The sequence below is a fragment of the Myxocyprinus asiaticus genome, chromosome 47, assembly GCF_019703515.2.
Source record: "Myxocyprinus asiaticus isolate MX2 ecotype Aquarium Trade chromosome 47, UBuf_Myxa_2, whole genome shotgun sequence".
In the NCBI taxonomy this organism is placed as follows: Eukaryota; Metazoa; Chordata; class Actinopteri; order Cypriniformes; family Catostomidae; genus Myxocyprinus; species Myxocyprinus asiaticus.
Genome location: NC_059390.1, coordinates 24,788,225 through 24,842,186, shown reverse-complemented (window position 1 = coordinate 24,842,186; position 53,962 = coordinate 24,788,225). Strand labels below are relative to the sequence as shown.

Genomic DNA, 53,962 nt, shown 5'->3' with positions numbered 1-53,962 from the left:
TTGGCACCGGCAAACCATGTGCAGGACACAGCACGCCATGCACTTGGCTGATGCTTGGATCCCCAGATTGTGACCTAAGATTTTAAAAGTTTTGTAATCCATCCATGGCTTTACAATGTTCTCTATTTTCAGGGACTGTCAAAAACAACAGGCTCACAGCAACAGCAACAGATCAAGAGGTAGAATCCTACATCAAAAGATGGCTTCACCTTGTGAGCAAACGAGATGAAGGGAGAAGAGAAAGAGAGGAATGAAGACAGACTGTCCAAGAAACCTGTAAGTCAGTTACAGTGTCTATTTTGCTATATGTGTGTAATAATTTTTAATGTATAATACATGTCAAAAGGAAACTATCTGTTAATTAGGGGCAAACTTGTTTGTTGCATTTGGATGAACTGTCCCTTTAACTTAATGTTCCTTACGATGGTGGTAAAGTGCAAAACACACACACACACACACACACACACACACACACACACACAAAACTATTTGGTAAGCAAATTAACAAAACCAAAATACATTTGCAGCATTTGAGAAAACAAAATTACAAAACCTGAAACAACATACATTTTCAGGAAACAAAGTAACAAAAAAACAAAACAAAATACATTTTCTGGAAACAAATGCACAAGTCCCAAAACAAAGCAACATTTCTGGAAGAAAATGGAGAAAACCCAAAACAGAAAGGTATAACGTAATTATTTTTGTTATTAGTCAGCATTTATTTATTTTATTTAAACGATAACATCACTTCCTGTGGCAAACCTCGCACAAACTGTGAACAGGAGTTGTGATAAAAGCTATGGCAGAAGAGATCGAAATGGTGGCAGAGACTGAAATAATAAGGGAATATTTTAAACAAGGGCAGTCATATGATGTTAGGGCAGTATGACTTTGTCATAGCGATAACAAATGCCCTTGTTCAAATTTTTCTCTTATTATTTCAGTCTCTGCCACTGTAGCTTTGACCTCAATTCCTGTTCAAGGTTTATGAGAGGCTTGTCACAGGAAGTGACATTATTATTTTAAAAAAGTTTTGTTCACAGACACAGTACACACGCCTACCTGATTTTGTTTGAGATTACTATATATATATATATATATATATACATTTTGTCGTCCAGATAAGGTACAGTTATGGTTTATTTCCTTCATTCTTGCTGACATGTGGCTGTGCAATGGCCTGCTTGTGGACCAGATCTGACAAACAGGAGTACATGTGAGCCAGATGAACATGAGGAATGTGGGAAAGTCCAGGGTTAGAATAAAAATCAACTGTAGCCCATATTAGGGCCAGGTTTGGATTTTGGTTCGTTCTTGGCTGACATGTGGCCATAATGTGACCTGCTTGTGGCTCAGATCGGGTAAATATGACCAGACCGTTAAAGTGCCATAATTCCTTGCAGCATTTGGCCAGATGAGGAAACAGAATGTAGGCCAGTATAAAAATGAACTGTGGCCCAGATTAGGGTCAGTTGTGGTTTATTTGGTTTGCTCTTGGCTTACATGCTGCATTGCTATGGCTTGCTCGTGGTCCAGATCTGGCAAACGGGAGCAGACCGCCCAAGTACCATAATTTCATGCGGTACGTGGGCCAGAGAAAGGTGTCGGGTCTTGGCCAGAATTCAAATGAACTGTTGCCCAGATTTGGGCCAGTTCTGCTTTATTTGTTTTGTTCTAGGCTGACATGCGGCATTGCTATGGCTTGCTTGTGGCCCAAATCTGGCAAACAGGAGCGGACATCATTTCATGCGGAATGTGGGCCGGACAAAAGTGTCTTGTGTGGGCCGGATCTGGGCCACATCAATTTTGCTATCTGGGTAGCCTAGTTAATGTAGTGAAACCATGGTTAATTTTTGTAAGGGTAAACAGAAGTCTAATAATTTTCTGTTTAGGCTCACAAATGTCAAAAAAAAAAAAAAAAATAAATAAATAAAAAAAATGACTTGAATTATGAATAAAAATAATCTTTTAAATTACCCATTTTATCCCAAGAAAAAAAAAAAAAAGCAATTTAATAGAAGTATTGGTATCGACGATACTGAATTTGAAATTATTGGTATCGGATTGAAAAGAAAATAAGTGGTATCGTCCATCCCTACTTTCCTCACCCCATTCTCCCAGTTACGGGGAGCTGTATCCAGGGGGTCAGGAATTGGCTGGTTAACAGGTCCATGTTAGCACCTGCTGGTAGATGCTGAAACTACACTATCCGATGACAAAAAGCATGTTTCGAAAAGAAAATAAGTGGTATCAATCCATGTATCATTCGTTCATTTCATATTCAATTAGGAATTCAAAATAGGAAAAACAAAAAAACTTATTTCATTATTCGTTTACAAAATCAATATTAAAAAACAAATAATGACTCGTAATTTCGATTTAATGCTCAAATTATAAATTGGAAAAATAGCCAGGGGACGGTCCGTGTACTTTTGCGTCCATTCTTATTTACTTTTAAACACAAAAAAAGAAAAACGACAAATGCGGTTTCTTCTTTAATGGTTTTAACACTGATGAATAGAATAAGCAGATACAAACTCATTTTCTGTTGACTATTTCATTTTCTATTTAAAAATTAATAATGAGAAAATGAAAATTAAGCCATTTTCCCCTTTCTTTCATTGTTTAAAAAATTTATTTACTGCTTGAAAATTTGATATGCACATGTGAGCGGCACTGAAACGGCCCTTTTATCTGATTGGTCAACCTGCCCCGTCTTCTGTACTGCCTTAATCCTATCAGCCAGAATTAGAGTTGGGATTGCTCTGCAAATTTGTCTCAATTTTCATTAAAGTTGCAATATGTAACAATTTTCATGTAACATTCACCTTTTTGTTTGCCAATGTGTGAACGGCTTGTAACACAACTTAACAAATGAGCCCTTCCCGGACTTCCTAGGTTGCCTGTTAAAGCCTGTAGACTGATTTTCATGCGAAGGGAGCGGGTCGCTTTTGCCGGGAAAATCCAAAGGATGTGACGTTTATGCGCGCTCCTGAGAGCCTTGCCTCAGACAGTAATAGCTTCTCTTCTGCTATTCAACAGTGACAACAAACTGCAAAACTAGGTAACGTTATCTTAGAGATGGAATCCAGCAAACGGCCGACTCCCAGCACAACACCAACTCCTACACAAACTCAGAGTAAGCCAAAAAACAAACAAAAAAAAAAACATTTATCTACTGAATCTCGTCTGGCTAAGCGGGAACGTGATCGTGGTTGAGCGAAAACTAGAGTGAACATCGGCAGGACATTTGATTCCTGGAGGGACCTTCATTCGGTTTTGGAGATCAAAACCGACCCTGAATTGGCGTTCTTCTTATTGGACAGGTAAGCTTACATAACTGCAAAGCATGTGAAATATAGTGCCATAAGAATTGATGTGTGTAATTTTAGCTAACTTGATCTTGCCTGCTAACGCTGACAAGCTACCTTGCTTCGAAAATTTCAAATAATTTCAACGATCTTCTCTTTATACTAAAAGTCCGGTATACAGGATAAATTTAAGCAAATACGCTGGTTTCTTGTAGTACAACATATTAGTACAACATATGACATACAAAACATACAATAGTGCAACATAACAGTGCAGTGCATCAGTAAACTGTCTGGTATAGTTCGGTAGTATGTAGCTGTATGTGTGTATCAATATGCTATGTTAGCTGATAAGTAGTTTTAGTTTAGTCTCAAAGTTTGTAGTAAAACAATCGTAACTGTGTAATTTGAATTATGCTACCTCATCTGTCAGCATGATGCCGGTGAATCACGTTCAGTCTCTTTGTACGTTATGTCATTGTTTTGGCCGATGCTCTCTCGCTCGCGTCCCTATGGAGTGTGCGCACGAGCAACAGTTGGCTGGCTGCAGTTCACATAACGGCCACAGGTGTCATTAATAACAAGGGTTTCTGAATTACATACTGCACCTTTAAATATTGTCCTGACCCAAACCAACACTAACTGTTAACTATGCATGCCATATGTATTAGAATCTTGCTGCTTGGCACATCATGGTGTTGTTGCCTCTTAATGGATGTTGTGTGAGAGATCGCAAGCCACATCACTTGGCCATTTGCTGACTGGGAGTTGGTCTATTATATATTATTTTTATTTTTAATAACATTGTATGATTTTGTAGTGACTGTAGTACCGTGTCCCATTGATAAATGTAATGTAAAAAAGAGTGCTGTTGCTTTGGATAAAAGCGAATGCTAAATTAATGTTTAGGCATCATGAACATGGATTGGAGTGGACATAAAATTAGAATAACTAAGATTCGGACACAAGGCGTCCCGACTGTAAGTCCGCCGGTACGTGGAACATGGCGTGTAAAATCAGGACTGTCCCTGTTATTGGGATGTCTATTTACGGAAGCTCTGACCCGCAAGGTGGAAAAAAAAAAACACTGTGAAAAGTTCCTTTCTGAGCCTAAGTCTTAAATTTTTTTCTCTCTTCAAATTTTTTTTTTCTCTCTTAAAATATTAATACAAGTACAATTATCCTGGCAAACATTTGATATTGCTAACAATCCACAGTAGATTGACTTTGGGGCATTTAGAGCATCAACAAACGAGTCTATATATTCATTAGGGGAATTTAAAAATGATTGTACAATACACCAAATTAATTCATATGACCACCCGGTATACACAAACTCTTACACAGCAAATCTCTAAAACACATAAATATACACAGAATACATAATTAAATACCACACGTCATAAATAACACACCATCAATGATTAGTCAATACATGCATTAATACCACTCAAGCTAAATACATAGCCGTCGTCAAATACATTACAGAATGCATATGGAGAGATAAACAACCTGCCCTCATACCCCAACTCACACACACGCTCATGATAATAAATGCCGGGGGATGAATAAATAACATTACACATAACATTCAATGAGGCCTCCCCGGAGAAAAGAAACCCACAAGCATGTAAAACAAATAACCCAACAACAAAATGTAACCCGCTACCGGACGTGGGATACAGCATTCGTAGAACACATCAACAGCGGCCACCTAAACCTCGAGTTCAAGATTACCCCGAAGTCGCAAATAACCCCTCCCAATTTACTCACGGCGTTTTCACAATAACAGCCAGCCCACGTCCTGGAACGGCAGCTCCGGCAAAAAAAATTAGCAATACCAAAACCCCCCCTAACAACAGAAATCATTATACTTTTATAGCTTCACGCCCATACTGCTAATACAAAACCGGTGTGTGTAGCCTACTATTCTTCCCTTCCAGCGGAACCCAGGGAGCGATACTATAGGTGATTCCTCACCCCTCACTAATTTGTTTGGGATCAGCATTTTACATCGGTGTAACTGTCTAGCTTATGTATAGACAGAGCAACAATATTTGGATATTTATTTGACATTCTTCATCTGGAACTCTTCACTTCTGCAGTAGACAGTGTGTTTCAAAAGCATAGACAACTTGTTATAATAAAATATATTGTTATAATTAAATTCCACCATGAAAGTCTGCACATGACATCCCCGTTCAGTCGCGAGGATTTAATTTATAAATTATCGTTTCGTTTAGAAATTAGATTACTTACAACAATATTAACATTACCAGATGTACCCCTAACACTTCAAAAGGACAGACATAATAATAATTTCCCCATGTTTCCCATTTTCCTCAATACATTCCTTCGCTTCCACCATGTAACACTGAGCAAATGGCATAGATGGTTTAGAAAGACCAACAATTTCAACCAAAACAATAACTCCAGTTGTTATATGACAACGAATGCCATATCAAACATATGTAACCTGATTTTGTCTTAAGGTTTGCAAACCCTTAAATAAATAATAAATGTATTATTCAGCTATATAGCAACAGAGAAAGCATTAAAAGCATAAGATTACATGTTTACTGATAGTGGCACCTGGTGGCCAAGGTTGGTTCCGCATGCATTTTTTTGAAGAGAGAAAAAAAAAATTTGTTTTTTTTGAAGAGAGAGAAAAAAAAATGTTTTTTGAAGAGAGAAAAAAAATGTTTTTTGGAAGAGAGAAAAACATTTAAGACTTAGGCTCAGGAAGGAACTGAGACACTATTTTTTTTTTTTTTCACCGTTTTTTTTTTTTTTAACCTTGCGGTTCAGAGCTTCCGTATCTATTCACCCTATCTCCATAAGTGCAACGTTAATTTCTGCAAGCCGTAGATTGCTGATAGAGTGTGCTGCCGGTGTAATTGCCTCAGCCTGGATGAACGTTTAGTAAATATATTATTAAATGTCAAAAATAAATTAACTTGTGTTAACTCATTGTAACTCGTGGGGCTTTTATACAAAGTGACGCAACTTTTTTAAATTACATTTATCAGTGGGACGCGGCGCTACGGTCGATACAAAATCATACAATTTTATTAAAAATAAAAAATTATATATAATAGACCATACTCCCAGTCAGCATATGGCCAAGTGATGTGGCTTGCGATTTCTCGCACCACCATGATGTGCCCAGCAGCAAGTTTCTAACACATATGGCATGCATAGTTTACAGTTAGTGGTGGTTCGGTACAATATTTAATTAAATTTGAGACAAATCTGCAGAGCGATCCCAACTCTAATTCTAGCTGAAGGCAGTAGGATACAGATGACGGGGCAAGTTGACCAGTCAGATGAAAGGGGCGTTTCAGTGCCGCTCACATGTGCGTATCAAATATTCAAGGGTAAATACATTTTTTAAACACTGAAGGAAAACAAAAATTGAGCCTTTCGCCCCAATCTTGTTTATTCCTTTTTTAATAGAAAATGAAATGGTCAATTGGAAATGAGTTTGTATCTGCTTATTTTATTTATCAGTGTTAAAACCAATAAAATAAATTTAAAAAAAAAAAAAAAAACACACACACATTTTTAGTTTTCATTTTTGGGTTAAAAAAGAAAAAGGAATGGACGCAAAAGTACACGGACTTACACGGATTGGTATCGCCCATCCCTACTTTTGGCACGAATTTCTCACTGAAAAGAGTTTTTCAAGCGCGAGGGAGAAGGCGGTTCTACCTGCTTCTAGTAACTAATCAAATTAGGTTTTCCTTGACCAGTTTACTCTGACCTGATTGGTTTAATAACGTGACAGACAGCTGCTCCTCCTCCTCCTTCATATGGCTCAGATTCGTTCCTCTGGGTATCTCTCCTCTCTTAAATATTAAACTGATACATTAATACATACACAATGTAATTATATTTACTATTAATCATCATTTGCAAGGCATTTTGGTGAATAGATGGAATTACCTGGTATCACAGAACTCGTGCTAGGAAACAAATGAATAAAGTAAGCCATTTTAAAAAACAAAACTCTGTGAACAGAGATAGATAGATAGATAGTTAGTTAGTTTACTTATATCATTTTGTTTTTTTAGAATGAGTTCAATGATACCAGCAAATTCCATCCATCCATCCATCCACTCCATCCATCTGCATGTCAATGATAATTTAAAGTAAATAAAATGTAATTAAATGAATGAACAGCATCAAGAAGAAACATTTGAACACCAGATTGATATTTATATCAATAAATGGTGTCAGCTCAACTTAACACTCGCAAAAAAAATATCAAGCAACAGGAACCGTGTAGCGCGTTTGATCACGCATAGTGACGTCATATTCCCGCGACAAAGCGACAACACTCTCATAGCATATTATGTTAACCGATAATACAACTGGGAGTAGATTTTGGTTAAAGCAGGGTGTGCATCTCGTCTGAAATATATGAAAATTTCAAATTCAGATGTTTAAACATTAACACTATTTAAATGGCGCGGAAAGAGCTGCTAGCCATCTGCTATTGGATGCTAATTGTTTAAGCAAAATTAGACATGATTGCACATGTCGTGTGTGGAGCACAATGATCATATATGTGAAGTCAGTTTCATGTATGTGTGTTTCAGTCGGGGGTGGGGGGGTGGTTAAGGACAGAATATGTCACTATATGATCTGGGGGTCGCGACTAGCTACACTAAAACAGAAGGATGGTCGAAAAACTTCAAACTCCTTCAGTCTCAGCTGAAAGTGAAGAAAGCCGCTTTGACACAAGCAAAGGTGGGTGTCAGTGTGCATGTTATGCCTGATAATGCTAATAAGGTCTTATTATTATTAAGTTCTGTGCCAGAAAAACCTTACAGAAACATTTACTCATCTTCATGCCATCCCAGATGTGTATGACCTTTTTTTTTTGTAGAACACAAATGAAGATTTTTAGAAGAATATTTCAGCTCTGTAGGTCCATACAGTACAAGTGAACTATGACCAAAACTTTGAAGCTACAAAAAAGCACATAAAGGCAGCATAAAAGTAATACATATGACTCCAGTCAGAGTCAGTTTTAGGTGAGAACAGACCAAAATATAACTCCTTTTCACTGTATATCTTGCCATTGCAGTCTCAAGGCACGATCATGATTTCAAACTCAAATACACTTCCTAGCGCTTGAGCGCAAGATGGCACTAAGAAGTGTAATCGAACTTGAAATCATGCTGGCCAAGGAGACTGCTGTCAAGATTTATAGTGAAAATCTTTATCTGTTCTCACCCAAAACCATTTGGATCACTTCAGAAGACATGGATTAAACCACCGGAGTCATATAGATTACTTTTATGTAATGAGAGATTATTCTAAAAATCTTAATTCGTGTTCTGCAGAAGAAAGAAAGTCATACACATCTGGGATGGGATGAGGGTGAGTAAATGATGAGAATTTTTATTTAGGTGTGAACTATCCCTTTAAAAATCATGGAAATTTCTGTTAAGAATTAAAATATTTGAAGTCATGCTCAGCTCTAAAATACTTTCTATGCACTTACAAATAGTAATTTTGAAGTGCAGTCACTATAAATTGATTTTAAAAATCCTTTTTTGGTAATTACAAACTAGGCTGCTTTCAAATTCATGGGCATTTATTAGATAAAAGGAGTGGGAACCCTGAAGTATGGAAGAGAAATGAACTTCACATCCTTTTGCAGACTCCAGGGATGCAGCAGTCTACTGTTCTAGCTCCAGTTGTTGATTTGAAGAGAGGAAGTTCTGTAGATGACAGACAGATCTCTGATGCACCTCCACACATTGGTGCAGGAATGAAGGTAAACCCTGTCATCTAGGGTCCTTATGTCAATGGAATTATATTGATGTTCTTCCAAGGCATATTTATGACAAACAGTGCAGGTCATTGTGTCACTCAGCATCATATTTGAGATGTGCTGTTCTCTCTGCATCAGTGACTGTCTCTTCCATCCAGCAATGCAGTTAAATGTTGCACTAAAAGTGAATGAGGAGCCCACAGTAATGTGGTTAACTACAGTCTGCTAAGAACGTCTGTCATTATATTCATTAAATGTGCTACTTTTACAGTGTGTGCTTGTGTTTTAGGACTCTGTGACTTGTGGCTTTTCGTCTGGAGACGTGCTGATCCTGTTGGGTGACGAGTATGACCCCATGTTTCCCAACAACTACGAGAAAGTGGTGAAGAGACACAGAGAAGAACGACAGAGGCAGAGAGAGCTGGAGCGACAGAAAGAGATTGAAGAGAGAGAGAGAGAGAAGTATGAGTCAGTGATACTTAACTTAAGATCTGTTTTTGGATGACAGTGTGATCGGAAAGTTAATTCCGATCTTGGCCACTTTTTACTACAGTGCATCCGGAAAGTATTCACAGCGCTTCACATTTTCCACATTTTGTTATGTTACAGCCTTATTCCAAAATGGATTAAATTCATTATTTTCCTCCAAATTCTACAAACAATACCCCATAATGACAACGTGAAAGAAGTTTGTTTGAAATCTTTGCAAATTTATTAAAACGAAAAAAACATCACATGTACATAAGTATTTACAGCCTTTGCTCAATACTTTGTTGAAGCACCTTTGGCACCAATTACAGCCTCAAGTCTTTTTGAGTATGATGCTACAAGCTTGGCACACCTATTTTTGGGCAGTTTCTCCCATTCTTCTTTGCAGGACCTCTCAAGCTCCATCAGGTTGAATGGGGAGCATGGGTGCACAGCCATTTTCAGATCTCTCAAGAGATGTTCAATCGGGTTCAAGTCTGGGCTCTGGCTGGGCCACTCAAGGACATTCACAGAGTTGTCCCGTAGCCACTCCTTTGTTATCTTGGCTGTGTGCTTAGGGTCGTTGTCCTGTTGGAAGATGAACCTTCGCTCCAGTCTGAGGTCCAGAGCGCTCTGGAGCAGGTTTTCATCAAGGATGTCTCTGTACATTGCTGCATTCATCTTTCCCTCGATCCTGACTAGTCTCCAGTTCCTGCCGCTGAAAAACATCCCCACAGCATGATGCTGCCACCGCCATGCTTCACTGTAGGGATGGTATTGGCCAGGTGATGAGCGGTGCCTGGTTTCCTCCAGACATGACACTTGCCATTCAGGCCAAAGAGTTCAATCTTTGTTTCTCATGGTCTGAGAGTCCTTCAGGTGCCTTTTGGCAAACTCCAGGCGGGATGTCATGTGCCTTTTACTGAGGAGTGGCTTCCGTCTGGCCATTCTACCATACAGGCCTGATTGGTGGAGTGCTGCAGAGATGGTTGTTCTTCTGGAAGGTTCTCCTCTCTCCACAGAGAAGCGCTGGAGCTCTGTCAGAGTGACCATCGGGTTCTTGGTCACCTCCCTGACTAAGGCCCTTCTCCCCCGATGGCTCAGTTTGGCCAGGCGGCCAGCTCTAGGAAGAGTCCTAGTGGTTCCAAACTTCTTCCATTTACGGATGATGGAGACCACTGTGCTCATTGGGACCTTCAATGCTGCAGAAATTTTTCTGTACCCTTCCCCAGATCTGTGCCTCGATACAATCCTGTCTCGGAGGTCTACAGACAATTCCTTGGACTTCATGGCTTGGTTTGTGCTCTGACATGCACTGTTAACTGTGGGACCTTATGTAGACAGGTGTGCCTTTCCAAATCAAGTCCAACCAACTGAATTTACCACAGGTGGACTCCAATCAAGTTGTAGAAACATCTCAAGGATGATCAGTGGAAACAGGATGCACCTGAGCTCAATTTTGAGTGTCATGGCAAAGGCTGTGAATACTTATGTACATGTGATTTTTTTTTTCATTTTTTATTTTTAATAAATTTGCAAAGATTTCAAACAAACTTCTTTCACATTGTCATTATGCGGTATTGTTTGTAGAATTTGGAGGAAAATAATGAATTTAATCCATTTTGGAATAAGGTTGTAACATAACAAAATGTGGAAAAAGTGATAAAATCGGATAAAAATCACCGATATTAACCGATATTTATAAATGCTGTAAAACATTGTTAGTTCATGATACATAACAGGTTTACCAATGTTAACCAATAGAATCTAATTGTAAAGTGTTACCAATTTACATTTCTAAAGAGTTTCGATTTAAACAAAGAATTTAGATTTCCAAATAATTTACATTTAAATAGAGGATTTTTTTTATTTTTATTATATTTAGATTTGACTAAAAAATTGATTTAATGAAGGGATGTAGCTTTAAATTATAATTTTAGATTTAACCAATAATTTAGATCTAGAATTTTGAATATATTAATCAAGTTTAACCAGCACTGCACTAGACACATTGACACTGTTATATGAGAGTAGATGCATGAGTTTACCAGTGAAATGTTTTAATATAACATTATCCCTTTAATCAAATGCAGTGCTTGTTTGTGGGTTACAGTGGTACAGTGGCTCATAAAATCATGCAGAAATATGGATTCCGGGAAGGGCAGGGTCTGGGGAAACACGAGCAGGGCTTGAGCACAGCACTCTCAGTGGAGAAAACCAGCAAGCATGGGGGCAAGATTATTATTGGAGACTCAGCAGAAAAGAGTGAGAGCGCATACTTACACAAATACCACGTACAAGCCCACACTTCATACGCCCAAGTAAATAGTCTTAGTTTCTTGTTCCAAGAACAATTCTTGTTTCTTGATGTTCTTTTGAGTATCACGTTTGTTTTCAACTTGATTTGCGCAGTCATGTGTCCACAGTGTGCGAGTTTGTTCATTTGTATGTGTGTTTCAATATCAGGATCCAATCAGAATGTGGCAGATACACATGGGGCATCAGGTTTGGCTTTATAAAATTTCTGGTTTCCTATATCAGTCATTTATTTTTGTTTGTTTGCATCTGTTTGGATGTGCCGTGATCACTCACATGTACACATTGGTGTTCTTAATAGCCATTCGGAATAAAATTAAGCCCACACATCTGTACCTGTCAACAGTTCCATTACATGGGGAAGTGGGTCAGAGATGTTATTATCAGTAATGACATTACTATCTTTGATAGAGTATGTGTATTAAACACTTTCTTGCGATCAGATGGGATTTTTCTTTCTCAACTTTTACTTTGAGTGCTTTTATAGCTTATAAGAAACATGACACAGGTTGTTTCCTGTCACAGATTCATTCACCATTATGCTAGTAAATAAGTAAAAGTGACATGTTTCTACTATGAGATGAAGTTGTAAATCTAAATTTAAATGTATGCTTTTATTTCAAAGCGGATTCCTCAAAGAAAAACTAGATCAACCCTCTTACAGAGATTCTCAAATGTCCTACGAAGGTGGTGTTACTGCGGGTAAGGTGTATGTGGGTGTGGATGTGTGTGTGTGTGTGTGTGTCTGTGTATGATGCCATTTCTTTCTGACCATAAAAAACGAAACGTGTCAATTCATTAATTGAAAAAAAAAAAGTCTCACTTAAATTCTCAATTCAACATGTTCAGTAACTACAATACTGTAGTTAATTAAAGTCAACGTGAAATTAGAATTGACCCTGTATGTTTGGTTTTTTTCTTTTTCTTAATGCACATTCCTGGTCTTGTGCCGAGTATATTGGTGTATGTAATCCCCACCCCAAAAAAGGCGATATTGAGGACAGAATAGCAGAAAGTACAGTATTTCTTGAGATTCATCTAGATTGTAATGCATCTGCACGTTGTTTGTGTGCAGAACATGGTTGGAAGGGGAGAGGTGGATGAAGACCTGGAAGCCAAGACTAAAGAAGAGTGTGAGAAATACGGCAAAGTGGTCAAGTGTGTGATCTTTGAGGTGAGGGGCGTGTCTAGCATATCGGTGAAAGTTTTCATGCTTGCATATGGAAATGTAGCACTTTTAGTGAACATCACTTGCTGAATGAACGTGTATTTGGCTTTTGTTTTCAGATCTCAGGTGGGTCTGATGATGAGGCAGTTCACATTTTCCTGGAGTGGTCTTTATTTAAGGCTCCCCAGATATCACTTTGAAAAGCAGGTAAGTGTATGAGGGCCATCCCTGAGGTGTTACATCACCTGGCTGGTTACATCACTTCCTCAAGGGAACCAGCAGACCAAACCAGTTTAATTCACTGACTGACTTTCAATCATTGACTGACAACATCAATTGGATATTCAGGGGCAGAGCCTGGAGTTTTTCACGGGGGGGGTGTAGAAAGACTAACTAAATTGTGCCCAAGACAAAAAATGACCGAAACGGCAATTGCGAGTGGGGTGGCCAGGCTTCGGTCCATTGTGGACTACGGCCACCCACTAGCTCTGCCCCTGTGGATATTAAGCCTTCAAAAACCTTTTATCCTCAATAACCACAAATCGGTAGCTTGAGGGGAATATTCCTTGTGAAATGTACATATTAGTAATGATTTCAAAATTGATAGTGTTCCTGAAATGGAACCAAAGCGTACATGCCTGTTGAGAAAATGGATTATCATCATCATGTTTCAAGTACAGTTCGTACAAAGGACTGAAAATTATTATTAAATGTCCTAATTTCCTTTGGGATGAAAATGAAGTAAATAAAAAAAAAAAAAAATATTAAGTAACAACAGAGCTAAACTGCACCATCTGGGAAGAGAATTAGTATTTACAGATACGGTGGCCCCAAAAAGTATTTGGACACCAAAGGCACACTTAATGTATGAATATCAATGCTGGTTACTGTGCTAGGCAACTTATGTGAACTTGAGAGTAGTCAGCCTTCATACTGTAGATCCACTCAAAATCACCTTGGACCCCGCTGGGTGAAAGTCATTGCAAAATAAAACTAGTTAGTTCTGAAAAAAATAAAATAAAATTAAAATTAAACATAATTTGTTTGCAGATGCCATTTAGTTTATGTTATTGCAATGACATCCATACATTATTAAGTGTATAACACTTTTGGTGCCATTGTAATTTAGGAATTGTGAAAACACAAAAACATTTTTTTCCCAATTTGGAATGCCCAATTCCCATTACTTAGTAGGTCCTCGTGGTGGCACGGTCACTCGCCTCAATCCAGGTGGTGGAGGACAAGTCTCAGTTGCCTCCGCTTCTGAGACCGTCAATCCGCACATCTTATCACGTGACTCGTCGTGCATGACACCGCGGAGACTCATGCTATTCTCTGTGGTCCATGCACAACTTACCACACAACCCACCGAGAGCGAGAACCAATAATCGCGACTGCAAGGATGTTACCCCATGTGACTATACCCTCCCTAGCAACAGGGCCAATTTGGTTGCTTAGGAGACCTGGCTGGAGTCACTCAGCACGCCCTGGATTTGAACTCGCATCTCCAGGGGTGGTAGTCAGTGTCAATACTCGCTGAGCTACCCATCTGAAAACACTTTCTAAATCTGGTGTCACCTGATGGGACAGTATTGTTAGAACACCTGTTTCAGCTTCCATTGGTTGAAGTAAATTTTGAAGAATGATTGATCAGTGTTCGTGTAAATCTACAATTTATGACTACAGATTGTCCTATGATATGAATGACACTGCCATTATTACTTGGTTGGAATCTGTTAATATGTATCTAAGTGTATGTGGGGGTTTTTTTCTCCCTTTAGCTGTGGCGGATTTGAACGGGCGGTACTTTGGAGGTCGGGTGGTGAAGTTTTGGGCAAGTTTTGCTTTTATAACTTGGATAAGTTCCGTGTTTTAGATCTGGGAGATCAGGTCTGAGTAAAGAATCCAAACCCGCATATCTGTATATAGCCCGAGTCATTTTATACGCCCTTGTAAAACATGAGCTTGTATGCCCTGTCCCACAGTATGTTTTGTAATGAGAGTTGCATTTGTCCTCTTTAATATAAGTCTAAATGTAAGTACATTTGTGCATTGATTTTAGTCACATCATCTAAAAATAGCAAATTTTTATCCTTATAAAAACCATATACTGTGATGATAGAACCCAAAAATAAACAATGCTACTGAGAGAATGACCATCAGTGTTGCCTCTATATTAAAGGTATAAAATTATATGTTAAAAGACCTTCACCTATCCCTGAGGAGTATAAACACAGGCTCTGTGGTGCTTTCAAAATGTTGCTCAGTTTGTATGAGTGGACTGACATGTTGACTTCTGATGCTCTTTTGCCTGAGCTCTTTTGACTTGGGCCAACAGCATAGCAACACTCTGCCAACCACCCACAACATTCTAGCATAGTGGCAAGAAGCTTTGGCATACAAAAGTAACACACTTCACCTTTACAATGACAGCTGTTGGTTGTATTTTGTTGCAACTTACTCATGACACAGACACACACTTGTCACCATGTATACAAACTATACATTAGTAGTGGTTATTTGAGAAGAAGTATACAGTATGTTTAACCCTCTGGGGTTTGAGGGTGTTTTGGGCCCTGGAGAAGTTTTGACATTGACATTTGTGCTTTTGTCAGTTGCTTATAAATATATTAATGTCTAAAGTCTGATAACATTGTATTCGGCACAAACTGGGCTACAATAATATGTGAACAACATGTATGTACATGTTTGTATTTTTGAGAAAAGAACGTTTATGCGTGTTTTTTGAAAAATAAAAAAGTCACTGAAATAAGGCCATATAACACATACTAAACATTTGTTCAAAAGACTTTTGAGAACTCGATCTTGTAGCCTAGAGTTTTTGCTACAAAAATGATTTGAAACCATCCTGATCACTCGTTCATAAAAACAATACAGTCATTTAACTTTTGTAAGACACTTTTAGTGTTAGAAAGGCCATATGCGAGGAGGCGTGGATGATCATGAATATTGATGTGATTCACACCTGAGGAGACAAAGACCCCTCCGCTGAGAGAGAATGAATGTGAGGAGACTTAATAATTGAATGTATTGTTTGTAGCTTATTCACAAAATAAAGTTTAAGTTAAAAGAAGTAATCTGACTATACATTTTCTTTACATAAAGACTTTACTTAAAAACTTTAGACCTAAACTACCATTTAAAAGATTTAGATCGGTAAGATTTTTTAATGTTTTTAAAAGAAGTCTCTTCTGCTCACCAAGGCTGCATTTATTTGATCCAGTATACAGCAAAAACAGTGATATTGTGAAATATTTTTACAATTTAAAATAACTTTTCTATTTGAATATATTGTAAAATGCAATGCTGTGATTAAAGCTGAATTTTCAGCATTATTACTGCAGTCTTCAGTGTCACATGATCCTTCAGAAATCATTCTAATATGCTGATTTTCTAATATGGGCATATTTACAGCACATTTTACACATTTACACCCAAACAGATATTTGCAAGCACAAGCTTCGTTGATGATAATGAGGCAGCATAAACACTAGTTAAACTATAATCTAAACATTCATATTATTTTTATATCATATTACATATAATATTTATATCATACAGCATACAGTTTAAATATCTGCTTTAGCCGAAACAACATTTAAATGTAACTAAAACTTGCCAATTAGGACATATTTCAAATGTCAATACTCTGAATACTGGCTGGCAAGTCTGGAAATAGTCCAACTAGTAAAATATGTACATGTTTATATAAAATAGCATGTCAACTAATGTATGTAAAACTAAATGACTTACTCATCCGGAATTGTATCCTCAGCTGGATCAAGTTGTTCTTCATCACTATCCAGGACCATCTGTAGAGTTTCATCACCTGTGTAGCGTGCCATCTTCCAAACACGCAGGAAAGTGAATGAATCTGATAATGAGCTTGATGTTTTTTAAGGCATTGTTGGGGGCATTTACCATTTGCATTGATCACCTCAGCACATTACCGTATGAATAGCGCGCTCTGTTGGTGGGTGTGATCACATTAGCGATAATGAGCTGAGCCCGGAGAAACTGTACATCTCTTTAGTTTCATACAGATTACATTGCAGGAGAATATATGTTTTAAATTTGAATTGTTTTATTTAAAAGTAGACATTTTAAGCTTTCTTTAGACATATGTTTCATGTTTGTCTGATAAGTATTCGCCGAGTTTCAGTTAATTTTTGTGAAGAGTTTCAGAAAGATGCTCATGGAGACAGAGACGGCTGAAAGTGCACCCTGTTTATTTTCTTTATTTTACAAAAGCACAAGGTTTTGTTGTTATTGTGAGTGTACACAAATAAAAGTAGACCCTTTATAGTCTCTAATGATGTCTTACACTTATCTGTATGCCCAAAAATGACGGAGTATTTTAAGTTGTTTCCGCTGTTATGCGGAAAAAATCCAGCAGGACGCGCCGGAGCGTCTGTTGACCCCAGAGGGTTAACATGCCCACTAACCATGTGTTCTTGGTTTGAGCCATGTTCTTCAGTAGTTACTTAACAAGCTTGATGAAAATAATCGATTGAATGAGGTGATGATGATAATGAATGAGTTCTGCTTCACGATTTATATAATCAGATGCATCATGTCCCTGTACGACTCTAGAAAGTAGGAAACCTACATTCTTCTGTTGTGACATAATGACGACTCCCACGAGAGCTTGCTCTCTGATCCCACACACTATTGATAGACTTAAAGAATGACAGTTTTTCTTAATGCATGTCTTGACCCAAACCGAAATGAGGTGTTACTCAGTCAAAGGTGACTGCAAGATATTCAGAGTTTTTCAAAAGCACCTGTATAGGACAGATAATGCATTAGTTAATGCATAGTTCCAAACAATGTTTTTAAATGTGGGTAGTTCATGCATAATATATGAATGAGTTTTTATATATATATATATATATATATATATATATATATATATATATATATATATATATATATATATATACAGACCTCTAGATTTGAGGTTAAACTGTATATGAATGTATAATGGGAAGTGTATACATTTTTCACCATTTGAATCACTTGTTTTTCTAATAGTGACCAAGTGATTTGATTAGTCATTTTAAATGCTGCAATATTTTTTTAAATACAAATACTCAATATGAGGTCATAAAAGCTGCATGCATAAAAATTATTTCCATAATTCTGTTTAAAATAGTTTAATTTGATGTATAGCATATCACACAACAGGACATATACATTTTCCAAAAGTATTTCAACTCATCTACCCTGATGTGTCACTCCAAATAATGTTTGTATGTGTTATCATGTAGAGACTGTATGTGTGCATTTTAGTGCCTTTGATTTCACAGAATGTGTGTAGGTATGTGTTAGACTGGGTCAGTGATGGTGCATGTTCTGGTTTGATAAGAAGGAGGTTTTTATGCAAGACAAGTGCTGCGGGAATAAAAGAGAGAATAGACTGAACTCCATGAGGATTCACTTAGAACAGATCCTCATGAAATCTCTCTTACAATGAACAGGCTGTTTGAAACATGGCAGAACAGTGTTGAGTTGTTCAGGTCGTAAAGTTCAGCACTTCACATGGCCTATGGTACTAAGTGAAAAATATGCTGTGAATGTGTTATGATGATTTGGGTGGTTAGTAAATTTTTATACATTTCTCTCAATACAGACAACATTGATATGGATGAAATGTAATGTCTCCTTTTAAACAATGGGATTTTGGTTTAAATTTCTATTTTATGTCCGGTTTCAGTACGGGTTAGGGATGTGAACAAACCCCCAACCCAAATTATTAAACCGGGCCAATTTGTTTGCTTAGGAGACCTGGCTGGAGTCACTCAGCACACCCTGGATTTGAACTCATGACTCCAGGGGTGGTATCTACTAATACTCAGTATTAAGAATTTCTTCATTTTTGCTTTTGTCTAAGGTAGAAGACATCCTAAGCTTTCTTTAAAGGTATAATGTGAGGTTATGTGTGTTTGGATCATAATTAAAAGTGCCAAGAAATATAACATTTCCAAAAGTGTCCTACTTTGCCCAAAACTAAAACTAAACTGAAACTGAAATGAATCTGAGATCATTTTTATTTTAGTTAGTTTTGGAGTTAAGAAAAAGTATTTCAGTTTTTTCAAATAATTTCTGTTTTTATTTTTATTTTGTTAACAAAAATGGTTTTAGTTAGTTTTTATTTGAGTTTTTGTTAACTTTAATACCACTGGTTTGAGCTACATGAATGATACCTCAAATCATGTAGCTTGTTGGGGCATAGACATAACATTATTTTCATAAACAATCAATCAGCCTGGTGGATGATCAAATGAATGGACAAATTCCCATTGACTTGCATTAAAGGAGGGACCCAAGCCATATAAAGGATCAGAATTGCATAGAGACTTGGAAGTGGGCTCTTACAACTCTGGATGGTAAGCAAATGTATAATCTAAAAATACAGCTACATGGATAATATGTGGGTTTCAGTACTTTACCCTTTTATAGGCCATTGGCATCTGGTTTTATTACTGGCACCCAATGAGACAGTGGCCACTCTCATGACATCCTGTAATTGTGAAGGTGAATGGAGATGTTACGGGGTTAATCTTACTATTTACAGTTGTAGGGGTGAATGTGGGAGTTTTATGACGTACTGTTAAAAAATTAATGGTTTATATGTAGGATTGTCCACTTTAAAATGTTCTTGAGAATGCTTAAGACCAGTGTATTTGTGTAATAAGTATTTGGACAAAGGGGATTTTTGGTGGATGTATGAAGTCAGTTCCCCCAAAGTTCTTTCAAGGCAAGTCAGTCCACTCAGTGGCCATCTTGCGAACGCTATGTTCTGTGGATACAAGTGGCATGAAAGTGCAGCTCCTATTTACTTGAATGGGGAACACAGAAATCTCCAAAACGGTCAGTCAAGATTATGATCAGAAAACATATTTCAAATCAGCAGTAAAATCTGACAACACTGGTATCATGAATTGTGCTTCTTTTGCTCAGATAACACAAAAAAATGCTATTTTTCAGGCTGCTCCAGCTAATGCGCATGCAAATTCTCAAGCTGACTGACAGGCAATTTCTGTATCTAAAAAGAGATTGGCTCTTTTATCTGTAAGGCGGGACTTCATTTTCAACATCCACCATATTGGGCGTTCCAATTTTTCCCATCCATTTTTAATACAAGTGCTCCGTCTTGGGCTAAACAGTCTCTGGTTACCCTCAAGTTCACACAGCTGCCCTAGCAGAGAAACCACAGATGTAGTTCATCACATTAACTATGGCTTAACAAGCACTTGATAACCAGAAAGTGCATGTCCAAATATATTTGTCTCCATTTTGAACACTAGGCTGTGTTGGGCGTTTGGAAGGCTGCATCCTCCGGAGGTCGCATTGGTCGGCCGCATACGTCATCGAAGCTGTCTCGTTTCAGAAAAGCAAGTAGGACACTTTGAATGCAGCCTTCAAATGCGACCTTCTTTCACAGGAATTCGGAGGATGCATGAGGTGTATCCTTCGTGGGCACTTGCAACCCATAATTCTTTGCTTCAACGGAAATGTTTAAATTTGCCTGTAAATATGATGTTCAAATGCAAGGAATGTTAATTCCCAAGTTGAAGTACCTCAGTAGATGGGTGCAGAGTATATAATATGTATAATTATATTAATATATAATTAAAATAAAGTACTAGACTAAAAGTACACCTATAAAATCTATTTTCTTTTCTCTTTACATCATTATAACTCTCCTAAAATGTACCTCATACATTCCCTTCCAGAGGGACTTTGTTCCCTTCTCACTCACAGCGCTCGTGCTTGTTAAAGAGTGGCGTGCCATCAAAGCAACCATGTTACGTTCTGTTTATTAACATAAGCTAATTAGTTAATCGTATACAGTTGAAGAGAGAAGTTTACATACACCTTTGCCAAATACATTTAAACTCAGTTTTTCACAATTCTTGATATTTAATCGTAAAAAACATTCCCTGTCTTAAATCAGTTAGGATCACTACTTTATTTTAAGAATGTGAAATGTCAGAATAATAGTAGAGAGAATGATTTATTTCATGATTTGTTTTTTTGAGTAGCCTTCCACAAGCTTCTCACAATAAGTTGCTGGAATTTTGGCCCATTCCTCCAGACAGAACTGGTGTAACTGAGTCAGGTTTGAAGGCCTCCTTGCATGCACATGCTTTTTCAGTTCTGCCCACAAATGTTCTATCAGACTCTTTGTCAGGTCTTTGTGATGGCCACTCCAATACCTTGACTTTGTTGTCCTTAAGCCCTTTTGCCACAACTTTGGAGGTATGCTCGGGGTCATTGTCCATTTGGAAGACCCATTTGTGACCGAGCTTCAACTTCATGGCTGATGTCTTGAGATGATGCTTCAATATATCCACATAATTTTCCTTCCTCATGATGCCATCTATTTTGTGAAGTGCACCAGTCCTTCCTGCATCAAAGTACCCCCACAACATGATGCTGCCACCCCCATGCTTCACGGTTGGGATGGTGTTCTTCGGCTTGCAAGCCTCATCCTTTTTCCTCCAAACATAACTATGGTCATAATGGTCAGTTCCATTTTTGTTTCATCAGACCAGAGGACATTTCTCCAAAAAGTAAGCTCTTTGTCCCCATGTGCACTTGCAAACTGTAGTCTGTCTTTTTTATAGTGGTTTTGGAGCATTGGTTTCTTCTTTGCTGAGCAGCCTTTCAGGTTATATCGATATAGGACTCATTTTACTGTGGATATAGATACTTGTCTACCTGTTTCCTCCAGCATCTTCACAAGGTCCTTTGCTGTTGTTCTGGGATTGATTTACACTTTTTGCACCAAACTACATTAATCTCTAGAAGACAGAATGTGTCTCCTTCCTGAGAGGTATGATGGCTGTGTGGTCCCATGGTGTTTATACTTGCATACTGTTGTTTGTACAGATGAACGTGGTACCTTCAGGCATTTGGAAATTACTCCCAAGGATGAACCAGACTTGTGGAGGTCCACAATTTGGCTGATTTCTTTAGATTTTCCCATGATGTAAAGCAAAGAGGCACTGAGTTTGAAGGTAGGCCTGAAAATAAATCCACAGGTACTCCTCCAATTCAGTACACCTCCTTTCAGAAGCTAATTGGCTAATTGTCTAAAGGCTTGACATATTTTCTTAGCTGCTTAAAGGCACAGTTAACTTAGTATATGTAAACTTCTGACCCACTGGAATTGTGATATAGTCAATTAAAAGTGAAACAGTCTGCCTGTAAACAATTGTTGGAAAAATTACCTGGGTCATGCACAAAGTAGATGTCCTAAACAACTTGCCAAAACTATAGTTTGCTAATATTAAATCTGTGGAGTGGTTAAAAAATGAGTTTTAATGACTTCAGCTTAAGTGTATGTAAACTTCTGACTTCAACTGTAAGTGCTGTCATGCAAAAGCAGCATAGTGTAAACAGTCAAAAGTCTTTGTGTCTCAGTGTTCTTTGCCTGCTTAAGTTACAAAAGCAATTTCTTCTTATAAATGGCCATAACATAAACTTGTAACATTATGTTATATATTTAGTCCAGTATAGAATTTGTTAGATTTTTTTATTCTTGAGTGTGTTTTTACATCCAAGAAGATTGGCTACATGTGTGATCGATATATTTATATAGAGAGAGAGAGAGAGAGAGGGAGAGTTTCTGATATATTTTAACCTTGTAGCTTTACAAGTGTTTTTCGGAATGTATCAAAATTTGCATTGAATGGGTGTCATTTTGTATTTTGTGCATGTGTAATGTATATAATTTCCAGCATGAGCTGCAATATCTTATAACCAAGTACAAATATCTTATGGATGTTTATTAGAAGACATTGCTTTTGTCACTTAAAGCATACCTATCATATATATAAAAAATATATCTAATACATTATAACCTCTGCCAGTAATATTGGTTGTTGCTGGTGTTATAATGCATTATACTCTAAGGTATAACTACGAATAGGTAAGTATTATAATGTATCATAATTGTGGTTACAATTATTTATGAGAAATTATAACATAATATAAGGTTTATTATGAGACATTACTAATGTATTATAATGACTTTACAATGCATGATAAATATGGGCTTAATAGAAAGTGTTACCAGTTTACTTTATTGAATTATTGAATTCAGATTTTTGATGTTTTAAATAAATGAAAAACGTTTTTTCAAAAAAAAACAAACAAAAAAAAAAAGCTTACTCTACGGCTTTCCTTTGTTAACACCATAGTCAGGTTTGACAGTAATCATAATGTGGCATCATTGCAAAAACTGACACTTCAGAACAATACAATATTTATAATACTTTAGTCTACGATAATGTCTAAACATATCCAAATGCATAACTTGTGATAATGTCTAGAAATTCTCTTCTCTAAAACCAGGCACCAAAGAGTGGATCTCTGCAGTCATTTAGTGGTTAAACTTGGCGTGATCTTTTTTTCCCCATCACAGGGCAGCAATCTGCCCCCAATGAATGACACATTTGATATTTTCTTCATATATGAACTTGTAGAATGTATTAAGTGAAGGTAACATAAAATTTGTTATTTTATATGAATGGTAAGTGTATGAATGAATGTTGTAATTTAGAGGTCAGTAAGGTTTAGATACCATCTTGTTAATTTTCGCAAAAATCAGGAGTAAAATAACAGATTGGAAATCATAAACACTTACTTTTTGCCCTGATCCACATACAATGCTTATGACATACTAGTGCATGACTTGTAAGTTGATTCATTTTAACATTTGCGCTACAGAACCGACATTTGCTTTACATAACCAACTACATTTTCAAGCTTGATCAAATTACTCAACTGATAGAGGGTTGCACTTGCAATGCAAAGGTATGAGTCCTGAAGAGCACACGTGAAACGAAAGTGTCATAAAAGCACAAAATATTTATGCGGTTCCTTCAGCAATTGTATTTGTCATCTCACATTTGCTTTTTCTGACACTATCAGGTTTAGGTTTAAGGTTTAGTATAGGGAGGTCAATTTTCAAGTCAAGTCAAAAGAGAATTAACCTGTGTGGCTTTTAGCACCACACAGTGTACATTTCACCTCGGAACTGCCGCAACACATGTAAAGAACCACATAATATCCTTTTGCAAAAATATCACCACAGTCACATTTAGAACTCAATAGAAGGCCTAAATGAAAATGTTATGCATCTGAGTAAATGATAAATTAATGATTTTATTGGTGGCTATATTAGTGCAGATCTTTCACATTTCAACATTTTTTACAATGTGTAATTCTTCCAAAAGCTGAGCAGTATAAAACGATATTCGCAACCCATTTTACTTCCATAATATGACATGTTTCTGATTAAAACTGGATATTCAATGAAAAAAATGTAGGATGGGACTCAATGTTGCTAGGACTGTCTGGTCAGAATGCTAATACAAACATATTCAATGTTTTGATAGCACCCCAGAGTTGCAATGTTTACACTTTTCAGTAAGTCAGTTTATAAATGGTTTGCTTATAGTTGTTTTTACAAACTGGTAAAGGAGAAAGTATTTTCTCTCATCATTTACTCATATCATTACCCTCATGCCATCCCAGATATATTACTTTCTTTCTTCTACAGAGCACAAAGGTTTTTAAAAGAATATATCAGCTCTGTAGGTCCATGCAATGCAAGTGAATGGTGACCAGGCCTTTGAAGGTCCAAAAAGCACATAAAGGAAACAAAAAAGTAATCCATAAGTCTCCAGTGGTTAAATCCATGTCTTCTGAAGCGATATAATAGGTGTGGCTGAGAAACAGACCATTATTTAAGTCCTTTTTTACTGTAAATCTACACTTTTACTTTCACATTCTTCTTTTGTTTTTGGCAATTCTTTGTGCATATCACCACCTACTGGGAAGTGAGGGGAACTTATAGTAAAAAAGTACTTAAATATTTATAACAGAGTTCGTAGTTTCAGGGCAAATGGAGGAGTCAGGAGGCAGTGGAACAGTCAACGTGAGTATTTTTATTACTCCCTTAGCGTCAGACAAAACTTAAACAAAAAGGGCTCTTTGTGGCTAAATAAACACAGAGGCAAGTCAAATGAGGGTTCACATTAATATTCATAGTCACACACAAAGCCAACTCTCTCACTGCTTCCTCTTTCTGCTGATGCCCTTGTCGGCCTTTTCAGGTCTCCCTCCGCCATCACTATAATGAGAGACAGGTGTTAATGATACTGACAGCCCAGGTGACAAGCCTTACCCTCTCCCGCAGACAGACACACGACCATGCCCCATCCCCACATATCCCCACCGCCTGACTCAGGCCGGGGCAACATCCGGCTGGCCTCCAATTCTTCCTGAACAACACTTTTCTTGTGTTCAGGAAGGCGATAGGGGCGGCTACGAACCACCACCCCCGGGGTTGTCTCGATATGGTGTTCCATGAGTTTCGTGCGACCGGGGAGAGGCGAGAACACATCCGTAAATTCCAATTGCAACTTGGCCACGTCTGTGAGCTGCGACGGCGAGAGATGGTCTCCACACGGAACCGGGGTGAATGAATTTGGTTTGAGAGTCACCTCCGGCCCGAACTCCGCCCTCTCTGGAATTAAAGCCACAGGGACCGCCTCCCTCCATGATTTTAGGAGGTTGAGGTGGTAAACTTGATGTGCTCCACCCCTATCCGTTCATCTAACCTCATAATCGAGACCTCCAACTCGCCATGTGACCTCAAAGGGCCCTTGCCACTTGGCGAGTAATTTAGAGCTTGAGGTAGGCAGTAATACAAGCACTTTATCTCCTGGTGCAAATTCCCATCGAGTGCCCCTGTTTTATAGTCGGCTTTGATGTTCCTGAGCTTGGAGCAAATTCTCCTGTGTTAATCTACCCAAAAGTCTGGAGTTTTGCTCTACGATCAAGAATGTATTGTATTTAATTTTTACTGTTTGAAGGTCCCTCCACCCAAGCTTCCCATGTAATGTCGAGCACATCGTGTGGCCGACACCCATACAGAAGCTTGAATGGGGAAAACCCTGTGGAGGCTTGTGGGACCTCCTGCACTGCAAATAACAGGAGTTCAAGCCACTTATCCCAATTCCTAGCGTCCTCATGTACAAACTTACAAATCATATATTTTAAGGTTTTATTATATCGTTCCACCAACCCATCTGTTTGTAGTTGGTTAACACTGGTGCAAATCAATTTAATACATAATAATTTGTACAGTTCACGTAGTGTTCGTGACATAAAGGTAGTTCCTTGATCAGTGAGGATTTCTTTTGGAGAGAAGACAGAAGACAGAGCCTCGGGTTTGCTGCCTCCCGGAAACACTGTCATGTAGTCTCCTGCCAGCTGGACAGCCTCTTCCAGCAACGCCAGGCGGTGGCACTGGACCCACTCGGCCATCCCCCGAGGGAGTTGAGAGATGAACTGCTCCAGTGTCACCAGGTGGATGATATCCACAGTGCCACGGATTCCCTCAGCCAGCAGCCATCTTCGACAGACATTGTGCAAAAGCAAACGGGTGGCTGTGCTTCCCAAACTCCAGGATCCTGAAGTGCTGGCTGTTCTGCTCCGGACTACGGCCAACCCATTGCACAATCACCATCTTTAGGTCTCTGTAGTTGAGGAGGCTGGTGGCAGGAAGTTGCTGGGCCACTAGCTTCGCTTCCTCGGAGAGCAGAGGTAACAGGTGGGCCGCCCACTGGTCGGGTGATCATCTCCACACCTCAGCCGTCTTCTCAAATAAGTCGAGGTAGGCCTCGGAATCATCACCCAGCCCCATCTTGATGAGCATAACCGGGGTTGTGGGCTCCAGGGTTGCAGCTGCAGCCCCCTCTCTGGTGATCAGGCTCCGGAATGCCTGCCGATCCTCCGCTTTGGCCTGGAGCAGGAGTTGGAAATGCTGTTTCTGCTCCAGGTGTACATCTATGAGGGCTTGATGTTGGTCCTGCTGGATGCTGGCAAGGGACTTGATTACTTCGCCCAGTGGTGAAGGGTCCATGACGATGGTATCCTCCAAATCATGGGTTTCAGCACCAGTGTAACAGAGTTCATAGTTTCAGGGCAAATGGAGGAGTCAGGAGGCAGCAAAACAGTCAACCTGAGTATTTTTATTACTCCTTTAGCGTCAGACAAAACTTAAACAAAAAGGGCTCTTTGTGGCCAAATAAATACACAGGCAAGTCAAATGAGGGTTCACATTAATATTCGTAGTCACACACACAGCCGACTCTCTCTCTATGCTTCCTCTTTCTGCCGACTGATGCCCTTGTCGGCCTTTTCAGGTCTCCCTCCGCCATCACTATAACGAGAGACAGGTGTTAATGATATTGACAGCCCAGGTGACGAGCCTTACCGCTCTCCCTCTCCCACAGACAGACACACGAACATGCCCCCATCCCCACAATATTGATCTGTTTCTCACACACACCTATTATATCGCTCCCGAAGACATGGATTAAACCACCAGAGTGATATGTATAACGTTTATCCTGCCTTTATGTGTATTTTGGAGCTTCAAAATTTTGGACCCTGATGACTTGCAGAGCTGAGATGTTCTTCTAAACATTGTTGGTGTTCAGCAGAAGAAAGAAAGTCATAAACATCTGGGATGGCATGAGGGTGAGTAAATGATGAGAGAATGTTCAATTTTGGGTGAAATATCCCTTTAATACTGAACTAGCAGCACATCTCACTAAATGAAGAGCCATTGAAAAGGATGTTACATATGCCAGTGTTAGAAACCCAAATTCCAGCATGTAATATAATCTCCTGTGTGGAGGTGTCTGGCTCTCTCTTCCCATCTGAGTATGTATGTTCTAATTTGAATAAGAGTGAAAGGTAAGCTCTTTTCAGACCAGTTACTGAATCAATGAGGGAATATGCAAAGAATTTGAAAGCGAAATGTTTAAATTTGTGTTATGTTAAATGTTAAAAGTGGTGCTTGCTCATGTAAAACAAGTTGCCAACTTTTTCTGCCGCTGGAATATGGGACATTTCGCCATCTAACGGTGTGGGGAGCGGTCCCCCTCAACCTAAAATAATACGCCATACGGGTTGGCGTCATTTCTGACAAAATTTGGGACGTCTCGGAAAATACAAGGGTGTTTTGGATGGTTGCCAAGCTGTTGCTATGTGTTTGCTTAGATGTTCTGAGTGGATTTCAGTGAGTTGCTATGCAGTTGCTTGGGTGTTCTGGGTGGTTGCTAACAAGCCAAAGTCAAAGTATCTGTGGTTTTGGTCCCAAAATTTGTCCCGTGTTCCTCCTCCAATGTAAGTCACCCTGTGTGGGATGAGTTCTGCACCGAAGTTTAATACTTGCATGTTCAAATCCCTAACCCTATTTTGAACATTAATAAAACTAATTACTTTTACTGTGTCTATACATTGAGAATGCCAGACTGATATTCATTTCAGTTGACTCAGCCTCTCTAATATCATCCAACTCAACAATCTTTGAGAGCTGAACCCGACAGCCTGCTGGAACTGGGTCACAGGTTCACCCTGCAGTCACAAGAGAGAGAAGAGAGAGAGAGAGAGAGAGAGAGAGAGTGAGTGTGATGTGAGGTTGGCACAGTGATGTCACGCCCTCAGTTGTCATCCCCTACGTGCCGATGTAAGAGTCACCAACATTTACATTGAAACCATTTATAAACATACTAAATAGAGAAATAAACGACTCCACTCTTTATTTCTCAATGAATACTTTTCTGTTGCAGCTTTCTCTCTGTATGCAACCAATTTGTAGTACAAAAAGAGAGAAATTAATTAAGATATCAATGTATATTTACTATATTATATTCAGCCGCAAAATATTGTCTTGTAACGTTAGTCAGCAAAAGTGCAATACTCCAAAAATATACAGAAATCTGACATATGGCAATATATGTAAAACACATATATGAAGTTTATGTTCATGTATGGTTTTCTATGATATAAAAAGTCAAATACTTTATATATATTTGCAACACGCATTTCTGTTTTCGCACGGAAGTGTAAAACCTTAAAATCAAACATCTCATATAATTTTCATGTAACAATTTACCAATCTGTGGCTTAAGTATTACTTTTATTACAGGTAATGTAAAATAAATAAATAAATTAAAAAAAAAGCAACAATAAATAAATGATTTATAGTTTGATAAGTTGCTTACTTATTTCTGGGATTTATTGAGCACTGATGATGGATGTGTGCATTTTCTGTCTGAGTGTGATGGAGAGACTCCCGGCACGTAGGCATGTCTGGGGATGCCCACTTCACGCGTGACCCGTTTCTTTAATGCTCTTCTGTTGCCCATCATTCTCATTAATCATCTCAGAAATACAACTATATGTGTATTGAGGGCATGCAAAAATATTACATAATAGAATAATAATAAATAATTATTTTATAAATAAAAATAAATCAATCCAAAGGATGTATGTAATATAATAGCTTTTTATGTATACATTTTATTATGAGCAGGATTTTGTATTTGACCACAGGGTGGAGAATGCGCTCCTTCTGAGTGTAGACACGCCCTTCTGAGTGTAGACACGCCCCTCTGATGTTGCGTCACCGTCACGTTGCCGCTCTATATATAAAGCGCTGTTGACCAGAAGTGTTTGTAGAGAGGTGTTTTTCGAATTCCTGAAAGTTGATATAGCAAGAATTGGTTTTTAAAGAGGTGAATTTACAGAGAAGAACATTTTAAGTGTTGGGTTTTTTATTTTTCGTTAAGTCTGGGAATTCCCAAAGCAGGCAGTTTTAACTCCGACATTTTCCCATCTTCAAGGAATGCCAAGGGAACTAACCCAAAACAGAATCCAAAAGATCTGGATTCCCTTTAAGGATGATAAACCTTCAATTCCCCGCGCATGTAAGTGACTATTCAAAATATATGCAACAGGTTTATATTGTCATTTATACATGATAGTTTTTGGGCATATGCTTCAGTTCACACTTTCATTTCCCTTTTATTAATTTTTTTTTATTTATTCGTACAGCCTACTGAGTTTTCCTCTATTAATATTATTACAATAATTGTTATTAATATTATTATCAACAATACAAACAAATAAGGAAAGTGTAGTATACTTTTGTAATTAAGTGAAATATAAGATCATTTGAATTGCGCCGGCTTAGCAGTCATAGGTGATGGTCATCAGTAACCATGGCAGCTTGATTATTTAGCGCGATCTCGAAACGCCGTAAACTCTATAAGAGCGCCGTCTCAAGAGCGTCAAGTGATTCAGTTGTCATGGCAGCCGATGCGCATCGCCTGTGTAAAAACTTTAGCACTCTGATCACAAGTGGCCCTAAAACGTGTTGTGAATACGGAGGAATGCGGACTGTTGCGTTCCTCACTCGGATTGGTCGATTATATTTACATATGCCCAAATAGCGTGGCTATGCATGACAGTAGCAGATGTGGAGGAATTACTCATCATTGCAAGTGCATTTTAATATCTGCTGCATCAGTGATTTCACCATGTCCTATTCATCAATGGGGCAAAAAAGGTGTCATTTAATGATATAATTAATAAATATTCACTTTGGTTCACCTTTATTGGAATGGAAAGTTTGTTGTGCTTCTAGAGAGTGGATCCCAATCCCATGGAACCCCCAAAGAAAAGAGAATTTTCCTAATCTACAATTTAACCTATTGTGATATACGATATACAGTTGAAGTCGAAAGTTTACATACACTTAATTTGAAGTCATTAAAACGAATTTTTTAACCACTCCACAGATTTCATATTAGCAAACTATAGTTTTGGCAAGTCGTTTAGGACATCTACTTTGTGCATGACACGAGTAATTTTTCCAACAATTGTTTACAGAGAGATTGTTTCACTTTTAATTGACTATCACAATTCCAGTGGGTCAGAAGTTGACATACACTATTGGCACTTTTCCACTGCACGTTACGGTTCAACTCGACTCTGCTTGCTTTACCTTTCTGAGCTTGCTTTTCCACTGCAGTTTAGTGCAGCCTCAACGTGGGTGGGATTATAGGCTGATCTGCTGTGACATCATCTTAAACACGACACAAACACATCTGAAACTGAAACAGAAAGTTTGCTTGTATTGCACGAATTACTGCGACTCAAAACAAACTAGCAACAACAACTCAAGAACATTACTGACCATAAACAATAGCTCGACCTCTAGCTGTTAGCTACTAGCTCATTGTGCTGCATAAAGCAGTTGCTGCATGGTGATTTTACACAAGTGTAACAGTTAAATTGGCCTGGTTGTTTTAGAAGAAAGCTTTCCAGTAGCTGGTCAACTAAATAAAGTGAAGCTTTCAAGCAGAATATAGAGTTAACGTAACAAAACGTACCATCCTCCATCGTGGACTCCAACAACGCCGTGGCTGAATCCAGGGCACTCTCCCTCCCATTGCTCGCCTATTGCCATAGATAGCGTCCATTTTGGTCAAACCACTTCCACTTTCTTCTGTTTGAACCACTCCGGCTGTTGTGGTCCTTGATGGTTCTGTAGTCACTTAAGTTTTTTTTTTTTTTTTTTTTTTACTTTTCCGGTGGTAGCCGTGTGTGGCCAACAGCTGCTGAGACATTTCCTGAAAGAGTTTTTGCATCGCTCCATCCAGCTCTCGTTGGCTCCTTTCCTTGGCTACTAATGAGAGGAACATCTGCACCTCATTTATTGACCACGGCGTGGTTTTGCGCACAGCCATTTTCATTTTTTTTAGTCTGGAGCCCTGGCAAGTATAAACACCATGGGACCACACAGCCATCATTACCGTTCAGGAAGGAGACACATTCTGTCTTCTAGAGATTAATGTAGTTTGGTGCAAAAAGTGCAAATCAGTCCCAGAACAACAACAAAGGATCTTGTGAAGATGCTGGAGGAAACAGGTAGACAAGTATCTATATCCACAGTAAAACGAGTCCTATATCGACATAACCTGAAAGGCTGCTTAGCAAGGAAGAAGCCACTGCTCCAAAACCGGCATAAAAAAAGCCAGACTACAGTTTGCTAGTGCACATGGGGACAAAGATCTTACTTCTGGAGAAATGTCCTCTGGTCTGATGAAACAAAATGTAACTGTTTGTCCATAATGACCATCGTTATGTTTGGAGGAAAAAGGGTGAGGCTTCAAGCCGAAGAACACCATCCCAACCGTGAAGCATGGGGGTGGCAGCATCATGTTGTGGGGGTGCTTTGCTGCAGGAGGGACTGGTACCCTTCACAAAATAGATGGCATCATGAGGAAGGAAAATTATGTGGATATATTGAAGCAACATCTCAAGACATCAGCCAGGAAGTTAAAGCTCATCGCAAATGGGTCTTCCAAATGGACAATGACCCCAAGCATATCTCCAAAGTTGTGGAAAAATGGCTTAAGGACAACACAGTCAAGGTATTGGAGTGGCCATCACAAAGCCCTGACCTCAATCTGATAGAACATTTTGTGGGCAGAACTGAAAAAGCATGTGTGAGCAAGGAGACCTTTAAACCTGAATCAGTTACACCAGTTCTGTCTGGAAGAATGGGCCAAAATTCCAGCAACTTATTTTCAGAAGCTTGTGGAAGGCTACCCAAAACGTTTGACCCAAGTTAAACAATTTAAAGGCAATGCTACCAAATACTAACAAAGTGTATGTAAACTTCTGACCCACTGGTAATGTGATGAAAGGAATAAAAGCTGAAATAAATCAATCTTATTCTGACATTTCACATTCTTAAAATATAGCGATCCTAACTGACCTAAGACGGGGAATGTTTTCTATGATTAAATGTCCGGAATTGTGGAAAACTGAGTTTAAATGTATTTGGCTAAGGTGTATGTAAACTTCTGACTTCAACTGTAATAGTCAAATTAATTGAATATTATAATCATTCAAATCAAATTACCCAATTAAGGTTATGTATGTATATCAGCCACAATTGAGATGCTATTTTTCTCACCACAATTGTACAGAGCTGTTATCTGAGTTACCGCAGACTTTGTTAGTTCAAACCAGTCTGGCCATTCTCTGTTGACCTCTCTCATCAACAAGGCATTTCCATCCACAGAACTGCCACTCACTGGATGTTTTTTGTTTTTGGCACCATTCTGAGTAATTTCTAGAGACTGTTGTGTGTGAAAATCCCAGGAGATCAGCAGTTACAGAAATACTCAAACCAGCCCATCTGGCACCAACAATCATGCCACGGTCCAAATCCCTGAGATCACTTTTTTCCCCCATTCTGATGGTTGATGTCACTTTAACTGAAGCTTCTGACCCGTACCTGCTGCCACATGTTTGGCTGATTAGATAAATGCATGGATGATTGTTGGTGCCAGATGGGCTGGTTTGAGTATTTATGTAACTGCTGATCTTCTGGGATTTTCCCACACAACAATCTCTAGAATTTACTCAGAATGGTGCCAAAAACAAAAAACATCCAGTGAGTGGCAGTTCTGTGACTCGGATAACCACTGTACAACTGAGTGAGAAGAATATCATCTCAGAATGCTATTCTGTGTACCATAGCATAAATGCTATGCTGTTGTACCACGACAGTCTAATGAGATCACTGTCTGTCTCTGTTGATTGAGCAGAGTTTGAGGTTGTATATGTTTCCATTTAGGATCTTCTTAAGGATGTTCTTTAAAGATTAACCCTGACTGTGCTGGCTCACATTGTCCATTCACATGTCTATTGGCAGGTGGCCATCAGTAATTCATTGAGAAAAACTGCTGCAGACTCGCGCTTTCTCTAAAAGTGATTGCTCCCATAACTAACATGATTAATTAAAAACATAATAAAAATATCAGAAATGGTTGTGAAGTGTTAAGAAGTTTTAAGACTTGCCAAGCATAATTGACAATGACAGTGTTTTGTGGCAACTTGGAAAAAAATGTTACACATGCACACAAACATTTACTTTGTATTAGATTTAACTGTCTGTGTGTGTATGAGAAAGCTAGACTTATCTGCGTCCGACCCTGTTAGTGTGTTGCTGGCAGCGGTGTGGAATGTGCATTTTACTGCAGTAAATGTTGAGTTTTGAAAGTGCATCTCTGTGCACTTGACCTGGTTCACAGCTGGCTGGTTGGGAAGATTCGTGGACAGACTTCCAGTGGTGGAGCCAGGAGTTTTTCACAGGGGTGGCCAGGCAGGTGCCAGCAATCAGTCTGGGGTGGCACATACATTTTCGGGTAGCATTTTCGTATCGTCAGGCGGGGATGGTGATTGTTGGTGTAGAAAGCAGAGGCGTGTGGATACAAAAACGGAAGGGAGTGGATATAGTGACACCCAGGACGGAGGGGTGCAGCGACCTTGGTGTGTGCACATGTTAAGTCTCCTGTGTGTTGTGGTTGTACAGTGACGGTTCCACCTCTAAAAAACTAAATTGTGCCCAAGACAAAAAATGACCAAAACAGAAATTGCGAGTGGGGTGGCCAGGCTTCGGTCCATGGTGGCCATGGCCACCCCCTAGCTCCGCCCCTGTGGACTTCCCAGGCAAGGAACGAGTGAAAATGAAAATTGGGGGGGGGCGGCAACAAGTTTCATTGTTGCTTTCTCCCACAATGAAACTTGATGATGTACACTTAAAGGCTACATATAAACAGACAGTGACCTGATTCTACTTGTTAGGTGCCTTGTGTTTGGAAGGACAGCAGTTACACATATGTAAACAAAGAAAGGCTTTCTGGGTCATGTGCCTGAATAGCACAAAATATGTGCTGATGACATCTCGTGATTCTGTTTATACACATTTTAGCTAAGAAAGTATGTGTGATACATATCCTTTTTTTACATTTCAGCAAGTGGAGCCCCCCACCTGGCAAATCCTCCTACAGTGATAGTGATGGTTGGGCTTCCTGCTCGGGGGAAAACCTACATATCAAGAAAACTGACACGGTACCTCAACTGGATTGGTATTCCCACAAAAGGTACAAAATCAATGGTGTTTCTTTAAACAAATGTTAAATTTACTGTGTTTATATTTTTAATTTTTTAACAATGTATTTATTGGTGTTAAAAATGACAATAATGGACAAAAACAATATTGTTTAACAATAATGGACAAAAACAAAGAAAGATAATTAAAACAAATAAAAAATGTCATGCATTAAAAAATAAATAATTGTATTGTATTGATGAATCAGAATGAGTTTTATTTCCAAGTGTTCTCACGTACACAAGAAGTTTTTGTTGTGATAGGAGAAACAAGTGCACACAGATCATTACAGTGAGACATAGAATATAAAACAGGGTAAGAGTATAAATGGATAGACAAATAACAGAATGGCACATGTGCAAGTGGTAATGTATGTGCAAGTAGGGGTATGTACAGTTATTGAATTAAATATGTGAATTTACATATATACATGAGATATGCATTTACATTATTGCACTTTTGGGGAGTCCTGAGGCAGTTTAATTGTTCATAAGGAAAATGACCTAAGGGGAAAAAACTGTTCTTGTGTCTGGATGTCCTGGCGCTCAGTGCTCTGTAGCACTGGCCAGAGGGCAACAGTTCAAAGAGGGAGTGGGCAGGGTGTGGGGGGGTCCAGAGTGATTCTACCTGCATGTTTCCTCACCCTGGAGATGTACAGGTCTTGGAGGGTGGGCAGGGGGGCACCAATAATCCTCTCAGCAGTCCTGAATGTCCATTGTAGTTTCCTTCTGTCTGATTTACATTTATTAATTTGGGAGATGCTTTTATCCAAAGCGACTTACAAAAGAGGAATATATTATAAGCGAATCATCTTAAGGAGACAAGTGCTGCATTACAAAGATTCACCAGCATCAGAATAGTAGTATTCAAGACAGATTAAAGTTCAGCAAGATTATAAGTGTTAAGTGCTCATGGGAAAAATTTATTTTTAGCTGCTTTTTGAAGACCAAAAGTGAGTCGGCTTCACGGATGGAGTTGGGAAGGTCATTCCACCAACGTGGTACGATGAAACCAAAAGTCCGGGAAAGTGTTTTGGTGCCTCTGTATTGGTACAACAAGGTTAGCTGACCGCAGGCTTCTGGTGGGAACGTAGCACTGCAGAAATGATTTTAGGTATGCTGGAGCAGACCCAGTGACTGTTCTGTATGCCATCATCAGAGCCTTGAATTTGATACATGCATCAACCAGCAGCCAGTAAAGAGAGACAAGGAGTAGTGTAACGTGCTCACTTTGGTTCATTTAAAGACCAGATGTGATGCTGCATTCTGGATTATTTGCAGGGGTCTAATTGCAGATGCAGGGAGGCCTGCAATTAGAGCGTTACAGTAGTCCAGTCTACTTATGACAAGTGACTGAACAAAAAGTTGTGTGGCATGTTCAGAGACAAAGGGTCTTATCTTCCTGATATTGTAGAGTGTGAATCTACATGATCGTGCTGTCTTTGAGATGTGGTCTGTGAAATTTAGTTGGTTATCGATTGTTACCCCTAGATTTCTGACCATTTTGGAAGGCGTTACTGTAGTTGAATTTGGTGGCTGAACCAAACCAGACAGTTATAGATGTACACAGGACAGACTCTATGATGGCCGAGTAGAACAGCGTCAGCAGCTCCTGTGGCAGGTTGAACTTCCTCAACTGGTGAAGGAAGTACAACCTCTGCTGAGCCTTCTTCACAGTGGAGTCTATATGGGTGTCCCACTTCAGCTCCTGAGAGATGGTAGAGCCCAGGAACCTGAATGATTTAGTTCAGGATGGTGAGGGGGGGAGTGCCGGTGGATTTCTCCTGAAGTCCACTATCATCTCCACTGCTTTGAGCGTGTTCAGCTCAAGGTTGTTGTGATCACACCAGAAAGCCAGCTGATCAACCTCCCGTCTGTATGCAGACCCGTCACCATTTAGGATGAGGTCGATGATGTCATGACGTGGTGTTGTCTGCAAACTTCAGGAGCTTGACAGTGGGGTCCTTTGCTGTGCAGTCATTCGTGTACAGGGATAAGAGCAGTGGAGAGAGAATGCATTCTTGTGGAGCACCAATGCTTATACTGAGGGTCCTGGATATGAGTTTCCCCAGTCTCACTAGCTGCTGCCTATCTGTCAGAAAGCTGGTGATCCAGTGACAGATTTGGGTGGGCACGGAAAGCTGGGTCAGTTTGGTTGAGAGAAGATCAGGCATGATGGTATTGAAGGATCCTTCAAAGGATCCTTGCATAAGTCCCAGGTCTGTCAAGGTATTGCAGGATATAATGCAGTCCCATATTGACAGCATCATCCACAGACCTGTTTGCTCGGTAAGCAAACTGAAGTGGGTCCAGCAGGAGTCCTGTGATGTCCTTCAGGTAGGCCAAAACCAGTCTCTCAAATGACTTCATGACCACAGACGTGAGAGCAACAGGTGTGTAGTCAGTAAGTCCTGTGATTTAGGTTTTTTTGGGGGGGCCGGAATGATGGTAGAGCATTTGAAGCAGCAGGGAACTTCACACCACTCCAGTGATCTATTGAAGATCTGTGTGAAGATGGGGGGCCAGTTGGTCAGCACAGACTTTCAGACAGGCAGGTGAAACACCGTCTGGGCTTTAAGCTTTCCCAGTCTTTTGTTTCCGAAAGACCTGGCACACATCCTCCTCACGGATCAAAAGTGCAGATTGAGTAGCAGGAGGGGGGTTACAGGAGGTGTTGGTATGTGTGTGAAGTGAAGATCAGAGCGGGGAAGGGGTGTGAGACTGGACTTTTATTTAAAATAATTTAATTAATTTAAAATAATAAAAAAATAGTAAATGAATGCCATTTTTAAATTCTTGCCTAGACACAACACTACTTTTTGCAAGAAGGTTGATTTACACTTTGTTGCATGTGGGTATTTCTAGTCTTTAACGTTGGCGAGTATCGCAGAGAAGCGGTGAAACACTACAGCTCCTTCGATTTCTTCAAATCGGACAATGAGGATGCCATTAAAATCAGACAGTGAGTTGTGTGTTCATACTACACAGTGTCATAACATGATATTACTATTGATATATATGGAGTAATCAATCATTTTATTTTGTCCTCAGTCAGTGTGCCTTGGCCGCTCTGAGAGATGTCAAGATTTACCTTACTGAAGATGAAGGTCAAGTGGCTGTAAGTATCTGGTTTAAACAACTAGACATTGTGCAGGAGACTTAAACCATTGCACAGAGCATCACCGGTGTATCTTTCCACAGGTTTTTGATGCCACAAACACAACAAGAGAGCGTCGGGACATGATCCTGGAGTTTGGTGCTGAAAATGGCTTCATGGTCAGTCATATTATCTTGATCACTTTTGATGAAAATCACAGTAGCCTAGTTTCCATCCATTTTTCGTGCTATTTTGTTATCGACAAAGTGAAAATGCGTAAATAAATTGTGAAATTTGCCGTCTTCTGCCCGTTTCCATTCAAATGACCTTTTAGCGATAAAAATGGTGTGCGTGATGACGTCATGCCTAAAAAAACACTTTGTCACCATAAGTTTTGGTTTATCGCAAAAGAAATCTGCCCGTTTCCATACAGAAATGTGTTTTGGTAAAATGGGGAGAGTATTGAGACAATTCATTGAAATGATTGGCCCTGTTCAAGCTGGCAACCTGCACCAAGTGGTGGGGGAAACTTTCGGTCTTAATATAAGGACAATCCATCGACGTGTATATGCTGTGTGCACAGCAGTGTAATATCAGGGTTTACATCTGATACATTCCTGATATTCAATAGGCTATTTTGGACAATCATCTAATCTAAAGCATTGCCATCACAACTGCATTATATCCCGCATGTTTGTCCAGCAACTTTTAACAACCAGCTGAACTTGATTGTCATCTAAAATAAATTTTAGATTTATAATGCAATTTACATTTTCTGAAGAAGCTAAGCAAATGCAGTCAGAGGTAAAGAGTGTTAGATTTAAAGTATTTAAGTTTTAAAATGTTCAAAAGCTTGTTTTCTGAAAGTGAACTCCGCATCAGACAAATAGTTTTATCTAGTCTTGTAAAAAGTGTAGAACATTCTGAGAATGTCATTCAGCCGACTTGTTTTCATCTACAGAACAGGATAAGGCTAATTTAATTATGTTTAAAGAAAAGGCAAGTAAATAGGCCTAATAATATTATTTTTTCGTTTGGAAATTCATTATTTTATTTAATGCTTTGTTTGGTAATATATGTAATTTAATACAGAGAATTTTGCCAACATTTTTTCAAAAGTAAGCTAAACAATAATTTTATAGAATTGGGAAATATATTAGTGTTCCAAAAAAGCACACTGAAGCTTTTCTCCTAGTATTGTGTATTTATTTTTAATTTAAAACATTTTTGTGCATAGAAATGATCTGTTTTTTGTATTGTGGGCTAATTCCATGACTGCCGTCTATTATTTTGAATGGTGTGGAAAAGCAACTTTAATAAATAAACGGATGGCTACCACAATTAAATTAATCGCAAACAGTGGCCATTAATTTGTTCTCCGTGCACTTGTCGATGTGCATGATACAAGATATTTGTGTTGGCACTCCTGGAAGTGTCATGTTTGCAGCATCGGATTTGTGCAGGTATTCCGTTAAGATCAATCCATAATCACGTACAATAAATTGGCTTTCAAAGATGAATACCTTGTCATCCTGATTAACACAGGATAACGATTGGGTTAAATTCTGTCATGTGACAATATATTTTTGCATTAATGCCAATTTTCTCAACAAAAAGTGTTTCCAAACCAGTTTTCCAAGACATTTGAACTATCGACATAGTTTATGCCCTAGAGTTTAACGGATGTCGACACTTGTGAAATTTTAATGATTTAATTTGCGTTTCCATCAGTTTTATTTTGATGCACAAACTTTTTTTTGCAAAAAGTCCTTGGATGGAAACATAGTTAATGAAGACCACGAATACAAAGTTGCCTTTTTTTCAGGTCTTCTTTATTGAGTCCGTCTGTGACGACCCAAATGTAATCGCCTGTAATATCTTGGTAAGTTTTACAAAAAATTATTTCAGACAACTTGCATTTAAATGTATTTATTCATAATATTTGATTCTGATTGTTCAAAAGAGCCATTCTGCGTTCATAACTTCTAAAAATCACGAAAATGTTTGATTGTCATGATCTGATGATAATGGCTTCAAGATTTCTGAAGATTATTTTCATCCCTGAACAGGAAGTGAAAGTGTCATGCCCTGACTACCAAGACTGCAACAAGACAGATGCCATGGAGGACTTTAAGAAAAGAATCGATTGCTACAGAGTAAACTATCAGCCACTTGACCCTGACCAATATGACAGGTACAAAAAAGCCATATAAGTATATAAATTCACATCATAATATATATATGCTATACAGTGCATTCAGAAAGTATTCAGACCCCTTAATTTTTTCACATTTTATGTTTCAGCCTTATGCTAAAATTCTTTCAATTATTTTTTTCACATCAATCTGCACTCCATATCCCATAATGACAAAGCAAAAAAACAGATTTTTGATAACTTTGCACATTTATTGAAAAGAAGAAAATGGAAATATCACATTGACAGTGGTATTCAGACCCTTTCTTATAACACTTGAAACTTAGCTCAGGTGCATCCCATTTCTCTGGATCATCTTTGAGATGTTTCTACACTTTAATTGTAGTCCACCTTTGGTAAATTCAATTGATTGTACATGATTTGGAAAGGCACACACCTGTCTATATAAGATCTCACAGCTAAAAATGCATATCAGAGCAAAAACCAAGCCATGAGGTCAAAGGAACTGCCTGCAGACCGCAAAGACAGGATTGTGTCGAGACACAGATCTGAGGGTGGCTACAAAAAATTTAGGCTGCATTGAAGGTTCCCAAGAGCACAGTGGCCTCCATAATTCTTAAATGGAAGAAGTTTGGAACAACCAGGACTCTCCCTAGAACTAGCCGCCTGGCCAAACTGAGCAATCGGGGGAGAAGGGCCTTGGTAAGAGAGGTGACCAAGAACCCGATGGTCACTCTGGTTGAACTCCAGAGATCATGTGTGGAGATGGGAGAAACTTGCAGAAGGACAACCATCGCTGCAACACTCCACCGATCTGGGCTTTATGGCAGAGTGTCCAGACGGAAGTCCTTGGTGCAAGACGCTTGAAAGCCCACTTGGAATTGGCATAAATGCACCTAAAGGACTCTCAGACTATGAGAAACAAGATTCTCTGGTCTGATACAATGAAGATTTAACTGTTTGGCCTCAATTCCAAGTATCATGTCTGGAGGAAACCAGGCACCGTTCATCACCTGCGCAAAACCATCCCAACGGTGAAGCGTGTTGGCGGTAGCATCATGCTGTGGGGGTGTTTTTCAGCAGCAGGGATTGGAATCTGGTTTTTGCTTTGTCATTATGGAGTATGAAGTGTAGATTGATGTGAAATACAAATTAATAAATAATAATTTAAAGGGGACCTATTATGCAAAATTCACTTTTACATGGTGTTTGTACACAACCACCCAACAATGTTAAAAGTCCACCCACTCCTCTTTCTTATATTTCTATTAATCAAAAACAGTGTCTCAAAATGACTGGTTTTTGTATCTGCTCTAAAGTGACGTCACTTTAGAGCAGGCCATGCCCACGACTGGTGACGGACTCCACCCTATTATCATAGATCCTCCCCTGAGTGATCGACACACAGTCCGCCATTTTTTTTCCGCACTGGAGCAGCTACAGTGAGAAGAATAATGTCTCAGCTTCGTAAGCATCATAAGTGTTCTGTTGTTGGCTGTAAAAGTGAACATAAGAGTCTTCATGTACTCCCGGCATCAGAGCCACTGAAGACGCAGTGGACAAGTTTTGTTTTTGAAGACAATGTGCCCCAAAACATACCAAAATTTGTGTATGTTTGTGCAAATCATTTTACACCGGACTGCTTTATGAATGAGGGTCAATATAAAGCAGGATTTTCAAAAAATTTGACTCCAGCATGGACCAGTACCAAAGGTTTGTGTTCCAGCTTTTATATCCTGAAGATGTAAGTATTGCACTTTATATTTTGTGTATGTTTGCAAATCGCCTTTCCGAATGTGCTTGTTAGCTGGTTCCATGGCTAATGCAGCTAAAGTTACCATTGTCTCTGATTGTATTCACGGAGACCAGAGCTATGTAGTTATAGCTTGTTTGCACATGACGTCACGTCACTGCGTTGCTGTGGCGTGAAATGCAGATGGAGGGCAGGAAGTGATTTTCTACATAAGAAGCATCATCACAAACTCAAAATGCCTATGTTTTGCGTCGTTTACGGTTGTGACTTCTGCCGGAGTCTCTCCATATATTGCTGAACTCCGGTTACGGTGTCAGTCATATTGGTTCTGATTTGTTGTTGCTATAGTATCCGAAGCACGAGCTGTAAAGGCACATCCCTCTTCTGGAAAGGGGGCGGGGAGCAGCAGCTCATTTGCATTTAAAAGACACACACGAAAACAGTGGCGTTTACAACATGGTATAATAAATGATCTGTGGGGTATTTTGAGCTGAAACTTCAGACACATTCTGGGGACACCTGAGACTTATATCTTGTAAAAAGGGGCATAATAGGTCTCCTTTAAAGCATTTTAGCATAAGGCTGAAACAACCAAATGAGAAAATAATTAAGGGGTCTGAATACTTTCTGAATGCACTGTATATAATATTACAGCATTAACCAATTTCCCTTGTGTATCCTCACAGAAATTTGTCCTTCATCAAAGTGATTGACGTTGGTCGCAGATTCCTGGTGAACCAGATTCGAGACCATATCCAAAGTCGGATTGTCTACTACCTGATGAATATCCATGTGCAGCCAAGGTCTATCTACTTGTGTCGTCATGGCGAGAGCCAGCATAACCTACAGGGCCGTCTTGGTGGAGATTCTGGCCTATCTACACGTGGACGAAAGGTACTAAGATCTTAAATCTTGGAAAGTAATTTCACCAAACAATTGGTTTCAACTTGTGATGTTGGGAAATAGCTTTATAAAGGCGAAGTGTGTAATTGCTTTCTATTATACTAAAGACAGTCACATACTTGCTTAATATGCAGTGACAACTGTAAGTAAGCCTTTAGTATGTTGGTTCCCCCAAAAGTGTAAACACTGGCTCTGTCTGTTTGGAAATTTCGACCAGCCTGACATTGAAACATTGGCTCAACCAATGGCGTGAGTTTGGGGTGGGACCATCTGTATTTTTGCAATTCCGTTTGGTGATGCTAGTGGCTCAAAAACTATACACTTCTCCTTTAATGCCTCTTGCCTGCCATTTAAATGACACATTCCACTGCGAGCCATCACAAACAGGCCTGTTTTGCCAAGAAGCTCAATTGAGAGTATTTGTAAAACTCGAAACAGTTTGTGCTAGCCAAGGGTACTAAATTACTCTTGTCCAAACTCTCCAGAATAACAAATTGTCCTGCTTTGTAGTTTGCAGGAGCTCTTGCGAACTTTGTGGAGGAGCAAAACTTGAAGGACTTGAAAGTTTGGACCAGTCAGCTGCGTCGCAGTATCCAAACCGCCGAGGCCCTTAATGTGCCGTACAAGCAGTGGAAGGCCCTGAACGAAATTGATGCTGTAAGTTCTCCAGTGTGCATCTCTGGTTTGGTTTCTCTGCAAATGTACTAAAGTTTCAGTCTCCTTAACACCTTTTGTGTGCTGTCTACAGGGTGTGTGTGAGGAGATGACCTATGAAGAAGTCAGGGAGAGGTTTCCAGAGGAGTTTTCTCTGAGAGATCAAGACAAATACTACTACCGTTACCCCTCTGGAGAGGTATGAACAGTTGAAACGCCTTTGTTTGACTATGACAATGCAGACCATTGAAGTGTCCTTTACAAAGTGCTTCTGTCTTACTTTAGTCATATCAGGACTTGGTTCAGCGTGTGGAACCTCTCATCATGGAACTGGAGAGACAGAAGAACGTTCTGGTAATCTGTCACCAGGCTGTGATGCGCTGTCTTCTCGCCTACTTCCTGGACAAGAGTGCAGGTGAGATTTTTTTTTTTTTTTTTTTTTTGTTTTTTGTTTTGTTTTGTTTTCTGGCAAATGAAACTTCTGTCATTTATTTATTCAGTTTATTGTCCTTCCACAATGGTGAGTAAACAATGACAGAATTTTTTTTTTTTGTAAACCAACCCTTTCCGTTCCCCATAAAATGAGAATTTACATGGACTTTTAGTAGCACTGTAACCTTACTAACAACTTATTTCCTGTCGGTAGATGAGATGTCGTACCTGAAATGTCCACTTCATACAGTGCTGAAGCTGACCCCAGTGGCTTATGGTAAGAAAGCTTTATATATTACTCTGGTCATGTATAGAAGGGAACCATCATGTCGGGAAAGTCCCACAAGAGTCTCATTTAATGTTAAGGTTAGGTTTAGGGTTAAGGTAAGGATTAGGTTTATGGGTAGGGTTAAAATTAGGGTTAGATTAAGGGGTAGGTGTAGGATTTATTTGGTTCCCTTGTAGACACATCCTTTTAAAGCCCACAGTATACTTCTGTTAGATGCGAACGCTAAGCTTTTGTGTATTGGACTCGTGACGAAAATGTCATTATTAACAGCATGCTTGAGCACTGACTGTGTAGGGTCCGATTCTGTACTCTGAATGCGCAGTATGCACATGTGCCTGAAATTATTTGCACTAGCTAGTGGGTCAACAAGGTGGCAACACTCACAGTTGAGCAGTTGCTTTCACGAAGAAGCGCTAGAAGACGTAATTGCCGCCAAAGTACAGGAGACGAAGGTGGAATCAACAACGTGTGTGTGTGAGGAGGTCAGGATACTTGCAGTTGTAAATCTTGAGTCTGATGTAATATAAAGACATCTTTATGGGTCTAAACTCCTGAAGAGAAATAGTCCAATATCTCATAGCACGCATGCGCCAACCGTGTGTGTTTGTGAACAGTCAAATGGAGTATTCTTCGAAAGGCTGAGTGTTCGATTGTATGGAGACGCTAAGTGTTCACGTCAAAACCGAAGTATTTTACAAACACAATCTAGAAGATAAGTATAATGTGATTCAATTGTGAGATTTTGTTATATTTTGGTGCTTGGCAAGGGTGCAAGGTGGAATCGATCTCTCTGAATGTAGAGGCAGTGAACACACACAGGGACAGACCAGAGGTAAATACAAACCAACACACTCGTGTACTTTTATACACAATCTGTACCACTTCAGGGTCTTATCTCTTGTTTGACCTTCTTCCTTTTTTTAGGAGGTAAAGAGAGGCCCGAGCATGCTGATCAGAAGAAACAGTGTGACCCCTCTCACCAGCCCTGAACCCAATAAGAAGCCTCGTATCGAAGGTCTGGATGAACCAATCATCAGAGCGCTGACGCCCACTCCGCTCACCCTTTGCTCAACTTCACACACCACTCTTGCCCTGTCCACACAGGTGAGTCAAAGTTTCTGTATATGTATCTGATACTTATGTCATATCTCCACTCTCACAACCATATAGTCAACATACTAATCATTGCATGCTCTGCCCATTCACCGTTTCATTTCTCTTTGTTCCTTTCCATTTCTCCTTTTTCATCTTAATGTGCTACAGCACTGGCTTAGTGAAGCTTGTCTGTAAGTATTTCCTCTTTCCTTTCCTGTCTTATCTTTTTCAAACACTTTTACTTCACGTACTTGCCCATCTTGTCTGACCTTTATAAATTTGACACCTTTAAAGGGGCTATATCATAGAAAGCAGGATCTTTTGAAATAAAACAAAATGGTCCAATCAGACCATTTACTGTAACTAAGCTGCAAAAATGGGCCAATCATAAATCTTTATGGTTATGACATCACAACCATGAGCTCATTATCATATGACCACCCACATTTACATATCCATGCCTTTTCAGTAATCCACAACTTGCCTCACCCTGATGAACGATGTTGTGAAATACGCTACTATGCAGAGGTTAACCAATCATAGCAAAGGTCATTTACGTCTTAAAGGTAGAGAAGCAAAAACCGAGATTTTAATTCTGAGGGTGAAGACGATCATAAAAAATTGTGACATACTACAAAATTTTTGAAAATGGCTCCTTTAAATGTGGTATTGCTGAAGGTATACACACATACTAGCTTTAGTGCAGTTATACTACAATGTATTTGTATAACTTTAGCCATAAATAGATTAGTTCCTCCCTTTGTCATTTGGTCTCTAAATGGTCACTCTCTCTCTCTGTCTCTCGCTCGGCTTTTGCATGCTTAAAGATGCACTTTTTTACATTACCTACAAGTGGTTTTAGTGCTGCTCTTTCAGAGGTAACAATCCATAGATCCTCTAATCTAATAAATATTGTTAATTAGATTAGTTAATTAGTATTGCAGAATAGCTCATTAGAATGGTGAATTATTTATAATGGAATGTAAGAATAGATATTGAAGATGATTACAGTATAATAGATTATGATCATTGGGCTTTGTAAAAAAATTTTTTTTTTTTAACCGCAATCTTCATTGGAAAGATCCCGATATTGATTCTTTAAATCCCAAGATCGATCTTTTGCTTTTATTTTAAGGTTTACTTACATTTTTCTCACACATCTCTTAAGAAACTAACTTGGGGTACATGTACAACTTTAAGTTCTTTGGAGAACTTTTTTCATGTAGGCCTGCCAATTACCCACAAGCATGCAGATGTTGAAGTATCTGTAAGATATTCTAACAATTTCCTGAGAAAAACGTATAATTGCCTGCTTTTCTGCTAGCTAGAGTTACCTTATCGACTAGAACAGTTTGATCATTAACCAAACACTCCATGTTCTTTTCCAACAGAACCTGAAGAAATGCTCCATGGAGTGCCATGAAGCCCCCCAGCTCTGCCTGTGAGATATTTGGCTGTATTGCTTTTCTCAGCATGGAAGCATTTCCTGCCAAGCTGCTTCCTCTTACAGAGGAGTCTTACTGAGTGCCACCTGGCCTTTTCTATTGATCCTTCATGAATTTGTAATGTATGTGTAGTGTGGTTTGTTCAAGTATAGAGTTACGCTGTTTGTATTTTGTTTTTGTGTATGAAAGGAAATCGGAGCCCATATTTTCAGCTACCCCCACATTCTTTGACACTATATCCCTTTTTACATAACAGGATACAACTTCATTTTATTCTGGTCTCAGCCAGTTTTTAACACCGATTCGGTAAGGTTATGCCCCTGAGCTTTGAAGGCCGATGCTGAAAGACGGCAAAGATCACCTGCTGTTATTTGCAGGCTTTCATGTCTATTCTGCACTCTCTTTAAAATACATGCTGCAAATGATTAGCACATTATAATTGCACATTTAGACAATTTGCATATATTTGTCTTAATTTCTGAGGGCAGTAATGAATCTTGCTGCTGGCAGTTTTGTAGGCTGTTTTAAAGTTCTCATTTTTGATTTCAGTTGCAGAATCATTTGTTACGTATGTGGATTGTGAGTGTGTTATTTATGTAATGTTTGTTTTGAAGACCTAATGACAAGGTCAGTGTATAAGGTTGTAAAAACGGGGTGTTTTATGTGTTTTTGGATGGACAAAGTGAAACTGTTTATACTTGTTGTTTATATTCGATGTCGTCTATGGTGCGGTGGAGATGAGATGAACTTTTTACACTATTCATTTATTAAATCCCTAGAGTGCCTTGTGCTTGAGAAATCAGGCCAGTGCTGCTTTTTTACATTATAATATGAGATTTTAAACATTTAACATTTCAGTGTATTTGTATTCTTAATTAAATTTTAGTTAGCACATCTTCTCGTGTGTCGTCTTGCTGCCTGATCAAGAGATTTATAGTATTTGATAAAGTATGTAGAGATGCGTTTACCCTTGTAAACCAAATGTTTACAGTTGAATTCCTAAGAGACTTTCAATAACATATAGAATAGGAGTGAAACTCTAATGCTTTAAATATTTTTTTTTTTTTATTTTTTTTAAGTGTACCAGCTTTAACTGGTAACACTCGCCCAGAATAAAAAGCAAGGGATTAAGTAGGCATGTAAATGTTATTATGCTTTGTAAAACATTTCTATTTATCACATGATTAGGTGCAATGTTGTATATTGGCTCTTAACGGTAATGCATTTAATTGCTTCTGATACTTGAACCTTATTTTGTAATACCTTTTTGTTAAAATATTTATTTATTTGTACTAGACTGTATTAACTTGTGTTTCAAGCACCTTGTTCTTTGAGATTGTAGGGCATATCACCAAGCCTAATTCTCTCTTTTGAAGAAAGTGAACTATTTATATTGCATTTAATGGATCAATAAAGAGTCTAAAGGAGGATTTGTGGGTGTGTATTTGTTTTTTTTACAGAACTGCATTTTCTTGTCTTTCCATTGTCCATAAATGGTCAGAACTTGGCCAGTAGTTTCCTATCCTACTGAGCACCCTACAGTGTTTGGTCAGTTTGTTGTTTTTATTTGGTCACACAGTAGTGTCAGTCCCTATCCACTTCACTCACAACAACATCCTTATCACTTTTAATGAACTCTATTTATAGTTTTATGGGCCTCTGGCCTTTTTTCACATAAATATTATCTATTGCTGCAGTGGAAATTCTTTGTCTATCCAGTAAGCCATTCATTTACCATTCAAATTCATGTAAAATGATGTAATTTACAGGTAACACATGGTCACATGGCATCTGTTGCATGCCAACTCTTCCATGCAACAAGAAGGCAATATTAGATTAAACCTGCAATCATGTGATATGTATAAACAGCTGAAAAAGGTCTCCAAATAAAGATAACTCAGTACTGTATATATTAATCAAAGTAATAATTCATATTATATAATGCATATTTAAGTATTACTTTAATAATATCAGATTGTTAAAAGACATTACATTGTTGTGGCAGACGTGTAAACCACTGACTAGAAAATACAAAGTCGCTATGGAAGTCAATATAATGTTTGGTTTAATTCTATGTTATTGAACAGCAGGCCTATCTCTGGCCTACAGTCCACAGCAATCCATTTTTCAGTTGAGTTCATCAGTCTGTCAGAACTTAAACGATGTTCTCACAGGATCCGTTCTTGCATTCCATCTAAACACGTGTCAAATGGACACTCTTGGTGTGTCTCACTGCGATTCCATCGCATTTCACTGGATTTCAGCATCTCTTACTGTAAACACCACATTTTGGACGGTGTGTCAAGTTTAACGTAGTTTTACTGAACATCTGGAGTGCTGCTTACAGCCCCCTGCTTTAAATGGATAGTTCAGCCAAAAATGAAAATTCTCTCATCATTTACCTCATGCCATCCCAGATGTGTGTGACTTTCTGTCTTCTGCAGAACACAAATAAAGAATATCACAGCTCTGTAGGTCCATACAATGCAAGTGAATGGTGACTAAAACTTTGACTCTCCAAAAAGCATATAAAGGCAGCATAAAACTTATCCATACGAATCCAGTGGTTAAATCTACATCTTCAGAAGCAACATGATAAGGGTGGGTGAGAAACAGATCAATATTTAAATCCTTTTGTACTATAAATCTCCACTTTTTTCCAGCCCTGACCAGTAGGTGGTGATATGCACGAAGAATGCGAATCACCAAAAAACAAAAGAAGAGCAGTGTTGGGGGTAACACGTTATAAGTAGCACGTTACGTTATCAGATTACTTTTTTGAGTAACGTAAAGTAACACAATATTTTTTATTTTAGACCATAATATCTGAGTTACTTTTTAAATAAGTCACACGTTGCATTTGTACATATCTCCTTTCCCCGTATTGCGATAAATCAGGAGTAAAAGTGTGCAAACTTAGGGAAGGAGATGTAGTGCATTATGGGCATTGTAGTATGCGCATGATGGGTATTGTAGTTCTAGAGTATTAGCCATGCTTATCAGCGATGGGCAGAGTACAATAAGTCTTCTTTTAGCCCACCCTGAGATTTATGTTTAAAAACGGCAAAATACTGCTGTATAAATGCTTCAGTGGAATCCAGTTGTACTCATTATTTGCAGCGGTTGGTTTTTTTTGTGCACTGGAGCTCACATGAGCAGCCGTCATAAACTTTTTTTTTTTAAAGCTGCCGTAACTACTTCTCTAGGATCAGTTTGCATCATGTGCTTAAGTGTAAACAAAGTGCTTCAAAAGTGCGTCAAAGTAAGATTATTGTGGGTGCCCAACATGTATTAAACAGTTTTTCTTCTGCATCAGTTTATTAAAGCAAACCGTTGTTCTGTCAGACACCCCAACATGAAGAATCGGCAACAGACTCTAAATACTGTCCACAGCACCTAACAAATAATCCTTTGGACTATGAATAATAAGAACATTGCTTACAGCAGCCAATTTAAAGTCCAATCATTACTAAAATTGACATTTATTGAATCCGGTGAATTTGTACAGAAGCAATGCTTTAAATAATGTGGACGGTTTAAGACCACGGTAAAGATAGTTTGTTGGGGGTGCATTAGGCCCATGATGATGGAAAAACGAATCATGCATATTCCTGTTATTAAGTCTGTAATATGACGTGAAGATCTACTTTCTAAATATCTGTTTGTTTACTATGTTGTTTTGATATGAGTGTTGAACAGTAGCTAGCATGACCTGTAATGTCTCTTGTATGGTCATGGCTTATTTGTATGGAATGCATAGCATAGCAGAAGAGAGAGTGGCTGTGAGGAAAAAGTAACGCAAAAATAACGCAAAAGAAATATAACACTTTACTTTAAATAAAAAGTAACTTTTTATTTAATTTAGTTACTTTTTTATGGAGTAACACAATATTCTAAAAAGTTACTTTTAAAAGTAATGCTACCCAACACTAAAGAAGAAGAATGTGGAATTGAAAGTAAAAGTAGAGACTAACAGTAAAAAAAGGACGTAAACATTGATCTGCTTTTCACCTACACCTAACATATCGCTTCAGAAGACATGGATTTAACCACTGGAAATGTATCGATAACTTTTATGCTGCCTCTGTGATTTTTGACAATTCAAAGTTCTGGCCACCATTCACATGAATTGCATCAACCTACAGAGCTGAAATATTCTTCTAAATATCTTTGTGGTCAGCAAACGAGAGAAAGTCATACACATCTGGGATGGTGGTGAGTAAATGATAAGAGAATTTTCTTTTTTGGGGAAACTATCCCTTTAAATGCTCCATTAGTCCTTTGCAAGGCTGTTACCACATATTTAGAAGCAGGGGTAATAGTTTAACAATAGGCAACAGAAAAACCCATTTGCTGACCACACATCTTAATATTGGTAGGGATGCATTCCCTTATGGTGGTCTCCCAATGTCTATGCCAGTTATTGCCCTGGACCTGGTACTTTAGGTCTGAACTGCAAATATGATTTCTTTAAAAAAAAAAAAAAAGGAAAAATGATAATTTCCATGCAAAAATGGCACCGTTTCCTGAGAATGACCCATTGACAATGAGATTAAATAAATAATAAAAGCCCCTGAATTTTATTTTAACGACTTACACCTCTTTATTGAAAATAATCTTGTAAATAATAAAACAAGCCACACAATGATGGTGTAGTGTATGTGACAGTGATTCAGCATGCCATCATGAGCTTAAGTGGTTATTTATAACTCAATGTTGAGTCTGAGCTCCGGGCCAAAGAGATGCAGAACACACACTGGCACAGTGCAATCAGATCAGTATAAAGCCAATCAGGTCATCAATGTTACAGCTCATCACATAAGACGAACCCAGTGCAATCAGTTAATCATCCCAGGATGGAAATATTCTGCCAGCTGTTTTCTTTTGTTTTGGAAATGTCTACAACATCTGTGGGAGTGATTGTGGAATGTGGCACACATTTAAAATGAAAGTTGTGTGTTATTATTGAGGATTAGACTGACTCAACCTTACCAAACAGTATAATATAGGAGTCATATTTTCTTGTTTCCTCATAACTAGAAGCTGTGCTGTGAGTGAAGGAAGTCGGCTCAATAAAAATGAAACCACACACTGCTTCCTATGGGCAGAACTGACATAGATGTGCAATGGGCAAGAAACTCGACCGTTGTCAGGAAACAAAGACTTCTTTGGCAACTTTTGCTTGTTAATTCTTCTCCTAATTTCTGCTAATGGCATCACATTTTTCCAAATTTGCTCAGAGAGATGCTATAAAGTTTGAGTTCCTGTGTGGTGGTTGTTTTGGATATTTTGGTCTATGTCAACATGGACTCCGGAAAACATTCATAAACTGTAATATTTAGTACGCCAGTGGTGGAATGTGAGAGAAAGGGAATAGATGGAAACAGATCAAGTGAAAACATACTTAATCTTTCTGGATCATTCAAAAAGCAATGGTGCTTTATAAAGGTTGTTGAAAGCAAGGGTCATCCATCTGTGAGAATGTGTGTGTATGTGGTCTTGTTTGTATTTCGTTGTGTCCAGCAGGAGAAAAACAGCTTCATAAAGGCAATAAAAGCAGTGGGGGAACAATTAATGCAACAGGCCAAAGGAGGCTGTGCATCTCTATATAAAATAAACATTAACAACAAAGTTGGACATAGATCTATTTTGGCATTAAGAGCGTTGCCATAAGAACAACTTATTTCAGAGTCAACAGATGTAACAACATGATGAGACGGGAAGTCGGCATGTTGTTTCCGAGAGTTCTGGTACCCTAGGCCAAATAATGTCGTCTCACCGACAAGCCCCATCACTTATCAGACATTTTAGCATTGGCTCCAGTATGTTTATCTTCCCCTGCAGCATGACTGGAGACACTTTGCTTCAGCAATGTGGGAGACTCGGGTTCAAATCCTGCATTGAATCCAAGAAGGAATTGTGTTTGCATAATCAGCGACATTCAGAGGTTGTATTTTTCCCTCTAGAATTAAATTTTTACTCCACCGATGGTGTTAAGGTTTTGAGTTTGAGTCTTGGGGTTCAGTTTATAAAATAATATGCATTCCTCTTCACTGTATTACAGCCTGTACAACTGAAAACAACTCGCTTCACAACTTGCATTTGGCGCCCCCTTTGTGGACACCCAGAAAATGGAGCTCACACAAGCCCATATGCCCAACAACACTTAGTGCTTTGGCCACTGGGGGCAGTGTTTCAAACTTCAGTGAACACAGACTAATTTTAGCTGAAGTAAAGTCAACCTTCTATTTCAATTTCACTGTGAGATCAGTCTGCGGTCACAGGTGGCTATATAGTATCTATTTAACATTGCCTTTGAATGACTCATCCCATCAGAATTTGGAGTTGGAACCACAGGTCCACACCATGATATAAAACATGATGCATTTGTGTGTTAGAGACATGAATTTGTGTCTTCTCTTATTGCATTTTGAATTTCTGAAAACTATATAAGAAGAAACTTTTCAATCAGTCTCTTTTTCAATCAGCGTTTTATTTTATCACATTATGTTTATGAAGCATGCACAGCTTCCTGTAAATGTGCAAAATGAGCTTAGAGAAAAGACACACCACTGGCTAACTGAGTGCATACAGTTGTGACGGCTTCATGCACGTGTCATTGTCAACGTTAGTCTCTAAGCCCTTAAAGAACTCTTTCTGTCTGGTGCAGCTGAAAAAAAATGTAGCTGTTCCAATGGCTGATTTGACATGATTGAGCTAAGCTCTCTGTGTCTTTAAATAGAGTCATAATTCTCTCACAGCAGATTAGATCACTGAGGTGACTTAGCACGGCTGCAAACGACATGCTTGCGAAATACCTATGGACCCGTTCCCACGGTATCCCATTCAGCACTGCAAAGCTTAATCCCATTAATTAATTAGCATCAGTCATAAAATGGACAGTTCCGGTCCTGAATGCTGATTGGTCAATACAACGATCCAGCTGTACTAAAATACACATTATAGAAACAGCTAAACACCTGTTCATCTAGCTACTGTAAATCTTACTGCAAAGCATCCATAGAGGCAAATATTACCCTTAGTTTACATGCCAGGGTAAATATCTTCTACTGCAGTGGTTCTCAAATGGTTTTGCTCCATGAATGCATGGTTATTGAGGCAGAGAGGGTTGAGTTTATCTTTTTTTGCAACAGCGGCAGCAGCACAAGGTGACATTCTACTCTTTAAATACACAGATGAGTACATACATCTCACCGTGTTGGT

General features: G+C 38.7%; 2 protein-coding genes across 6 annotated transcripts; both read left to right on the top strand.

Moving 5' to 3' along the window:
• The first annotated feature begins 7,640 nt into the window (after positions 1 to 7,640).
• On the top strand, positions 7,641 to 13,308 carry LOC127436849 (splicing factor 45-like). Of its 2 annotated transcripts, XM_051691296.1 has the most exons (8): positions 7,641 to 8,066; positions 8,927 to 9,102; positions 9,389 to 9,561; positions 11,681 to 11,888; positions 12,034 to 12,072; positions 12,509 to 12,585; positions 12,959 to 13,057; positions 13,171 to 13,308. In XM_051691296.1, exons 1-7 carry the CDS (start codon positions 7,997 to 7,999, stop codon positions 13,047 to 13,049), a joined length of 834 nt encoding a protein of 277 aa, XP_051547256.1. In that variant the 5' UTR covers positions 7,641 to 7,996; the 3' UTR covers positions 13,050 to 13,057; positions 13,171 to 13,308. The 2 variants fall into 2 exon arrangements, 1 of the variants encoding a protein (XP_051547256.1); XR_007896466.1 differs by lacking the exon at positions 13,171 to 13,308 and having other exon boundaries at positions 11,681 to 11,832.
• LOC127436841 (6-phosphofructo-2-kinase/fructose-2,6-bisphosphatase 3-like) lies at positions 13,165 to 48,166 on the top strand. 4 transcript variants are annotated; one of them, XM_051691283.1, is made up of 16 exons: positions 29,613 to 29,874; positions 34,780 to 34,908; positions 37,781 to 37,877; positions 37,967 to 38,033; positions 38,117 to 38,191; positions 39,838 to 39,894; positions 40,082 to 40,206; positions 42,607 to 42,814; positions 43,334 to 43,480; positions 43,572 to 43,676; positions 43,763 to 43,892; positions 44,124 to 44,186; positions 44,966 to 45,030; positions 45,123 to 45,302; positions 45,462 to 45,484; positions 46,685 to 48,166. In XM_051691283.1, the coding sequence occupies exons 1-16, from the start codon at positions 29,793 to 29,795 to the stop codon at positions 46,689 to 46,691; spliced, it is 1,560 nt and encodes a 519-aa protein (XP_051547243.1). In that variant the 5' UTR covers positions 29,613 to 29,792; the 3' UTR covers positions 46,692 to 48,166. The 4 variants fall into 4 exon arrangements, with proteins under 4 accessions (XP_051547244.1, XP_051547243.1, XP_051547245.1 ...); XM_051691285.1 differs by lacking the exon at positions 46,685 to 48,166 and adding an exon at positions 46,121 to 46,641; XM_051691284.1 differs by lacking the exons at positions 29,613 to 29,874; positions 45,462 to 45,484 and adding an exon at positions 13,165 to 13,258.
• Positions 48,167 to 53,962: the final 5,796 nt, after the last annotated feature.

What these genes read in the sequence shown, in the direction of transcription:
- LOC127436849 (XM_051691296.1), top strand. Translation starts at nt 7,997, where the DNA reads ATGGTCGAAAAACTTCAAACTCCTTCAGTCTCAGCTGAAAGTGAAGAA. An exon ending in AGATACACATGGGGCATCAG is followed by an intron (nt 12,073 to 12,508) that starts GTTTGGCTTTAT and finishes TTTATTTCAAAG; the next exon opens with CGGATTCCTCAAAGAAAAAC. An exon ending in CGAAGGTGGTGTTACTGCGG is followed by an intron (nt 12,586 to 12,958) that starts GTAAGGTGTATG and finishes GTTTGTGTGCAG; the next exon opens with AACATGGTTGGAAGGGGAGA.
- LOC127436841 (XM_051691285.1), top strand. Translation starts at nt 29,793, where the DNA reads ATGCCAAGGGAACTAACCCAAAACAGAATCCAAAAGATCTGGATTCCC. An exon ending in TATCTACACGTGGACGAAAG is followed by an intron (nt 42,815 to 43,333) that starts GTACTAAGATCT and finishes CCTGCTTTGTAG; the next exon opens with TTTGCAGGAGCTCTTGCGAA. An exon ending in CTCTTGCCCTGTCCACACAG is followed by an intron (nt 45,303 to 45,461) that starts GTGAGTCAAAGT and finishes AATGTGCTACAG; the next exon opens with CACTGGCTTAGTGAAGCTTG.